Raw genomic sequence first — 70365 nt, forward strand, 5'->3', positions numbered from 1 at the left:
GTGCTTTGGGAGTACGGGGTGCCGAGCCAACTGATAAGGGTGGTTCGGTCCCTGTATCACAGATGCCAGAGTTTGGACCGCATTTCCGGCAGTAAATCGGATTCGTTCTCAGTGAGGGTTGGACTCCACCAAGGCTGCCCTTTGTCACCGATTCTGTTCATAATTTTTATGGACAGAATTTCTAGGCGCAGCCGAGGCGTTGAGGGGGTCCGGTTTGGGGACCTCAGCATCGCGTCTCTGCTTTTTGCAGACGACGTGGTGCTGTTGGCTTCTTCAGGCCGTGATCTCCAGCTCTCACTGGAGCGATTCGCAGCCGAATGTGAAGCGGTCGGGATGAGGGTCAGCACCTCCAAATCCGAGTCCATGGTCCTCGATCGGAAAGGGTGGAATGCCCTCTCCAGATCGGGGATGAGATCCTGCCCCAAGTGGAGGAGTTCAAGTATCTTGGGGTCTTGTTCACGAGTGAGGGGAGGATGGAGCGCGAGATCGACAGGCGGATCGGTGCAGCGTCGACATTAATGCTGACTCTGTACCGGTCCGTCGTGGTGAAGAGAGAGCTGAGCCAAAAGGCAAAACTCTCGATTTATCGGTCGATTTACGCTCCTACCCTCACCTATGGTCACGAGCTATGGGTCGTGACCGAAAGAACGACATCCTGGATACAAGCGGCCGAAATGAGTTTTCTCCGCAGGATGTCCAGGCTCTCCCTTAGAGATAGAGTGAGAAGCTCGGTCATCCGGGAGAGGCTCTGAGTAGAGTCGCTACTCCTCCACGTTGAGAGGAGCCAGATGAGGTGGCTCGGGCATCTCATCAGGATGCCTCCTGGACGCCTCCCTGGGAAGGTGTTTCGGGCATGTCCCACCGGTAGGAGACCCTGGGGACGGCCCAGGACCCGCTGGGAATGCCTTGGGATCCCCCGGGATGAGCTGGATGAAGCGGCTGGGGAGAGGGAAGTCTGGGAGTCCCTCCTGAAGCTGCTGCCCCCGCGACCCGACCCCGGATAAGCGGAAGAAGATGGATGGATGGATATTTTTTTTTCAGTTACGTTTACTTAGTTCATGATGCAAATACAAATGATTTAATAGCTTTTAGGTCTGCTCAATATTTTTGAGTGCAAATTGTTACACAGATTAAAATGAAAAGATTACGGTTACATTTTTTACAATGTACAGGAATCTTCAGTAAACGACAGTGAAATTTTAACTGCAGCAGACTCCTGGTTATTGCATTATAGTTTAACTTGTTGGATAGCGTCAGTTGTTACACTGCTGTGAGGACAACACCGTTTTTATTTTTACCCAACTAGTGATACAAAAAAAAAGCGCAAGAGCTTGCAAGCGAGTTAAATGGGACTGCGTGTGACGTCAACTGTCTGGTTCAGAAGTTAGTTGCCATAACAACGGAAGGAGCACAGGCTACAGCGGTCATGCGTGCCGGATGTATTGCAGTTTTCAGCAAAGGCGAGACGGCAAAGCGCCACTTTTATGGCGCCGTGGTAAGAAGCAGCATCCCGTTTTGCAAAGATCAAAATAAGGTCGTACGCGCAACTGCTTGGTTGAGGACATTGCCTTCATGTGTTCGCCCACTTTTGTTGCACCCAAATGGGGCTACCTGCTTCTCTCACTCTTATGTTGTCTGTCAGGTTGCCAAAATGTATTTTATCTTTCCCTCAACATAAAATCCTCTCTCCAGAAATAAAGGAGTGTCTCTTTGTGAGATGTCTGGTGCACCGCCACCAAGACTTGAGCCTGACTTTGGTGAGCAGGCGGCCCGAGTGTGAGTGAAGGCAAAGACATTCACAGTGACATGCCTTCCTGTTCTTGCGGCTCTGCCACGGGACCTTGTGTGTGTGTGTGTGTGTGTGTGCGTGTGTGTGTGTGTGTGTGTGTGGGTGCGTGTGTGTGTGCACACGTGTGTGTGCGCGCGTGTGGCCTGCTTTTTTAAGAGATGCAATAACAGCTCATGTTTCATCTGTGACTAAATCCTTAAAAGGCGTAGCGCTAAAGATAACTCATGCCCCCCCCTCCAAGTGGCTAACCGCACAGAACTGCATTAGCCTTAGAATGAAAAAAATAAAAACTACTGTCAAATGATTCGGAACACAACTGGTTGCAATGCCATATTTTGATCGAAAGCATAAGAATACAAAATAGAAATTTGTCGAAAGCATTAAAATAATGGTAGTCTGAATAACCCTAATAACAACAACGATAATAATTCTACATTCAAACAACATTACCATTAAGGTCATCAGAGATTCAGTATAAGTCAAAAGAGACTCCCAGAGCATGGACAATTAATGATGACAATTCCAATTCTGACGAGATGAGGAAGTCACCTTTCTAATAGATGCCACGTGATATTGATGCTACCAACCTGGTAGACACGGGAAATCAATCACCACCGGACACGACTTTCTTCTGACAAATCGGCCTAATGGTCTCCAACATATACCTGACAAAGATACAGTTGCTATTAATTATTTAGTCATGTGCACTCTGACGATGATATTCTCAGGACGTGCCGCAAAAGGCCCGAGCGGTCTCGCCTTAAGAGAGGCTTTGCGTGCGATATTTCTGCAGGCAGACTTCAATGTCTGGAATATGCATGAGAACGGTTACATTTAGAAAGGAGCCAGGCACGGTTTCATCATTGTGTGAACTTCCTTGCTACCACCATTGCATCGTCGCTGAAGCAAGAACCTACATTGCACATTTATCCATTTTTAATTGTCCAGTTGTCTCTGCGGTGTGGAACAAAGAGCACGGTGGCGGTTAATCCGGCTGTTACCAGACAACAGCTGGCCTGCGGCCACCAGGCTTTCACAAGACTTAAATCCCCTTTTTCAATCTGCACAGAGTGAGTGGCTTGGGAGGAAACAGCGAGGAGGGAAAGGGGAAGGAAATGTGATGCATTTAATGCATTCAGGGAAAAAAGTGGAAATTGTGTGCCAATAAAAAAACAAATTAAACAGCTTCTACTGTTGGAATGGGAAGATTCCTCAATAATAAGTCATACGAATGAGGTGCAGTCGTGGGTTGTTTTGCAAAAAACAACCCAAACTTGGGTGAAATTGTTCCCATTTTACCCCAATGCGTTTCTGTTTTTTTTTTAGTAGGCTAAATTTGCTGAATTTGCTGAAACTGCAAGAACAAAAAAAAACCAAAAAAAAACGATCTGATGAAATAATTCACGTGCACATCAATGAATTTGTGAAATGCAGGCTAAATAATTAGAAAATGTGCTATGAAAAATTAATAATGGACACATTTAAAATATATGCCTATTGAATATAATAGAAAATTTGGGGAAAAAGTATGCCATTTATGATAGCCTTTCTTTGTGAACGGCCATCAAAACAGATAAAAATGTCAGCATGCAATTGTACAATTGATATTACAAATGAAACTGACAACTTGAATGTCACCATTTAGACAGATGTCGGGCGTGCAAAGAAGACAGTTATTATTATATCCCCCCAACACACACACACACACACACACACACACACACACACGCACGCACCGCACACCCCCCCCCCCCCCCCCACACACACCCCCACACACACCGCCCCCTACATTCAGTGAACATAGCAGGGACGTCTAAGTGGGTCACGTGAGTTGCTGGGCTAAAAATGCAGTGACGTGTGAGAGTTCCGTCAGTGTGGCAGCGTCTGACATCGCTCCCACCCGGGACATCCGCTGCTCGACTGTGGTCGCTCCAAGAGAGAAGAGCTAGGATGCGGACGATGAACGAAACACTCTGCGCGGGCTTGAGGGACAACATTTTGTTTTCCCACAACCGCGACAAGACTCGTTGGATTGCATTGTGAGGAGGGCAAAGCGCGCAGCTTTCCTCTGTCGCTCGTTCTGCGTGCGTGCGTGCAGCAGCAGCAGCAGCAGCAGCCAGGCGAGAATCGCCCGCGCCTTCTTCTCGCTGCACGGCCAGCTTCCGACCCGTGTGCAAGCTGCTGTCATCTTTTTGACAAAGAGCAACTTGGATGAGAGCGCTCGACGGCGGTGAGGATCGGGAAGGGAAGCTGCGGTGTTTACCGGGGAGAGAGGAGAGGAGGAGTTGCAGCAAGGGGGAGCTCGGGGGAAAAAACCCCGCAGGCTAGGAGACTGTGGAGATGCCCGTGAGCGAGGACGGGACGCGAGCAATGTGTCGGTGCAATTAGCGGACTACAGAAGGCCTTGATTTCATTCAGTCCGGTGATGTGGACTAAAAGCAGCGGGCGACGACTCCGCTGCTAGCCGACTGCAACATGAGGAAGAGGAGGTACGCAGCACTGCACATCTCGTGAGTCCTCCACATCCTCATCATTTATTTAGCCGTCCCCACCCACTTCAATTCCCGCTGACTGTCACACTCAGCCTGCCTGCATCATCGCTGAGCCTGCACGGGCGCTTTGCCCATCAAGCCATTCTACGTGCATCCCAAAAGTAGCCCAGGCAGGACCAGGTGAGCGCTTTGCATTTTCTTAACCCAGGCAAGCGTGTCAGTTGTTTGAATTCAAGGAGAGCGGGAACCCAGTTCTTGGCAGTTCCATCACCATATTCAAATGTATTCTGTATTAATTTGCAAATGATCAAGCTCCGAAAAAACGTTCTTGAACCTGCCAAGAGGAAAGGCCAGGGAGTTTCGGATGCAGTCTGAGGCACTTGGCAAGGAATGGTGTATGTGAATGGCTGCCAACAGCTGAGGTGGATCATAAAAAGGAAGTAAAAACTGACTTCAATTGATTTCATGCACAAAGTTGGGCCTTTTCAACACCCATCTGCCCATCAAGAGTAAATTTGTCTAGGTATGAGTCACGTCAGACAATCCGGCAGGAGTCAATCTGCATTGATTTTGGCCTCATGGTGACATTACAACCAAACTCATTTACAGAAAGGGGGGCCTCATTTAGGATGCGGCCAACATGAGACATTTCGAGGTTACGTACTCGCATTGCAAAAACAAAACAACGATAATAACAAAGAACAGCAGACCAGCTGGTGAGAAGCCTAAATATTGTACATGATGTGAATGATCCCAAGGTCCGTGAAACAGCCCCCCTCAATACCTAGAAGAACACCCCAAAACACACAAAAAGCCTCTACGGCAGGGGTGCCCAATACGTCGATCGCCATCGACCGGTCGATCGCCAAGCCACTATTGGTCGATCGCGTGATATTAAAATGTTTTTATTTTATTTTATTTTATTTATTTATTTATTTATTTATTTATTTATTTATTTATTTATTTATTTATTTATTTATTTATTTATTTATTTATTTATTTATTTATTTATTTATTTATCAATTTATTTATTTTTTCGCACTTGACGCGTGTACAAACAACAGCGCTAACAACACAACACAAACACGCTAGCTCGCGAGTTCCCTCCAATTGTCAGAACCCAGTTTTTTCTCTTAAACTTAAGAAAGGCTATAAAAATGAGTGGGGCAGCTGGCCATAGTAAGAAGTATCACTTTCATAGGGAATGGGAGTAGGACTTTTTTTTCACGATGACTTGTGACTTGGTCATTTCAAAAGTAGCTCGCAAGCTGAAAAAGTTTGGGCACCCCTGCTCTACGGGGTCCACAAACGGGTGTAAGGGCAGTTTAGTTCAACACGAGGAGCCAGATTTGGACCGAGAAGCAGACATGACACAAAAATTGAAAAGTAAACGGAGCATGACTGTCACGTGCGGAATGGAGCAGGGGCGACCAAATGTAGCTTGAACCAGGGTTTATTGAAATGAAAAGGGTGGTGGATGAGAGGATGAGGGGAACAAACAGGCAGGAGAACATGGCAGGACTAACATGGAGGCAAACAGACAGGAACACGCAGGTAAAGAGGAACTAACAGGAAAAGAGGAATAAACGGGGAAAGAGGAACAAACAGGGATGGACTAACGGGATGATCTGACAGGGAGTGACACGCAGACAGGACCTAAATACAAGACAGGTAACGATGGGCAAATGACAGCGATTACAATGATTATGAGTAGACAGGTGGGGAGGGCAGCGGATACGTGATAGTGACAGAGAGCAGGGTTGGACACGGAAGAAAACTGTTCGACTTGGAAGAAAGCTCGACGTACTGACAACTTGTCACTGAGCTTAGAAACTGTGAGAGCCAAGCAGAGAATAACAATCAAATCAACAAGAGGAAATTATTTTGACCTTTTTCTGTTATACTAGGGGTAAGTGGGGCAACGACGCAGCAGAGCCAGCAGAGGGTGCGCCACTTTGCATTCGTAACCGATGGCAGGAGTGAGTTACTCCTCATAGCCCTCAAGAGGGATGCTGGCCACTGAGGCGGTGGCGCAGGTCTTCAGCTCAGCTGTCTGCGTATTCGACCTCCAAGCCACCGAAGCGGTGCCGGCGCGCGTTCAAAGTCTGAGTAGATGTTGCTTGGATAGTGGAGGAATGGTCACGATTGGACATTGTCTAAACTAGAATTTAATGTGTAACTACAGTAGGCCGAGGCTGTACTGAGAGCTAATCACCGTGCCTTAAGTCTCTCGTGAATTACCCTTTTTCTCCGTGTATAATGCGCAAAATTTAACCAATTTATTGTCCTAAAATCTGGGGTGCGCATTATACATGGGTACAATTTTTTTAAAATGTTTTTTTTTTTTTAAGAAAGTCATGGTACAACAAAACCAACAACAGGACTGACCGACAAAGACGTGGAACAAAAAGACAGGGTGACATTACCAAAGACAGGAACAGAAACCAAACAGACATCATGACATCATCCGACGGTGAGCGAGGGGCAGACAGGACTTAAATACAAAACACGTTACATTGATTGAGGTGACACAGGAAGAGAGGGGCGACGCGAACAGAAACTATGGCATCCTAGACACATAGCAAAACTGGGGACGAGACATGACAAATCTCCCTTGAAATAAAACTTGAAATCAACTTTCTTCTTGTTTGTTGTCAATCGCGCATCGCATTCAGCCATCCTGCCCAACACACTTAGTCAGTAAAATTCATAATTGACGACACATCGTTCGATGCGATGGTGCAATCCTTGATGGTGTGTTATTGTCAAATATTGTTTGTTTTTTAATCTCCATCGCGAACCGGATATGATATGGAGGCCGCCATTACAGATGCGCAGAACGGATGCGCAAGACACGTCAGCTATATAAAGAGCGAGACTTCAGTTCTCCACCTATTAGTTTCAATTCACAGTTTAATTAGGAGTTTCAATCAGCAAATAACAAAATGCGTATTACAGGTAATATTTTATTTCACAACACTTTGCCTTGTTCCTTTCGTCTCTGCTGTTCACTTCAAACATTTGTTGCGCAAACATTTGTTGCGGCTCCGAGTCACGACGAGGGGCAAGTTTTGGTTTCCAAGGGGTTTTTTATTCCTCTTCAACATCTCTCCCATACAGAGCCGCCTTTTTCACATGTCCGCACGCCACTTTCCTCTCTTTCCTCTCCAGGCTGTTAGGATCCTGTAACTGTGTGCGTCTTTGACAATTACACTTTGCAACCAAAACTGAACCACAATTTAGATTCCTGCTCATAGTTGCGCATCCCGGGTGGCCTCATTTTGACAGGTAGGCAGTGTTGATAAGCTTAAGGTGACTGGCGGGAAAAGATCGTAATCGCCACACAGACTGCCGCAGGCTTTCGCTCCACCGCCCGCCGGACCCTGAAAACTCGTTTCGACGGATGGATTTCCTCCGCGCAAGTCGCGACTCGACACGGAGCTGATGAAATTGGTTGGCCCGAGCGCCTCCCTCCCTGGAGCATTAGTCTGCGTCATATTGAGGAAATCTGTGATTTATACGTACTTAGAGGTGAGGCATCGAGCTTTAATGACATGCACAGATCATCGTATCATCGTCGTGTGGGGCAAACGCAACGGCAATTCTCCCAAGAGTATTTTGCAATTGTCCTGTACTCTCTCCTCACTGAGCCACTTCCCACGAGTCTTGTTGTGATCTCCGCCCCGGTCCAATCAAAGCTGTTACAACACTGCCTTTTCTCCCTTTTAAAATGTTTAATTGTATTATCCCAGAGAGCCGTCTGCAATAATAGCCTGCAATTCGGTGTTTTATGGGAATGAAATCAGACTGAGAATTGCAAGAGGAGTGTTAAAGTAAGAAGGGAAAATAAATCCAATCCGCTCCACAAGCAGAATTGGACAAGTGACATGCAATTCGGCACGAGTGAAAATGAAGTGCTCCCCATCTGATTTTTATTGTTGTTTTTGTTTCAGATTAGAGGAGGGGAGCCCTCTCATATCCTGAAAGGAGCAAGACGTAGAACTTGCTTATCTCCAAAGAGAAACTGCTCAAGTCTCCAGTTGCCTTCTTAGTGCCACACTTGACCTCAGCGACGTGACCTTCCAAAGACTCCAACCACGTCATCTGCCAGCTCAAGCAACTTTGACTTTTTGGGCAACCAACCACATGTTTGAGGCGACTCAATGTGAGCGCCTCCGCCCGTTCCCGCAAGGCCAACCTTCACCATGCAGTGGCGACGGCGACATTGCTGTCCCCTCAAGATGACGTGGACGGCCAAGCGCTCGCTATTCCGGACTCATGTGGCGGGCCTCCTTTCGCTGGCGCTGCTCTTCACCCTCTTCTCCTTTTTCAGTCGCCAGGACTGGCTGCCCGGCCGTAGCGGGCCACGGGAAAACCCGCTGGCCTACACCGTCAGGGGTTTCCGCAACGCCAGGGGGGAGGCCAACCAGAGTAGCTCCCTCAGGAGCCTTTGGCGGGAGGCAGGTGTCGTCGCGGCCAAGCCCCCTCCGCTCAATCTCAGTTCTCAGCCTGCAGGAGGGTTGGCCGGGGAGGCGGGAGGAGGACTCGGTGGAGGCGGGGCAGCTCGCGTGGCTGTCATGGGACTGGGAGACTCCATGAGCACCAACAACAGTTTACAGAAGGAGATGGACGTGGGAGGGAAGCTAAGCGCTCATCCCTACCGTTACATCCTCAACCAGCCTTTCAAGTGTAGCGACAGCACCCCCTTCCTCGTCCTGCTGGTGGCCGCCGAGCCGGGCCAGGCCGATGCCCGCAAGGCCATCCGCCAGACGTGGGGCAACGACAGTGTGGCCATGGGCCTGGGCTTTGTGCGACTCTTCCTGCTGGGCGTGGGCGAGAGCTCGGACGCCTCGCTTCAGAGTAGCATCGAGGAGGAGAGTCGCCTTTACCGAGACATCATCCAGCAAGAATATCGAGATACCTACTACAACCTGACCATCAAAACCTTGATGGCCATGAACTGGGTGGCCACGTATTGCGCACACGCCTCGTACGTGATGAAGACAGACAGCGACATGTTTGTCAACACAGAGTATCTCATTCAGAAGCTGCTGAAGCCCGAGCTGCCTCCCAGGCGCAGGTACTTCACAGGCTACCTGATGAGAGGGTACGCGCCCAACAGAAACAAGGACAGTAAGTGGTACATGCCGCCCGAGCTGTACCCAAGCGAGCGCTACCCAACCTTCTGCTCCGGCACGGGCTACGTCTTCTCGGGGGATATGGCGGAACTCATCTACCAGGCCTCGCTGGGCATCCGCAGGCTCCACCTGGAGGATGTCTATGTGGGGATCTGCCTCGCCAAGTTGCGCATCGACCCGACTCCGCCTCCCAATGAATTTCTCTTCAACCACTGGAGGGTGTCTTACTCCAGTTGTAAGTATAGCCACCTCATCACCTCGCATCAGTTCCACCCAAACGAACTGGTCAAGTACTGGAACCACTTGCAGAGCAACAAGCACAACGCCTGCGTTAACACGGCCAAGGAAAAGAACGGCAGGTACAGGCAACGGCGCTTCCATGGAGAGCGGCCTCCTTGATGACAACGTTGACCTCGGCGTAGGAAAAGCACATTGGTTTTGCTATCGTGTACAGTCGATTTTAATTTTTTTTTATTATTTTGAGAGAAATGTCAAGTATTGTATATATGGTGCAATGACAGACAAATCTGTGTTATGGCGCACGGGCTCAGTGTGGAGGAGAAAAGGTATTCCACACGGATAAATCTAAGCTTCAAAAGATGTCGCCAATGTGTTTACACAGACAAAGGGAAATGTACACGTCTTTGGTTGCAGGTCATACTACCTAAACATGAATGAAAATATCTTTGGCATTGTCCACTCCTTCTGACCTCTTTCTGTCTTTCTGTCAGTGTTTACGTTCCAGTTGCATCAAATGCCACAAATTCTAAAAGTTTATCTGCCATATCCTGTATTTTATCTACAAAAATAAACATGAAAGCACACAAAAAATGGCCGATCTTGTTTTTTTCATTAAGAAGTTCACTTGAGCAGCTGGTGAATAAATGAACTGAATTCATCCATCCACTTGCAGTCTGGCTTACCCGTGCTGAGCCACGGGGAGGAGGAGCCCATCCCGGACGATTTTGGGTGAAAGGCAGGCTACACTCTTGATGGTCACAAGGCGCAGACAGACAGACGAGCCTTCGTATTGACGCTGGCGCAGTGTGAGTCGCATTCACCTTTCACCAGCATCGACTTTTGCAGCTAGTCTGAACGTCAATTCTATGATCGCATTTCAACAGCTTCGTTTTGACGGTTCAAAAGCTAAGTGCGATAAATAAGGTTCTTTTTGATCACTCAATTGGATCATCAGATGATTTTCTTTAATACAGTTTAATTGAGCCATATAAATACCAGCCAACTCTTTGTCTTTGCAGCACAAGATAATTTGGATCATTATCACCTGTATCAAGGACATAAATATTATTTAAAAAATTTTTTAGCACTCTCTTGCACGAAAATGACCTGAAATGTTATTTATGAATAAAATACGTGCATACATACATATATGCACACTATCGATCCTCTCTAGATTCTATCTATGCTGTGACATGGACATCCACTTTTTATTTAATTGATTTTCATGTTGTATCATTTGTGCCCTCTCTGCATCCATTTCAACCTGGTGATCCTGAAAGGGGGATCCTTCCATCTGTGGTCCCTTCTCAAGGTTTCTCATTTTCCCCCTGCTAGGGGTTTTTAAGTTTTTCCTTGCCCTTTTGGGAGCTTAAGATCAGGGGATGCTTTGAGAATAATTGTCAATTTCTGTCTATGTGAAGCCCTTTGAGACTGCTTGTGATTTAGGGCTATACAAATAAACTTGACTTGACTTGACTTGACTTGACTATCCCCTAGTTTCTATTTTTTTTTAGATGATGAACAATCTTCGATAATAAATGATAAAAAAGTTGTATTAGATGTGTAATAAAAACAATTCAAAACATTTGCTGTTCCGATCAAGTATGCATAACGTGAGGATACAATCTCAAGGCTGAGTAATGAGCAATGAATTAAACATTAAGGTCATCGTCTCCAGGGTGCATACAATATTGTGCTGAAAAAAAACCCATACATTTGGATTTTAATTAAAATATGAAAGGCTGTTAGCGTTGCTTCAGCAAGAAAATAAAAGGAAGGCAATGGATCACATTGGCTTTTATCTTGTTTTGGAAGAGCTTTTCATAGACCGAAAATAATGCAAGCAGTAGCAGTCCAGTAGAATGGCCCATCTCCTCCAGAGACAAGGCAGTCTCTAGCTAGCTAGCCAAACATGTGTGATGGGAGGCTATATAAATAAATCTGACTTGATGTAATCTGGAGTCCAGTTTACAAGGTGATGTAGAACCAGAACTTCAGTTTTTAACCACTTACAGTCATAACTGGCTACACCGTGTAGATTCCGAATCTTCTTGCTAGCTAGCTAATTTAAAACGCCATGTGTGATGGCAGGCTATATAAATAAATCTGACATGACCTGACCTGGAGTCCTGCTTGCAAGGTGATGTAGAACCAGAACTTCAGTCTTTAACTCCTACACTGTGGGGATTCTGCGTGTTTCCTAAAATACTCAGTAGCCTTCCAAATGACAAACCAATTGTCAAGGACAATCCAAATTCCTTTCTTGAAGCTTATTTGATTCTGCACGGTGCAATTATGGAGTACTGCACCCCGGTTTTCATCACCCGCCGCCATTAGTCATGATTAAAGCGAGGAGATATTGGGAACAAGACGAGGTATTATTCATGCATGTCCGATGCAATAAGACTGCTAGATTACTCGCATCCGGCTGCCGTCGCCAAATAATGAAAAAGGCCGAGGCCAAAAAGTGAATAAGAAAGAGGAGAGGAGGCAGGAAGAACCCAAGCGCCCAAAGTAGGCTCTTTGTTCGCATAGGGGGGAAATCAAGATTGCACTGAGTCGGCTGAGAGACAAGTACAACAGATAGAGCGGAAAAAACAGGATGAGGAGGTCAGATGAAAAAGAGGGGGGGGGGGGGGTTGATGAATGAATGGCAAAGGGGCAGTGACTGATCTGTATTGTGCTGCTGTAAATGTGCAATAGGGACCAACAGGGGGAATGGATTGAGATGTCTGTCATGATGGAGTGGAGGAGCTGATCAAAGTCCAACAAGGCATGCAGCTCACTGTTCTTCAGAAATCAAACTGAGGAACATTCACTTCAGGATCAGACAAATCTCCTGACCTTTCCGTAAGAGCCAGGCTTGTGGCCTGACAAATAGCTCTCCTCAGGGATGAATGATGAACCTTCATGAAAGTTTGAGGTGAAATAGAAAAGGTGACACCGCATTAGAAAGGGTTTTGCATCAAATTCTTCTTGAGTATTTTTTGCCCCATCTTTTGTCTACCGAGGTGGCAGGCAAAGATGAGTTGATTTCCACAGGACGACGGCAGTGTTTGCCAGGCCTGCAGAAGATTGAGCAAGACAGCCGGCAGCCACTTGTGCTTTAACAACCGTAATGTCACAAAGACTTGAATTCGAGTTTATCTGCTCCAACTTTGCACTTGTTGTTATCTTGTATTGCTGCAGGACCTTTGGAAAGTTTCACTCTAATCTAAATGCTGAAATGTTGCCAAAACAGAAAGTGAGGTGAACACAAGCGGCCCACATAGAGGCCAGATGTTCTGCTCATATTTTAACAGGCTGGCTAATCTTCCTAATCATACTTTAATGAAGCCTCGCCAAGATGCTTGGCCGCTTTTATTTCCTCCAATCAAGTCAGATGACTATTCGGTTCGTCAATGTTGCTGTTTTCATCTGTCGCAGCACGCCACCATTTTCCCCCTGATTCATCTTCTCGGATTTGCGTGCTCGGTTTATTTAATGCATGCAGGAGCTTGTAAATTTGAGGCAGTCCGTCTCTGGCAGTCGCTTCGTTCTCTCGTTGTCATGCAAAGAAAGGGTTCCCTCGCAAGGTTGCCGAGCTCTTGCTTGTGATGTAAAACATTAGCTACACTCCACCATTGCCATCCTGCAGAGCGAATAAAGCCAATCGCACGGGAAAGGGGAAAGGCTCTGTCAGCTGGAAAAGCAGCCATAGAAAACCATTCGTCGCAGTTCACAATTTATTGTTACGTCCCAAATGGAAAACGATTCTTTCTCCCCCTCCAAATGATACGCTAAATATCCGCAGTGTTCTTCTCTTTCCACAGAGGAACGCCGGAGCTTCTGCATAGTGTCCGGCACTAACACGTTCTCCTCGTTGGTTTCATTCTCAAGAGTCCTGGTGACCCTGAGCTTGACCTTTCCAAATCAGGTCCAGTCAAATGAATTTACCACACGGTGGATTCCAGTGAGACTCTAGAGAAATATGAAGGTGGAATGAAAATGCACCTGAGCGTACCAGTTATTTGGAGGCAAAGGAACGAGCTGGCCGCGCCCCTGATGCACAGTTCCAATTGAACCGTGCAAAGTGTGGCAGGTTGCAGCATTTCAAGAGGACCGCTCACACTGAATATCTTTTGCGGTATTTGAAGCGGTGTGCAGCATTTGCGCAGGCAAAAGCCGCAGCAACGAACGATACAGTACCTGCATGGCTGATTTTGTTTCCGTGGCAACCGGTGATTGATCCCTTGAGTTATGCGGCGAGAGAAACAATATTAATGACGGAGAGGCAACACTGGAGGATGGCAAGTGATGACACAGTTGGGGCTACGTGGCAAATGCACGAATGCAAACACACCCCGCCGGCGTACAAATATGAAAGGATGGAAGAAAGTAAAGACCATGCACAATTATTTTGATTTTGGATGCCTTATCGGTGACACTCCTACTGCAGGTTTTGTGGCTGGTTTGGAATTGCTGCTCCCCTCATCTATTTGGGAGTGTGTGCTTATTATTTGAACCCAGAGTTCATATTGTCCCAGCTGCCTTTGCAAACGGCAGAACGACAGAAATGACAATCAAATAACAACACGGTAAGTATATTACTTCAGGACTGTACAAAATAACAACAAATAGGGGTGGACATTGTATATCTTCAGTAAAACGTAGCAAAATAACTTCAGAGCCAAGTTGCAGTTATGTACACAACCAATCGTTACAATTAAGAGTGCATATATCTCTCCGGGATCAATATTCTAAGATCACTATCTGACTTTAGCACCAAAACAAAGTAACACTCTCTGCGTCCTCAACCAACCGCTTCTTGTCTGCTTCTGTGCTATCTCAAACAGATTATTGGTCCGCTGATAAAATGTTTATTGTAGCACAGGTTCTTGCTGTAGTTAAAAAAAAAATCCCATTGAACACTGGCAGTTTGCTCTGGGGCCTCCAAAGGCAGCTGATAAAAACGACACCGAGGGAAAAGATTCTAAAGAAAATACAAGGGAAGCAGAGAAGAGTTGCAAGATGGATGGCCAACTTGCACAGCCAGCAGGGCAACACTTTACTTATCTACCGCCACCCACAGCGCTGGGGGCTGAGGATTATTAGCGATAAAGGCACCATCGGACACAGTTGCTCACGACGCAAGCCATGTTTTTTTTTTCTTTTCTTTTCTAAATGCAATTTCCGACTGACTGACACATTTGATTGGCAAATTTAATGAAAGCAGTGTGTGAAAAACAAGTACAACTAATACACGGTAGGTAACTGACTTATTATTATTATTATCCGTCCGTCCGTCCGTCCGTCCGTCCGTCCTTCCATCCATCCATCCATCCATCCATCCATCCATCCATCCATCCATCCATCCATCCAAGTGGAGGAAACCGGAGTGCCCGGAGAAAACCCACACGGGCTCGAAGAAAACATGCAAACTCCACACAGGGAGGGCCGAAGGTGGAATCGAACCCGCACCCTCCGAAGCGGACGTGGTAACCAGTGCACCACCGTGCTGCCTATTATTTTTATTATTATTATTATTATTATTATTATTATTATTATTATTATTATTATTATTATTATTATTATTATTATCATTATTATTATTATTATCATTATTATTATTATTATTATTATTGTTATTATTATTAATAATGTTATAATTATTATATGATATGCTGTGGCTGCAGCTTTAATAAGAAATGGCACAACGAAGCAACTGTGCCCTCTTGTGTATAAAACGGAAATAGCACATATCATCACAATTTGACTACTGTTGAAGGGAAACTACTGTAAGTGGAGAAATTCAGTTGGCCTTCTCAAAGGTCAAGACAGGGCAACTCGAAACACAATTTTGGAGGGTCCGGTCTTAGGTTCGTTTTATTTTTAAACTGTTTTAAATTCAATTTGCTTTACTCAACTCATTATTAGGGTTAGTGCATTATTGGACTCCAGCACATACTATAAAATGTCATGCTCAAATTCATGCTATTAGCTAATTCAGAGACATGATAAAAATGATTCATTAATGTGAAAATTTAAAAACTGAAATGACACTCAAGTGAGCCTTTCACCATGTCCATTGTATGACTTCCCTTTTTAATTAATGAGGTGCCAGGACCCACGCATCATTAAAAAAAACACTATCCATCTATCACAGTGCGGTTGACCTTATTCATTGGCTACCAGACAATTAACACAGATCCGTGGAAGTGGAGTACACAAAGCGTTTCAGCCTCTTCCTCGAGGCCGTTTTATTTGCCGGCCTGTATCAAGATCTCAAGGATTACTGTGCTCAAGGAACCGTGAAATGTCCTTTGACACCTTGAGCCTCTGAAACAAGTGCCATCCGCTTCTCCTATCAAAGAAAACACATGCTGGCTAGCACCCTGAATTCAAAGAAGGCCGACCCCAAACCTCCACGGCGACAAGCGCGCGCGTGCATGCACATGTCTCAAAGTTAACCTGACGTGCCACCAATCCAGTTTGTGGCACCTGCAACCCCCCCACCCCCCACAAGTCCCTCCAGCCAAAGCAACAATTGGCGGTGACAGCAGGAAGGAGATACTAACTTGACACATTGTACTAACCTTCCCTGAAACAAATGTCAGCGCCAACAGCACAGGCTTGCTCGGGCGACCCGAGCCACTGCGTCCAATCTATCAAATGAGATGCGCAGAAACTAAAACTGACTCATGGCAAAGAGAAGCATGTAGGAGTTGCCGATTCATTTCAAAACAGCAAACCAAACAAGAGTGCCCATTTGAAATGTCTGCGCTGCTGCGTTTGCTTGATTGCAGCATCTTCACTCAGTGGTCTTTGTTGTCAAGCAGCACAGCCCCAGCAGGGCTGCAGTCACACAAGGTCCAAATCAGTTTATTAGCTGCAAAACGTTGGGCAATACAGGCTGCGGTGAAGAGTTGAGTCAATAAGTTCAGTCACAGCACAAAACAATACTTCTGCTCAGTCAACCACAGGACTATTGCCAATCAAAACACAGTGCTCTTTTATATTGACTTTTCTTTATGCTTCTTTTTCAACATTGCGGTGAACCCAAATTATTCATTCAATAATTATTCATTCAATAATTGTGTGTAGATAGATAGATAGATAGATAGATAGATAGATAGATAGATAGATAGATAGATAGATAGATAGATAGATAGATAGATAGATAGATAGATAGATAGATAGATAGATAGATAGATAGATAGATAGATAGATAGATAGATAGATAGATAGATAGATAGATAGATAGATAGATAGATAGATAGATAGATAGATAGATAGATAGATAGATAGATAGATAGATAGATAGATAGATAGATAGATAGATAGATAGATAGATAGATAGATAGATAGATAGATAGATAGATAGATAGATAGATAGATAGATAGATAGATAGATAGATAGATAGATAGATAGATAGATACACATTTTGTTCCTTTTCTTGTTTAAAAAAATCATGCATATATATATATATATATATATATATATATATATATATATATATATATATATATATATATATATATATATATATCTCCATCCATCCGGACCGCTTAGTCCCCACGGGGGTCGCGGGAGTGCTGGAGCCTATCCCAGCTGTCATCGGGCAGTAGGTGGGGGACACCCTGAACCGGTTGCCAGCCAATCGCAGGGCACACAGAGACAAACAACCATTTGCACTCGCACTCACACCTAGGGACAATTTGGAGTCTTCAATCGGCCTACCAAGCATGTTTTTGGGATGTGGGAGGAAACCGGAGTGCCCGGAGAAAACCCACGCAGGCCCGGAGAGAACATGCAAACTCCACACGGGGAGGGCCGGAGGTGGAATCGAACCCGCACCCTCCTAACTGTATATATATATATATATACACATATATTATATATATATATATATATATATATATATATATATATATATAAATAAAACAAAAAAATGTGTGTCCCTCTCTATCACAAAAGCTTTGCTATATGCTGTATGCATGATTTTTTAAACAAGAAAAAGAACAAACAAATGTCTGTCTATTACAAAAGCTTTGCAACTGCATTCGACGCCTCCCATCACCATCACATGTGTGACGTCAGTTAGCTGCGACGAGGGTTGTGCTACTACTTCCGGTGTTGATGTAAGTAAGCGTCAAGCCAACAAGGACGTAGTAAACAAACGAGATGACAATCATTAGTTGCAATAGTGTTACGAGTATCCTCTTAATTGACTGCATATTTTTATGGTTATTACAATTTGTTTTTGTTGATGTGGATTTCTTTCTCGAGTGGTGTGGAACCGTTGTCGAAGGTCATTATGTGCATTATGCAGTAATTTGCTATCTCAACAAGTCAATACACACAGCATTTTACCTCTATGGATACTAGAGTCTGAGTAAAACTGACGATCATTCCATTATGCAAAGATTAGCTCTTCTGCAGTGTGGGACTGTGCCCCATCGTGAGACACTGGCCAAGTGGCCAGTTTTAAGGTGTTCACTACGTCAGCCAATTTGGTTTCTAATCCAGGATTAACCACACGCACCACGCCTGTGCAAATCAATTGGTTACGACATGAAAACGAGTGCAACAACGCAGCTTCCAAACCCGTGAGCTGCAGAACCACCAGTCATGGATCTGCAGAAGTTAACACCGGCAACTCTGTACTTTTACTTCATCCTTACTTTGACCAGTTCTTGCGATGTAGTGCCATTTTCAAGGTCACGAGAAGCGCTTTCTATGATAGTCATAGTCGTCAATGTTGTGGATTCTTAAGTAAGTGCATTTCATCTTGTTTCAGAATGGGGAATTTTGCATCCTCCACAACGAGAGGATCAACCAGTGCAGGATGTGTAAAATTTGTTCATGTGAGTAGAGCCCTGAATTAATATTAATAATTAGAAAGGTATAGATGATCATGTCTTGTTCCAATCCACACAAAAGCAATGAAAATGCAAATACTACAGCTTGGTGCAATGAAATGATTACATGTTTGATGATGGGCTCACAATTACAACTGTTTTAAATGCAAATTGACATGAACAGTGAGTCTTGGGTGTCATTTGTTATATTGTGCCTGGGATGCCAGGCCAGTGATACGCCTGACATAAAAGATTATTTTTTTATTTGTCTATGACAAAAAAAATCATATATTTTGAAACCTTTCAGGAATTGGTATCCCAGAACTGCGTTGTGATATTTTCCAAGACCACATGTCCGTACTGCAAAATGGCCAAAAATGTGTTCAACGAAATAGGTGCCTCTTACAAGGTCATCGAACTTGATGAACATGACGACGGGAGGAGACTACAAGAGGCCTTAGCTCAGATGACCGGTGCCAGAACGGTGAGAATTTGACGATGCTTCTGGGATTTGTGTTTTGAATGTTTGTATTAAAAAATCAATTTTCTCAACTTAGTCATGCAATATGATAAACACGAAATGTTTGCATTCAGGTACCGAGAGTCTTCATTAACGGTAACTGCATCGGCGGCGGCTCGGATACCAAGCAGCTCCATCAGCAGGGCAAGTTGGTGCCCCTGATCAATCAGTGTGCTCCCTGCCACGATCGCAACTCGGAAGGCTCGGGGAGTGGACGCTTTGAAGCTGCACAATGACTAACCGTTCTTTGGATGTCTTTCAATTATGTATTTATAAATGTTAACTAAATTGTGCGCTCCCACCTGTATATTGCTGAAGACTGTTTTAATTCCATACATTTTTTCAGGAGATGATCTCTGAACAATAAAAAAAAAAAATTCTTGAAAAAATTGTAATGTCTGTGTGGAGTCCCCTGTATTTACTGAATTGATGCCAATAGAGATGCATTTGGGGAACTGTATTTGTTTTTTTAATTTATTTATCTTAAATTGCTGCCACCGCCCGCCACCGTATGTACGCTGTGCGGCAAAACGAGCGCACCCAGTTTTAGCACGCATTGCCCGGTCACGGTCTCCATCCCGAGTGCAGGCAGCACTGACATTAGCTCGACTACTGAAAGAAGCACCCTTGGAACAAGCTAGCTCGGGCTTTGCATGCGGTAAATGTGCCCTGTATCTCGACCGCATTGACAACATTGTTCGTCATGGCTGGAAGTGCGGGTGAGTGGTGTCTCATGGAGAGTGACCCCGGGGTGTTCACGGAGCTGATCAAGGGGTTCGGTGAGTGATTTGAACTGACTCAAATGCGAATGCACTACTGCTGATTTATGAAGCTAACTCTTGTAGCTTGCCGCACAGCTAAAGGGAAGTGCACAATGAGCTGTGCGTTTGCAAAACGACTACGTAGGCTAAATGAAAGAAGCCCCACTCAATAGCGGAGCAGTCATGCTGGCATGTAGCACATTTTGCATGACTCGTTAACGTTTCTGCGCAACAATAAACACATGAGCTAATTGGTTAGCATTACTCAGCGTTCAAAAACGGCGCGTGAAAATCATCCCTTGGTTTTGAACGACTCCACTTTTCAAATCTGTTGGAATTTTCAACATTCTAATAATGACATCCCGCGCCTTTGTGTCAATTCAGGTTGCAAAGGTGCACAGGTCGAAGAGATATGGAGTATGGATCCAGAGAACTTTGACAACTTGAAGTATGTACAATCAGTGCGCTTTCAAGGACATGCGTTTTCATTTACAAGCTCTCTTGCAGGCCTGTCCATGGATTGATCTTCCTCTTCAAGTGGCAAGCGGGTGAAGAGCCAGCAGGATCCATTGTACAGGATTCAAGACTCGACCACATCTTCTTTGCCAAACAGGTGTGGTTTTGCACAGTCAACATGACATCTGTATGGAGTAGTCCTGACATCTACCTTCCTGTTGCCAGTGATCTCATTTTATGTTAGTCTATTAAAGAGCAAAACACAACAAAGATAATCAACCACCTCACTTCATTTTTCGTGATCTGTAACGACTGTTAAGGATCAGAAAAATGTATTTGCAAAAAACTGGATTACCCAAACCTGCAGTGCACATTTAATGTAGTGGTTGAACATTGCAGGAAGCTCACACTTGTAAATCCTCCAGTGTGACTGAGTTAAGGCAATTCTGAAAAGAAGAGTGGGCCGAGTTCCTTGACAGCTACGCAAAAGTTGGATCACCAACTAAAGGTGGCCAAACCAGTTATAAGAGCCACAAGCAAAAACATGTGCGCATAGGTTTGACTCCCCGCCCCCCTCTTCATCATCATTCAGAAAACTCAGCCTGTCTTTATGCCCTATCGCAAATGGGAAGAGCATTTCCGTAGTCCTCATGTAAGCTTGCTGATTTCAGGTCATCAACAACGCTTGCGCCACCCAGGCCATCGTCAGCGTTCTGCTCAACTGCTCCCATTCCGACATGCTGCTTGGAGACACGCTAACTGAGTTCAGAGAGTTTTCACACAGCTTTGATGCTGCAGTATGTTTCTTCATATTTGCCGTTTCACAATTGCTTTTTTACATCTACTCTTGGAACAGTACTTTGAAAATGAAACGTGGATGTCCTGTTTCGGTTCACAGATGAAAGGTTTGGCTCTGAGCAACTCGGAAGTTATCCGACAAGTTCACAACGGCTTTGCCAGGTAACCTCAGTCTGCAAGATTCTTTTTGATTGACGTGATTTTTAATTTGTGTCATGTACCAGCTCAATTTAAATGGTTGGTGTCCATCTTAATTGTGAGTCTTGATTGCAATTTACAGGCAGCAAATGTTTGAGTTTGATGCAAAGTCGTCCGCAAAAGATGAAGACGCCTTTCACTTTGTGAGTTACGTTCCCGTAAACGGTCGACTTTACGAGCTGGATGGACTTCGAGAAGGACCAATTGACCTCGGTATGTACGCAACAAAGCCACATCTTGATCGCGGCATTATATAAAGAAAAAAAAAATCACACCACGCATGCAGAACCAAAAAAATCCAAGAAGCCAAGCAATAAAATTCCTTTGGTTTACATTTGTTTCTCACCAGGTGCCTGCAACCAGGATGACTGGATCAGCGCTGTCCGTCCGGTCATTGAGAAAAGAATACAAAAGTGAGTATCTCCACCAAAAGCTGTCACGTATGCTCACACTGACAAAAATATACTCTCATAATTGTTTGTAATTCTACATAATTGCCATTGAGTGTATTGTTTTGCCTTTTGCCGCTACGTGACATAATCGCATTCCCATCAGATACAGCGAGGGAGAAATTCGTTTCAATCTAATGGCCATCGTGTCCGACCGGAAAATGATATACGAGCGGAAGATCGCCGAGCTTCAGACTCAGCTGACTGAGGTGAGAGAGCAGAACAGCTCCGGACGGGAACATTTCACCCTATTTGAGATCCTCTTTTCCCGCTTCAGTGGACGTTGGTTCGCTTTCAATCCTTTTGCGTCACATAGCAACAAACACCCAAGACAACCAATTGCAACCTAAAAAGAAAAAATGCGTTGAAAAAGAATCAGGCACGCTGCGTTACAAAATAAGGCGGCACACTAAGAAACAACTTCACCAATACATCTTGAACAAGATTGTTGCTCACTTTCTGTTGCCCTGTACCCTTTGCTTACTTAGTTTACGCAATGCCCCGTACTGCCAGTAGCACAATGAGAATTTTCCCGAAATACCTCCATTCTTCCATTACGAGTGTCATCTTGCAAAGTTGTTCTGACAAAATGCGCAGGGTGACAGAAGGTCAGCCAAAATACTGTTGATGTTTCTTTAGCGTGCGTTCAATGAATGCGGAGTGGCTGATTCTAGCAAATACGCAGATGAGCGATTTCCATTTCATTTTGATAAGAAGACAAGTGACGGAAAGGCCTTCATCTCAGCCTTTTGCCGGGGCTCGTTTCTAGGATGAGCCGATGGACACGGACCAGAGCGGCACATTTCTGAGCTCCATTCAGTCGGAGATTGCAAAGTACCACCTACTTATCGAGGAAGAAAATCAGAAACTTAAAAGATATAAGGTCAGTGTCTCTTCAACTGTCCTTTTGCACTTGACGCTGGCTTTTTTTATGTTGGCATGCAAGTGTGTGTTGACTGTTTATTTTTGTTTCATTTTTTTAATCATTCTTGCAGTTTTTTTTTTTCTTTAGTCACCCACTTCCTCTCTTTTGGAATGTGTTAATTGACGCAGGTTGAAAACATTCGACGGAAGCACAACTATCTTCCCTTCATTATGGAGTTATTGAAGACGTTGGCTGAGCACCAGCAGTTAATCACTTTGGTGGAGAAGGTGAGATGACTTGCATTTTTTATTTTTAGGCTTCCAAATGTGCTTCTCAAACCAGATGGGGTAGATCTAAATAAACAAGTACAGATAGTCTTGTGTTTTCTTGATGAGACTTCCTCTTGACTTCTCTGTTTTATCTCTTTCGCCAGGCAAAGGAGAAACAGAGTGCCAAAAAAGCCCAGGAAGCCAAGTAATCGTAGTCATCGTCACCCTTGAGAAGCCACTCACGCACGCACGCACACACACACACACACACACACACGCAGTCCTGATTTTACCCGTGAGCCACATCCAGATTGTGCACATCTGCCAGATTCACGTCCATGGCCGTCGGGTGTCCTGCAAGCACGTCCTTCCTGCTCTTTGTATGCATCCAGACTTGTGAAATGCATTGCAGGTGTAGCAGATGACACTCTTTGTGTGTTCTTCAGATGATGTGCATGATTGAAGGAAAAACATGCTCAAATTGTCTTATTTTCATAATAAAAGTGTCACGTTTGTAAACTGGTGTGTTCATGACAGCAGGTCTCCATTCAGTGTGTGTGTTTGTGGGGTGTGTATAATCCCTATATATTTGTGTGTGTATTTATAGATAGATAGATAGATAGATAGATAGATAGATAGATAGATAGATAGATAGATAGATAGATAGATAGATAGATAGATAGATAGATAGTAGTGTTACTGTAATTCTTTCGAAAGTCACGTAACTGGTCCCTGACTACCTCCTACTGGTAAAGAAGAGGAATTACAACAATCAATTTTCTTGCTCTGAGTCTCCCTTGGGTTATCAGCTGGTCCTCATCCATCCATCCATATTCTGTACCGCTTTATCCCCACGAGGGTTGCGGGCGTGCTGGAGCCCATCCCAGCAGTCATCGGGCAGTAGGCGGGGGACACCCTGAACCGGTTGCCAGCCAATCGCAGAGCACACAGTGACAAACAACCATCCGCACTCACACTCACACCTAGGGGCAATTTGGAGCGCTTAATCAGCCTACCAAGCGTGTTTTTGGGATGTGGGAAGAAACCGGAGTGCCCGGAGAAATCCCACGTGGGCGCGGGGAGAACATGCAAACTCCACACAAGGAGAGCCCGCACCCTTCTAACTGTGAGGCGGACGTGCTAACCAGTGCACCACTGAGCCGCCTCTGGTCCTCGTATTTATATTAAATGCATCCATATGGAAAGCCTTTATTGATTTAAATCGAGACTGGATTCGTGTTTTAGATACCTAATTCACTTCACTTTAGTATATTTTGCCTCTTATCTATAATTTTTATGTAAAATGTTTCTCCTTAACAGATAACTTCAATTCAGGAGTAAATATCGGTGATTTTGAAGTGAAGTGTAGAGTTCTGTTATTGTCTCTATTTCACGGTACCTAGAATTTATAGAAGCCTGATAACATTTAAAGAGTAGGTTTGACTATCAAGAATTAATAATTAATTCTGTTTTTGTTCATGCAAGAGATAAAGTGCTCAAATCCATGCAGCCAGATTTACCAGTGAATGTACATTGGTTTAGTGTTGCGCAATCCGCCCCAAGCACATACCCGACATGAGTGTGCGTAAATGGCAGTTTTAAGTGGAAAGGATAATGTGCACAGTCACTTCATGCTTTTTCAGTTTTCTGACGAGTGGAGCTGATTTTTAAATCGGCAAAAGTGACGTCATTAGTCCTCGTCATTTGTCCAGAAATCTAAAACATAAACAGTGGATCGAAAGAATGTAGCCAAAGCGGATTTACAGACATCGGTGGCACGTCTGCAGTCATCCTATCTATGCGTGTCTCTTGTGAGTGGCATTGTTAAATTTGGTTGCTATTTCCGTACAAAGCATACATGCGTCATCTTGCAGTTCCCTCTGAATGTTTTTTAGCATGAACTCAAGTGACCCTATTTCTACTTCCACAATGTTAAAGCTTCTGTGCTGAATTTAAAGAGATGCTGCTTTCATTGGCTGGTCAGGACAGTATTGACTCCCACAACAGCGCAAACGCCCCTTTCCACCCGTATCTACCAGAAGAAGGAAAACTCCACCTGCCCACATTGTGTGCCTGTTTGGGGTCCGTGACACGTCTGCAAAGCAGAATGTGTGCTGAGCCTATTTTGGGCACCAGTGTTTACATAACTGCACCCACGCACACCTCAAGTACTCCCTCGGATACGCTGGTCTGTCGTTAAGATAATTTCAAGTAAGAAATGAAAACCTGCAGGTTTTACTACAAGCCCTCCAAGAGATAAATAGCTTCCGACGTACGGTCTGACGTCAACCTCACTGACAGCAAACAATGTATGAATTCACTGCGAAGGCGCAATTACGCATCAGCGTGACTTCAATCATCACGAAAGTTTTTTCAACCATAATGAAAAAATAAATAAAAAACTGTGACTGTCCTCAATTGGACCAGATCGAGATCCAATCAACTTTTTTCGGACAGATCTGAAATAAATAATGAATACCTATGTATATATTTCCTAGTTTGATTCTAAATTTGAGAAGATTCTATTCTTAATTTTTTTTGAAGAAAGGTGTTAGATATATCTAATATGTCTAATATTAGACATGCAAAAGCAAAGACAGTTAATAAATTAATGACGCTAACTGAAAATCTACTTTTTTCTCACCACTGAGATGTACGTTACCTATTCCCATAGAGGTGGTTGGAATAAGAAGACAGATGTTCACCGGCATGGCTTCCACATTGAACAGCAAATGCGCAACGGGCTCGGGGGATAGTCTGCCATCAGTCAGAGTTTTGAAATATAAACATTTTATTTTAGTTTGATGACCGGGCTGCTGGAGGGGACATTTGACCAAAAGAGGGAGAAATGTTGTTTCGGTGGAATGTAGCTACACTGCCATCATCCGCTACTGGGAAAATATTATGAATAATGTCAGAGATGGATGCTTTGGGCCATTTAAAAAAAAAAAAAACTTTGACAAAAAACTGTGTCTATGCATCCACACACTAACAGTATCTAATATATTGACCTTGAAGTATTACCGTTTTTTCCGTGTATAATGCGGGAAATTTAACTAATTTATTGTCCTAAAATCTGGGGTGCGCATTATACATGGGTACAATATTTTTTAATTTTCTTTTTTTTTTTTTTTAGAAAATCATGGTACAACAAAACCAACAACAGGACTGACCGACAAAGACGTGGAACAAAAAGACAGGGTGACATTACCAAAGACAGGAACAGAAACCAAACAGACATCATGACAGTAACACATGCAATGATCCGACGGTGAGCGAGGGGCAGACAGGACTTAAATACAAAACACGTTACATTGACTGAGGTGACACAGGAAGAGAGGGGCGACGCGAACAGAAACTATGGCAACCTAGACACATAGCAAAACTGGGGACGAGACATGACAAATCTCCCTCGAAATAAAACTTGAAATCACCTTTCTTCTTGTTTGTTGTCAATTGCGCATCGCATTCAGCCATCCTGCCCAACACACTTAGTCAGTAAAATTCATAATTGACGACACATCGTTTGATGCGATGGTGCAATCCTTGATGGTGTGTTATTGTCAAATATTGTTTGGTTTTTAATCTCCATCGCAAACCGGATATCATACGGAGTCCGCCATTACAGATGCGCAGAACGGATGCGCAAGACACGTCAGCTATATAAAGAGTGAGAGTTGTTTTCTTCTTATTAGTTTCAATTCACTGTTTAATTAGCAGTTTCAATAAGCAAATAACAAAATGCGTATTACAGGTAATATTTTATTTCACAACACTTTGCCTTGTTCCTTTTGTCTCTGCTGTTCACTTCAAACACGCTCCATACGACCGCAATGCTCTCGTATCAGACGCTTGCTCGATCACCTGCTCGTTTGCTGTCACAATGTACCCTACACAAATCCGAAACATTTGTTGCGGCTCCGAGTCACGACGAGGGGCAAGTTTTGGTTTCCAAGGGTGTTTTTATTCCTCTTCAACTTCTCTCCCATACAGAGCCGCCTTTTTCACATGTCCGCACGTCACTTTCCTCTCTTCATTTTAACCTGATCGCGGTGGTGCCTTTACGGGCAGTCGGAGAAATCAATGCCAACAAAAAAAATTACATCCAGCCTAGTTAAGACCATACCAAAGACTATAAAAATGGGACCCATTGCCTCCCTGCGTGTGTGACGATCATTGGAACTTAAAAAAATAAAATAAAATAAATAAAAAATTGGGTGCGTATTATACATGGGTACAGGCTTTTTTCTGGCATCAACATGCCATTTTTAGGGTGCGTATTATACATGGGGGCGCATTATACACGGAAAAAAACGGTAACCAAAAATAATCAGAAAGACTGCACCATTGAAACAAAGTCCATTGATAAATACATTTTAATGACACACTGGGCCTGCTGTCCCAAACGTATTACATTAACAAATAATATACATCACAAGGATCTTCTGATGGTCCAATTCAATGTGAAAACAAACTTGAAGGTAATTTAAATGGTACCCCTTGTTTGCAGTGCTGCAAGTGGGCGGAGGGTTACGGTGTCAAAGTAGTTCAGTCATATGACGATATTGGCGTATACTGTGTAACATGCAACGATCATTTCTAAATGAATCAGTCAAGAAAATAAAATAACTTGAGTCTCATCAGTCTGTCACATCATGCTCCATTAGGACATCATAACATGAGCTTATGGAAAAAAAAAAGAAGAAGCCTAAAACAGCTTCACTTGTGTTTCCCACGCTGCTGCTCAGAAACAGGATTGGGGTCCCTTTGTTTGAGAAAGTCATCTGTCCATTTATAAAGTTGAGAGCTGTTAGCGTCCTCTCCTCGCCGTCGTCAAGAGTTCATTGTAGAGGTCCGAGTGGATGAACCTTGGGTAGGAGTTGTTCTCCATCAAGCTGTAGACTTTGCTCTGGGCCACCAGAAAGCTGGCCACGTTCGGCTCGTTGAGGCTCTGGATGATTTTGTTTTTAGTGTAAAAGTCCAGATTGACCTGTTCCGAAGTAGAAACACTATCATGAAACTCTGGAGTCTGTTTTGCGAAGTTGGTCGAGCAGAAAAGATAATTAGGTCATTACCTCTTTGGGAGCTTCATTTTTGACAAACTCCTCGTAAATGCTGTTGGCTTTGGACATCACTTCTTGGTGTGACGAGAGCATCCGGAGATCCTCGCAGGCGTTCCAAAACTCCATGTTCTCCTCACAGAACTCGGTTTTCAGGAAGATAAAAAAGGCCATCTTGCCATCTGTGGTAGGCCGACAAATACAAGAGACATCATCTGCCTGCCCATTTGAGCTAAGCTGACATTAGCTGACGTTGTTTAAAGGACGTATGGCAATAAAGCCGTCTGAGCACACACAGCGGCTGACCTTTGAAACCAGTTTGCGTAATTGTGGCTCGAATGATGCTTACGTTTATGATCGAGGAGCTTGTCAAGTGACTGCGCCCATTGGGTCACTTCATCCGCTGTCAGTCTGAGAAAAGAGAGAAGATTTAGTTATAATATGTGCTCGGTCATATTTTCATAAATGTGCCTAAATGACATATGTCCATTACAACAGACATTCAAAATAACGTCAATGAAAAAAAATGGATGCAAATACAATATGCTGCTTATTACCTATCAAATGCAAATATGATTTGATTAAATATACCTGTGTGATTTGTTTTTCATTAGATTTGAGATTGGTTGGGCTGAGTTTGTCTTCAAGAGGAGTCCTATTCTATTTTTCCAGTTTCTGCCCCTGGAAGAAAAAAAAAAAAAAAAGTTTTATAGCAGTAAAGGTCAGATGTACAATATAAACTGGATGTCACTTACTTGATGGCCATTTTGTCTTTGGACGGTTCGGTGGGTTTGCTGCAGTCAGTAAAAGCTATGCTCCAGTGACAATCCTTCATGGTTGGATCTGGTCTGGTTTCTCTCTGATTTGACTTGCTGCCGAGTGCCCAACTTTATAGTTCCCTCCAGCGGAGCCAACAAGGAGCAGGCGGGACCGGCGGCACAGGTCTTTCATGCCATTGGCTCTCACACCCAAAGCAGTCCTGAGGGACTATCATTCCACCGTTTGGCCGAAAATACCTCTTCTCTCTCTCTCTCTCTCTCTCTCTCTCTCTCTCTCTCTCTCTCTCTCTCTCTCTCTCTCTCTCTCTCTCTCTCTCTCTCTCTCTCTCTCTCTCTCTCTCTCTCTCTCTCTCTGTCTCTCTCTCTCCTCTGTCTCTCTCTCTCTCTCTCTCTCTCTCTCACACACACACACACACACGCACGCCCCCCCCCCCCCCCAATACGCACACCCTGGGTGTGTACTGCCATTGGCAAAAATTGTCCTTTGAACACAGTGTGCAAGAATCCTACCTCACAAATCACACGTCGAGCGACTTCCAGAATGATGACTCACGTTTGACGTGTTGCCATCATGATAATTAAGTCATATCCTCACACAGCATTCAAAACAGAGACGAGGAATAATTGTGTAATAATTGGTGTTTGGACAACAATTGAGGGAAAACATTTAGCTTTCATTTTTTTTAATGTGAAGCTTCTTTTTTTTGGCGGGGGTAGTACATTTCATATCCCACAGCCAACGCAGACATACACACAAGGAAGTCCAAAAAAGTCAAATAGCTTCCAAAGCTAAACAGGAATTGGGCTCTTTGCAAACTTTGTGGAAGTTTTAGCACATCTTGCACAAACCGGATTCGGTTGAAGTTGGGAAATTGTGTAAAATGTAAATTTAAAAAAATACAATGATTTGAAAATCCTTTTCCACCTGTATTCAATTGAATACACTACAAAGTCTATATATTTATTGCTCAAACTCATAAACTTTATTTTATTTTTCAAATAATACTTAATTTAGAATTTCATGGCTGCAACACGTGCAGTACAGGTTGGGAAAGGGCATGTTTACCACTTCGTTACATCACCTTTCCTTTTAATAACACTCAATAAACATTTTGGAAGAGAGTAGACTAATTCTCTTCGCTTCTCATGTGGAATTCTTTGCCATTCTTGGTTGATGAACCGCTTCAGTTGTTCAACAGTCCGGGGTCTTCCCTGTCGTATTTTACGGTTCATAATGCGCCACACATTTTCAATGGGAGACAGGTCTGGACTGCAAGCGGGCCATGGGAGAACCTGGACTCTTATACTTCAAAGCCACGCTGTTGTAACATGTGCAGAATGTGGCTTGGCATTATCTTGCTGAAATAAGCAGCGGCGTCCATGAAAAAGACCTTGCTTGGATGGCAGCATATGTTGCTCCAAAATCTATATGTACTTTTCCGCATTTATTTTGCCTTCACAGGGTAAGTCACCCATGCCATGGGAACTAATGCACACCCATACCATCACAGATTCTGGCTTTTGAACTTTGCGTTGCGTTGATAACAGTCCGGATGGTCCGCTTCCTCTTTGGTCCGGAGGACACGACGTCCAGTGTTTCCGAAAACAATTTGAAAAGTGGACTCATCAGACCACAAAACACTTTTCCAATGTGCATCAGTCCATTTTACACGAGTTCAGGCCCAGAGAACCTGGCGGCGTTTCTGGATGTTGTTCAGAAACGGCTTTTGCTTTGCATGGTAGAGTTTTAACCCACACTTACTGATGTAGTGATGAACTGTATTTACTGACAGTGGTTTTCTGAAGTTCTCCTGAGCCCATTTGGTGATATTCTTGACACACTCATGTCGGTTTTTAAGGCAGTGCCGTCTGAGGGATCGAAGGTCACGGTCATTCAGTCGTGGTTTTTGGCCGTGCCGCTTGCGTGCAGTGATTTCACCAGATTCTCTGAACCTTTTGATGATATTATGGACCGTAGATGTTGAAAACCCTAAATTCCTTGCAATTTTGCTTTGAAAAATGTTGTTCTCAAACTGTTCAACTATTTTCTCATGCAGTTGTGGACTAAGTGGTGAACCTCGCCCCATCCTTGCTTGTGAATGACTGAGCATGTTTGGGGAGGCTCCTTTTATACCCACTCATGGTACCCAAATAGCCTGATCACATGTGGGATGTTCCAAATAGGTGTTTGATGAGCTTTTCTCAGCTTTCTCTGTATTTCTCGCCACCTTTCCCAACTTCTACTGGAAGTGTTGTAGCCAGGAAATTCAAAGTTAATTATTATTTGCCAAAAAACAATTAAGTGTATCAGTTTGAACATTAAATATGTTCTCTTTGTACCGTAATTTTCGGACTATAAGTCGCACCCGAGTATAAATCGCACCAGCCATAAAATGCCCAAAAAAGTGAAAAATTAAGGTAGTGTATTCAATTGAATAGGGGTTGAGAAGGATTTTCAAAGCTTTGTATTTTGGTTTTATATACATTTTACACAATTTCCCAACTTCAAGTTCAGTTTGTAGATGTGTGTGACATTCAACTGCAGTTTGCTGAGAAACTGTCAAAACAGCACATAGCAAAACATTCTTTTTTATGAAAATATGCATGCGTGTATAGAGCATGTAAACATGAAACACTAAAATGAAAAATTATTCATCGTTCTGCTGTTCTGAACTAGTGTGTACCTATATTTCCAGTAAAATGTACTGCACGTTCAACATCACATCCCGGAGGGATTAAAAGAGAGAACAAAATGTTATTGTCAGGATAAGACACGCCGTGGACGCTACCCTGCGTCTGCACCACCCTGCGTCTGCACCACCTGTTGCGTTGCAGCAGTAGGAGCCGTGCAGAGCGAAAACACAGCGCTGACTTCATCTGTTTATTATGATGTGCAGCGCTCGTATGTTTGCAAGTGGACGCTGAGCAGAGCCAAGTTTCCACTAAGGAACAAGCTTGGCGTCTGACGCAGAAGAAAAGGAGGTTCCCAGCAATGTCTGTAGACGTTGTGTTCACTTGGGCTCATTGTTTTTGTTCCTACCTTTAAATAGATTCATTCCAAATCAAAACAGTGACTGAAAGTTGACCAGATGCACAAACATTAGAAACAGTAAATCAATGTTTCCAAACATATTTGACGTAGCAAAACTTACAGATTATGTTTTTGTCTAATGTGGAAGCTGCGAGCCCTCAGTCTCCTTTTGCAGAACTTGGGCTCGGTTCAAATAAAAGGTATTGAGACGTCGATCCCTCGTCTCATTTCCATCTTTTGACGTCAAAGGCCAAATGTTTTTCCTCCAGAGCCAAAATGTGGACATTGGCGTCATTGTTCCGACACTTGTACACAAAAATGTGTGCTGCAGCTATCGGATGTGCTTTATGTGAATTCCTCGTCAGTTGCCACCAAACCAGATTCTGCAATTTTTGGCACACCGACGGGATTCCGTTGCCACTAGGGGTGTAACGATTCATCGATACACATCGATTAATCGATATAATGCTCTACGATTTATTGGCATCGATGCTAAACGTAAACATCGATTTATATCGCCGTGTTTGACCTCGGACATTAGACGCGACTTTATTTTGAAATCCAGTTCATTGTTGCTTGCTTCCTCTTTCCGGGCGCAGTGCGCGGCGTGTTGCGTTGTGAGCAGAGCAGGCATGTGAAAGGGGAGTCGACAACTAGTACGCGGCTCCTGGGCTGGTGCTATGGCTAGTGTCCAAAAAGACGAGGAAATTTGCTCCCCTTTAGGCTTCAAGTCATTTGTTTGGAAGCACTTTGGATTCCTAAGCAAAGATGGCTCAACGGACAAGACACGTGCAGTTTGTAAAACCTGCCATGCGGTGATCAAATATTCAGGGACCACGAATCTCGCCGCACATTTAAAGAAAAAACACGACATCAAAGTTCAGTGTTAAAATAAGCAGTTTGTATACTACAATACTCTTGTAATTTCCTAAATAAAGAGTTTGCAGTACCTTGTTGATTTTGCGTATGAATTGTCATAAATCAGGATATTGTTCTATATTTTCTATTTAAAAAAATATGTATATATCGATCGTAGAGCACTATATCGCGATATATTGTGATGAATCGCAGCAGGTTTTAAGATATCGGCAAATATCGTATCGTAGTTCTTTGTATCGATATGATATCGTATCGTGTAAAACCCGCGATTTACACCCCTAGTTGCCACCACTCTACTTTCACTGAAATCAGCGCCTTTGTGACATTCGTACAACGTGCTCCAAATGACTAAGCACGCACTCTTTTGATTCGTCTTCCAAAGTAGGGAGTGCCATTTAATGTGAACATCCTTTTATGGTCATCAATTATTAAAATGAGTCACGCGTGAGCATCAACGAGAAGCTCGGCAGTGTTATTTGGCCTTTCATGGACACAGCAGCTAATGCTAAAGCTAAAGCTTCAATCGCAATTGATGTTGTGTGTGTTGGCGCAGTTCAACATTTATTTATTTTATTTTATTTCATTTATTTATTTAGACAGGACAGTACCAGGTGCTAATGGGACGTCAAACGCTGCGTGCGTGTTCGCTTCTCTTCCGGGGGGTGGGGGTTGCTAATGGGACGTCAAACGCTGCGTGTTCGCTTCTCTTCAGGGGGATGCAGCCATTTCTGGGGACTCGCGGTAAAAGTTTTTCTTCGCTTGATTTCATTCGTGTGGCGGGCTCCATCTAGTGTTAAAACTGAGAAGTGCAACAGAGTTGAGCTCAAGCTTCTTGTGCGGGCCATATTCAATTATGTTTTCAGAATTTGCTGCGGGCCAATAAAAACTGGACCGCGGGCCGCAGTTGGCCCGCGGGTCGTAGTTTGGACACCGCTGATATAGACGTATATACAAACATCCCAGTGTAAAACCACTCGGAATTAGCCGGAGCTAAATATCATCCGTTGTCCTCGTGACATAGAACATAGACAGCACAGACAGACAAATAGACATTAGACATTACATTAACTCAGCCCGACAGAGCAGACATACAGATAGAATACATTATAGGGAGATAAAAAAATAAAAACATAATATAAAAGGTTATATCCACACTGTGGAAAAACATGTCTGAATTGGAGGTCGTACGGTACCGGCTGACTTATGATTCACAAATGAACTTGAAACCGGGAGAAAAGCCACGCAAGCAGGGGCAGACTCCACACAAGAAAACGGAACATCAGATTTTGCAAAGCAGCGAGAGAGGCCCAATGTCTTCGGAAGATTAGCAACTAGGAACAGTGGCTGACTAATAGAGTGAGGTAGATTGTAGCAAGACTGGTTTATCTAAACTTGTAATCTTCCAAGAACTTTGGCACCTCACAAGTACAACCGATGTTATACAAGACACTCATGCAAATGTCGTTCGACAGGGAGAATTGATACTTGAACGCATGACTTGCATTGCTTTGAGATGATCCAGGTCGCTGCGGACGGATGTGGGATGGCTGTCGGGTCTCAGGTGCTTTGACAACCGGACCGAGGCCATCCATCTGCTGCGGGGGCTTCACAGTTAGTTCGCTTTTGTGATGAATGTCATTTTAGAAGCCATTGCATTTTCGTATACTTAAGAAGGTAAGTATTATTTCACCGTGAGGATCAAAATGATTGAAACAGAGTCACTCTCGGACGAGTGAACGAAGCTCATTATTTGTATGGTATAGAATGTTGGGTATTGCGCAATTGACACATCTTCAGCAAAACGCCTCGAGGCAACATTGTCTGAATGACTCTCAAGGGTGTCTCGCTCGAGTGGTGTCATGAACTTGCTGCAGCTACTGTTTACAGAGACGGGTTGCCAGGGCAACCATTCAAACTCACATTTACAACGAATGGCAATTTAGCGCCTATGAAGTATGTAAATGCACGTTTAGGAATATGGATGAAAGCCAAAGAATAAGAACGGAAGCATGATTCAACTGCAAGCGGTGGTGCACACACCTTGCTCATATTTCCGTGCCAGGCTCATTATCAGCTTCTGATCTATGAGATGCCAGGTTAAAAACCAATTTGCCCTTTGCCGCACATACCAGAAAGAGCCGCTGACTGATGAGCTAAGCACGTTCTGCTATGATGACGAAATCTGATGATTTCATTTTCGGCTTGCGCAACCTTCACCTGACTTGACCCATGCGGACAGCCCGGCCTGACTTCCGCCGTCCTGACAATGCGAATGCTCGTCTGTCTCTACATCGTGAAAGGCTGACGACCGCTCCAGGGTGTAGTCATGCCGAAATGTCCAGCGGCGTGTCAACCTGAACAGAACAAGCAATTAGAGACCATGGGTTTGAATATTATGATTCACGATTGGCTGAGCAACAAAAAATACTTTTCCCAGCCAGGGACGGCTGCAGGATTATTTCTGTCCCGGCGCTTCAGGGGGCTTGACCGATACACGGTGTATTGGCTGAGATAATAATGAACATGTATATTTTGGAATATCAAATCAAATGCTGGAGGGATTTAACTGTGGCCGCGCAGATTACTGACAGGGCTGTAGTCCCGCCCTCTAGCACCATCCCTGGCCCCAGCACAGTAATAATGGACATTTATGGACAACTATGAGTATTCCAATGCTTCACTGTACTATTTTCGTTGGATTTTTCTCTACATGGTTGAAAATAAATCTTACTAAATAAGAAAGATGGAATCTAAAGTTTTTCTAGCAATTATCGAACATGACATGGCTTTAAATATGTGACACATGCACTGAATGGGCACACCCAGCAATTCTTTTCGAGTGGTGGCATTAATTGACGCATCTAATTAGAATTGTGTCCTCGCCCTGTCTGGGCTGCAAGTGTGTCGCAAGGCACACACATCCATGGCAATAATAAATAATAGCAGACAAACAAAAGGTTTAACATGATTGGCTTCATTTTGATGAAGATGGCAATTGAAATAATTTAATCATTTAATCTATTTGTAATCATTGACATAAAAAAAAGCACTTCAACAACAGCAACGCGCTACGTTATTGTGTGAATTAACAATAAATAACATCATGTTTAACTTATACCTAAAATACTTTACATTTTAAATTGTAAGCATTTCAACATCATGCTTTGAGCTGGGTGTAGATTTGCAAGAGTGCAACATGCAATGTCCATACATAAAATCAAGCGTTGACATTTCTGTGCTGCAAAAGGGAACGGTCGACTTCTATTATGGCCGGTCGTCAGCGTAGAGGAAAGTCACTCATAAAAAAAAAAAAAAAATGAAACTGTCATTCGGATGCCACTCAAAAGTCAGTTAAAGTGTCACAGAAATGGAGACGTGCAACAATTGCATAGTCTGACTTAAACTACATAAGTGCAAAAGGACAAACTGGGCAGATGTTGATGGACTTCAAAATAAGGACATACGTGAGTTATTTATGAGTATGTCTTTTGAAGAATACGTCTTAACCTTAATGGGTCGAGATGGAGAAATAAATCCTCAACTTTGAATCATGAGCCAGTTTTTTTTTTTTTACTCCTCTAGATGGCACTGTTGGATGACCTCAAAGGCTTTAGGAAAAGTCAGTATACTTTCATCCCAATGTAGAACAGACACTATCACTTAAAGACTGATTCATGAGGCAAATTTGAAGCGTCACGCTGCCTTCACTCCACATCGGAGCTGTAATGTTGGGTGAATCGCAACAATGGCCTGCCTCCCATTGTCAATGAATGTATGAATGAATAAACACTTGAAAAATAATGATAGCATAGTATCACCATCTTCCAAAACGCACATATTGAAGTTAGTGTGATTCTTACATTGCAATCTTTATCGTTTATCACAAAGGAAGCAACTCTGCAAAGACGGGCGGTTGAGGTCTGGTCTGTTGTATTTGCGTGCGTGCGTGTGTGTATGTGTGTTGTCAGCTCATTGATCAGAGCAGGTGTCAGTCGTTCAGAGTTTCTAGGTTTGCCAAAAGCCGCAACAACTCAGTTGCATCCCGTCATTTTAATTTTCTTCAGGAGTGGTGGCAGGTTTTCTTGAGTCCTTTCACATTGACAGGTGCACAGTGCTCAGTGTGGAAATCCAAAGTGGAAGGCCCGGTGACGACTTCTTGGCCTTTTCCGTTTGTGTCTTATTGACCATCCGACAAAACCAATCCTCTCTGCTGAAGAGGGTCCAGCTTTCCAGTCATGAGTTGGATGTCCGTTGGCGCGCTTTCGCTTTCATCCCTTTGTGGCGTCGGCCGAAAGGTTTTCCAGTAGAGTTCTGTAAATGTCCGAGCGCAGGAACCGCGGGTACGAGTCTCTTTCCATCAGCCCGTAAACCATCTTCTGAGCATCATCGAAACAATGCACGGTGGCGCTTTTGACGCTTCGTTTGATCTGCTCACGAGTGTGATAATCAATGTTGATCTGGAACGAGGCAGATGAAGGGCAAGTTAGCAAGCGCATGGCCGTCGCGTGTTAACAAGTGTGGTGGATGAGGCCTGTCATGAAAGTTCCAGGACTAGCGTCACAAAAGATGTATTTCAAATACAAACTACACATGGCTGTTTGAAATTACCTCTTTGGGAGATTCCGCTTTGATAAATTGTTCATAAATTTTCTTGGCTTTGGACGTCATTCGAAATGACGACTTAATCTTCTTGTAGTCCTCGCAGGTGAGCCAGAACTCGATATTCTCATCGCTGTATTCAGATTTCAAAAAGTTGCGAAACGCCGCTAATCCGTCTGCGGGGGCCCATGAAAAACACACAGCGGACCCAAATGACATTTCGCTTCACGTTGTCTCAAAAATCTGGCTATTTTCCCCGACTTACATTTGGAATCCAAAAGGTGTTCCAAAGACTGGGACCATTGCTGGGTATCTTCTAAAGTCAGCCTGCTGAGAGAGAAGACAAATTCTGTTACGCAAGCAGATTCAAAAACAACACACGCTCCCAAATTTGGGGTCAAATCAAGAACCGGAGCCGCCGACATGTTGGTGATGCGACATGTCGCTGAGCCCGCTGTGCCAAAGCAAACATGGCCTGAATCCTTCCATAGGACCATAGATGGAAATGAAAAGAGCAGGCCAGCTATTTTCAAACTGAAATCTGCAAAACACTCAATAAGCCTCCTTACCTCTCAGAACCGGATGAGTGCGAGAACATGCACTGGAGTCGGCACATGAAGTTCTTTCCGCTGTACGGATAGAAGAACAACATCAAGACAAGTTTGACTGGAGTCAAATTGATTTCAAGTCAATCTGCCCAAGAATGTCAGGCATGTTGTTGTAAGATTGAAAATCAGGATTTATTTTCAGGCGCGAGATCTCCTTGCTGACGCTGGACAAAAAGTCAACGAGGTTAAAATGTCAAATGACGTTTGCTTGTTTGACTCACATGTTGCGCTTCCTGTCATCTCTGTCCATGATGAAGTGGTGCTGTGCAGGTGCTTGGACAATTAGGCTTGGCATTGTTTTGTTAAGTCCAACTTCTCCGGCTCCCGGTCCGGGTCATGCCGCGGCTGAGAAACACTTGCCCGAGCCTGAGCCGGCTGCTTTTTATATCGAGGTCTCCTGCTGCTGTGGGCAGGGGCTTCTGGGATACATCAGCAGCCTGAAGAGGAAGCGCCCCTTCCTCCTCCTCCTCCTTCTGTCTCGCAAAGAACAGCAAGTCGCACTTGACTGCGTTGCTTCCTCCTCTTGATGTTGGACTCGCTTGCAGCGTATGCCTTCTTGTTCTTTTGTTATCTATCTTTTCTCAACCCTACCCCTGCCATCCCTTTCCCGACAGGCCAAACTGTGTTGACATTCTTTTTAGTCTGTACAATAGATGCAAATGACCAAAACGGTGACTGCGATAGGCAAATTGTGACCTTCGCGGGCCGCCGCCGGCTTTTGCTGTTATTCCTCGTCGAAAGCATGTTACGCCCCTCTCTTTGGCGTTCTTTTCACCTCCTCTTGCCTAAAAGCGACCATTAGTTCAAATGAAAAGGAGAAGTCCCAAAACAGAAGAACACTTGAATGCAACACTGATGTTAAGCAACGCAGTTCGTCTATGACATCATGATGAGTTAATCATGAAAAGGCAAACTGTAGTGTGGACAGAACATTGCTTGTTTTGCTTAATTTGTTTGGATTGACATAAGAGTGGAAGACATGTATTTGCATTCATCTGGTCGGTGGCCATTTTGACAACGGTTCACACGTAGAGGTGGAGACAGATTTGTGAGCGAAAAGCAGGTAACGTAATGGAAAATATTTGGGGTGGTGATTAAAACTTCCAGCAGCACAAGACGGAAAAACGTGTGAAATCCATCCTTTGTCCAGGCTGGCTGCTCCCAAATCTGGCCCGCAGCTTAGCTCAGCCTCTCTCACGTGGAGCTCCCTCCATTTGCCCAAACACGGTGATAAGAACTCCGGCGTTACCAACTGACAACCGACACTCCAAACTAAAAATTGTTCCTTCATGCGCAGCGCCAATTTGTTCCTGTCTCTTTAAATGCACTTGAGACGCTGATGAAGTTCCCCAATTAGGCACCATTGACGGAACTCACTTCCTTTTTGCTGCCATGGTAACCGCTGGGATGGCGAGAAAAGAGACAGATTGTGTGCGAGGAAGATGGCGCAGTGTCATGTGGGAGACGTGAGACCTTTGCCATTTATCAGGAACAGCCCGACGCCTTCGCTGTCCTCACCGCATTTGCCGTCCTCACCGCATTTGCCGTCCTCAAAATTGTCGTGCTCATCCAAAATCGGCGTAATATAAATTGCTGTGACATTGTGTGTGTTTATTTCAAACATCTCAGTATTGACAGCGGCTAATACAAGTAGCGTTAGCTTGCTAATAACCCCGCTATATTGAGTTTGTGCACGCACGCCAGTTCACAGCCAAGGATGTTCTTTTGTGAAGCAATCCAAGGCAATCAAGAGAGTGAACAAAATCTTTTATTCCAGTTTAAATGTGATTTTAAATTGTAAACACACAGGTTTTAGTCACGGCCCGAGCGTGCACTCGCATTTGTCTCCCGTCGGAGTGCGATGAGATGATTCCCCTAACAAGGCAGCGGATTCCAGCTGATCTGTTCCGCATCAGGTGGTCTGATGACTCTAGCGGTGTCGTTTTAAGGCCCCGAGGTATTATTGCCTCCCGACTCCTTTTTAAGGCACAATTTTGTTGAATGAGGCTGTTTGGAGAGCAGAGGAGGATGAAGGCTTATTGCGGGGGTTACCTTTTTCCACTTTGCTCCACGCGGTCACTGGTGTGCGGCGCGAACTCGGCTTCTAATTAGACGGCATATCAGACATGGGACGGGCTAAAAACAGGAGATCCTTGCCGGCTGACTTGTGGAAACTCTTCTCCGCTGACTAATGCCCATCAGCATGCTTCCACTTAGTCAGTCGGGAAGATAAATATAGTCTTGCTTCAAAACTGTCAAATGCTGTCGTCATGTCGAGTGGATAGATAAAATCTACACACCCCTGTTGAAATGCCTTTTTTGGGGATGTTGGCCTGAATAATGTGAACCGGAGGAATCCTTTCAAATCCGTCATGACGACTAGAATAATGTGCACAATGATCACGCCTTTTTGACAAGATTGACACTTCTTTCACTTACTGTCAACATTTATTCACTTCCCAGGTTCCCTTCATATTTAGCTTCATCAGGTGTTCAGCTCTATTGTTTATTCTGCACATACAGCAATGTCTCCCAATGTCTCTTTTTTTTCAACTTAGCGGAGACAACCTACTACTGACTGACTTCTACCTCTCTCTTTCACCAGCCCACAAAGCAAATCAACAAAATTCCAACTTTACTTTCTTTGGTCCGAGTCTAAATGTACCACCTGCTTCTGTTTTTCTGCTTCAGTCTCAGGTAAACCTCAGACTGCAGGAATCTCGGGCAGGAGTCTCTCTCCATGAGCATGTAAACATGCTTCTGAGCCTCGTCGAAGCATGTTGGACTGGGCCGGTCCAAGGTTTCCTTGATCTTTTCGCGAATGTGTTGGTCCACATTGATCTGAAAGGGACGAGGATTAAGTACGGAACATGTCGTCTTCCGACGACCAATGTGGGTGACCGACGCACCTCTTTACAGGCTGTAGGCTGGATGAACTCCTGGTAAATCCCTCTGGCTTTCCACAGGAGGTTGTCTTGGGAGGCATTTGCCCGAAAGTTCTCGCATGTCAGCCAGAACTCGATGTTTTCATCACTGAACTCAGATTGCAGATAAGAGTGGAAGGCTGCCAAGTACACTGTGGCCAAAGAAAGAATACATGAGGACAGAAAAAGTGGGTAAGGAAATACAAAACCAAGCACATCCCCTCAAACGATACCTTTATTCTGGAGTAAGTCTTCAAGACTCGGATGGCATTTGATGTCATTCAGTGGGCTGTAAACAAAAACAACAACACAAAAAGGAGTCCACAAGTATTTTTGTTTTGATTCTAAGGCTTACGTGAGGTCGCTTAACCTCCGCAAAGCGTTCTCAATCACACAGTTGCCGCCTTACCTTCTGGTCCGTTTGACATGTTTGATCAGATCCGTTATCTTAAAGAGACCAAGCTTGGAAAAAAACGGATTTGTGAATTGTGACATTTCTGTCCGATCAAGTTCCGGTATTCAGACGCAGACTGCTCCCGTGTTTGCCTTTAAGCTAACACGAAAGGTGGGACAGCCAGAAGAAGGTGTGACGGCGCTTACGTGAAGGGCCTGCTCGCACATGCTTCGACGTGCCTGCAGAGAAGCGGCCGTCAACGGGCCGACTCTCACGCTCGCTAATCTTTGACTCACAGCCGTAAATTCCAGTATCTTCATTCATGTTGTGGATGCGTGGGGGCTTCTCCAAGAGGACTTTGCGCACTCTCGATTGCTCAGCAGCCACTTAAATGCTATGGAAGACACACAAAGCAGCCATACTTCCATTTTGAGTCATTATTGAATCTGCATGCATTCTGAAATCCCCCCAACCGGTTACTGAATTATCAATGTACGGCTATTTTGGGGTAGGCGGGACCCTGAGTACTAATTAGAACTTCTCACAGGTAGGAAGCTACTGGAAATGGATTGATTTCAACATTCTTTTTTTCTTTCATCAATGAAAGTTGGTAGAGATAGTGGGGTGAAACCTTCACCTTACCTCACTCTTTGTTTGCCGCAGACATTTTGGCATGTTGAAAAGGTCAATTGTGTGAGCTGAACATTCTGAATTTGTTTTGTTGAACGTGCCGTGGAGAATGGATCGCGCCGTCTCATAATGAAGTATGTTGAGTTCTGCTCGCAATGATATATTGTTTCTATTGTATGTTGTATTGATTGATTTCTTGGTATGACAGAAAATGTTGATTGATCGTCCAAGTAAAAACACCTGTTAATTAAGTGGGCGGGCCCTCCTGCACACTGCAGCAGCAACAGTGGGGTGTCAACAGAGCTGAGGGGTATTCCAGAAAGCGGGTTATGTGAAAACTGAGTAAATTAACCCTGAGATGAAGGAATCTCTGAGTTATCCATTCCAGAAAGAGAGGTAAATTAAACTCTGGGTTAGTTACCGTATTTTCCGGACTATAAGGCGCACCTAAAAACCTAAAATCTTCTCAAAAGCCGACAGTGCCCCTTATAGTCCAGTGCGCCTTATATATGGACTAAATTCCTAAATTCAAACTGGCCCGAAGCATTGTGTTATGAAATCAAGCATAAGTGGCCTGCTGAAGACTATGAATCATGAATCAAAAAGACTATGGATCCTTATTTTGTGATTATAAAGTCATTTGTTGCATCTGAAGTTGAAATAAAAAAGATAAAATGGAGAATGATTTGATTTGGTTTAAAAATCTGACATGATGCATTAATGGTGCGCCTTATAGTCCGGTGCGCCTTATATAAGGATTAAGTTTTAAAATGGGCCATTCATTGAAGGTGCGCCTTATAGTCCGGTGCACTTTATAGTCCGGAAAATACGGTACTTGCTCTGTGAACATAACCTGCTTGCTGGCAGGTTTACTATGAGACCCAGAGTTTCTAGCTGTCTCCTCCCACACAAAGACAGCAGTTAATCATGGATTGGCCGTTCATTCAAAATCCGATCGACATCGAAGCCGTAGTAATTCGAAACGCTTTACGTCGCAAGAGAATCTTTCGACACAAATTAGATGTTTTATCATTTCTAGAAGAATATCTTTTGGAACGCTACTGATTTCTTTGAACAGTATAATTTATCTCAATAACCTTCTGGGATGGCTGATGGTGTAGTGGTTGACAATGTGCATGTGTGTGAGTGTGACTTGAAAAAAAAAAAAACTTCTTCAGCGATATATTTCCAACTTCACACTGAGCACTCACATCAGAGCAAACTTTATGCATAACCCTACGTCTTTTTGCAAACAGAGTTTTCTTTATAATATCGGGGAGGCAGAGCACACTTTTCTTTTTCTGTTGGCTGAGCAGAACTCAATGTTTGTTTTAAAATAGTATTTTAATGAATGTTGGTGTAGGCTTCAGCGGCACATTTTAAATGACTTCAATAGGTATAAAACATAAATGCCTATTGTGTCAAATGTTAATCCACGAAGTGTAGAATTAACTCAGAGGAAATTATTAAATTGTCACCATTAAATTATTTTAAGGAGCCACTGAATTAATATTTTAGTTTAAATTAAAGTTGACTTTGTTTAATAGTCTAAGTCCATTTAAAATAATTAGATTAAAATGAGGTGCAATCACAGCCGACCAAAATATTGCATACCTTTTTGACTAATGTTTTTACGTTTCATTTTGAGCAACTTCCAAGTCCCTTTTTCTCCTGTTGGATTCCACCTAACTGAAAATCGGATTTCATTTCCTACTTCAATTTATAACTATACGCTATGCTAAGATCGTAAATATTACATCAATGGAGTAGTACATTCAAACCTAAGCATTGACTCAGGCAATTTCCTCCCTAGACGTCACTCTCCTTCGCTGCTGCAGCCGTATTAGATTTGTGGCGAAAAATACGTGCATACTCACCGTAGGCCTGCATAAGGACCTCCAACTCCATTGTGGTGAACTGTTTTTCCTCAGTTGTCATGGTGACTCCTGGTATCTGGGCTCTACTTTTAAAGTGGTTGTGCATGCGTGTAACTCCAGGTTAGGTTACTCAGAGTTAATTGAACTAACTCAGAGTCTCCCATCTCAGAGTAAGTCAACTCAGAGTTCAGAGATAGACTCAATATATTGAACGTGCTTTTTGGAAGACCCCCCTGATCATGATTTCATGCTATGAGTGTATATTTGCCAACAATGGAACTTTGTTTCCCTCTTGTGGTATCACCGCACATTGACAATTCTGCTACTCACGTCAGCGCTGGTGCTTTGCTGCCTGCCTGCGAGCGCTCCCTCCCTCCCAGTCGGTGTCCATCCACCCCGCCCTCTCTTGTCGCCTCACCTAGCCTAATCTCGATTGAAATCCAACTTGGAAAGCCCAACCCTGGTTTGAAACCCTACTTTGCAACCCGAGGGAAATTCGAACTCTGAACCTAATTTGCAGAGGAGGGCGAATAATCCGTCAGTCCGTCACTGCAGACGTTTATCACTCAAGCAAATGTCAACAGAAGCGTACGACTTTGCACCCAATGGCAAAAGAAAAATGAAACAAGTGAGACAAGGGATAAGATTGAGAGGCCGCTGAGTGCCCCGCAGACTCGTGGCGAGTCTCACAACACTGTTGACGCTTTATAATCCCGCGAGATGTCAATATTTATTTTGAATGTCATCAAAATGCCACGATGCAAGACAATCCATCATTTAGAGAACGGGTCGTCTCGGTCAAGGGGCCAACGAGCTGAAATATGACAGCGCAACCGCATTGATTTAAGGCAGTGCTTCTCAAATAGTGGGGCGCGCCCCCCTTGGGGGGCGCGGTGCTATTCCTGGGGGGGCGCGTGTGACCCTGGGGAACAGGCTTTTTTTTTGGCAGTACTAGAATAAAGTGTAATTGCGCGTTTACTACAGCAGGGGGCAGTGGCGCTCTCATTGTTACTTCTGTCACGTTTGCGACAGTGCAACATTTTACGACTTACAAGACAAGTTAGGATAGTCACGGTGGGGAGGGGGGGCGCGAATAGTTTTCTTCTTGCTGGGGGGGGCGTAACAGAAAATAATTGAGAAGCACTGATTTAAGGCCTGTAATGAGAAATGGGGAAGAGCGCAGAGGGAGGAAAAAAAAAAAAGCAAATGGAGCAAACTCTTTCGTCGGTCTTTGTCAAAAGGCGGGCGGGTCTGCAACCTGCTTAGGTGGAAGCCATCAGGAAGCAGAGAAGCGCTGGCCGGAATCAGCCGAATGTATCGATACGAAGGACAAATCGAATCTCTGGAATCCTCCGGAAAATTCACAATTGGAGAAAATGTTCAAAAGGAATACCTGACTTGCTATTTTTTCCTATAACGAATTCGATAACTTCCAGATTCTAAAATTAAGTGTCCCTTTGACTGTGTTATTTTGAGACCGCATCAAAAAGTCTCGCAGAACAAGGGACAAAGACTTCTAATGGAGCAGCGCATTTTTCTATTGAAAACACAGCACAAAGACGTCTCGCATTTCTTTTTGATCTTTTTTCTTGCTATTGTCGTGGGGGGCGATGAAGGAAGGGAAATACGGCCGCAGGCAAACTGCGAGAGCGCAGAGGGAGAAACCTTCAAAAACAACTTCACAGCTAGTCGCAGAAGCGCTCAAAGAGACCCCACAAAGAGACAAGCAGCCACAAAACACACCCTTCTTTCTCTGTTTCTGTGTTTTATTTTTATTTTAGCCAAAACGATTCGAGCTGAGCAAGACTCGAGTCTGTTCCTCCCAAAGACCACGACAGAATGGAGGCCAAGTCAAACATTTCAATCAAGTCGACAAAAAGAAATTGATCGTACCTGATCAATTTCAATGATACCAATGGGAGGCTCAACTTTAATTTTAAATTTGACCATTTCAAAGCTTAAAATGTGCATTTTTAATTTTTGGAGTCAAAACGTATTGATCAACATTGTTTGTAGAGTGCATTTTTTTGTTGTTGAATTTATATTATATAAAAATATTTTGTTTTAGTAAACTGTACATCTACTTCCAGCTTTTTGTATCATTTACTTTTTACAGCGCTAAAATATGCAAGTCAAGAATCAATTCAGGGAGACACGAAGTGAGAGATCAAGTTTTGCTTTAAATTCCGACCGTTAAGAGTTTCGTTTTAATTTCTTGCCATTGTCGGTATGCTTGCTCCTAACAAATGAGTTTGCCTGCATAAAAATGAATTATGAGGATGAATTGGCTTTTACTTTAGCTGCCCTATCTCTGGACTCCACATGTGGGTTTTGCCAGCGCCCACCGCAATCCCAATTACACATACTTGACAAGCCCAAGTAATAGACGCATCATCATATATTTCTTGTTTAGGAGATTGCTTTATGCTCGCGGGCAAGTAAAGCGCGAGCCATGAAATCTGAATCCGAGTTGGGTGCAATTGCAAGGGTTTCACACAAGTACTTGCTGCTGCTCTGCCAACAGGAGACCACGTGACCCCCGTTCATGAATACCTGCAGCGTCAAACTCTCCACAGACAGCCCATAACGTCAGGAAGCAGATGCTCAATTATCAGTCAGAGGTGGGGGGTGATGTGTGTGGGCTGTTGGCAGCCAACAAACAGAGAAAAGGCAAAGAGGGATGAGGCGATGAAAATGACTGATGGGAGCACAAATGGCAGCTCTGCGATGGCAGGCGAAGAGAAGTGGCTAGCTAGCAAACGGAGGCCGGGGACGATGCTGACAGCTTAGTGCGCTTCCCTGTCCTCCCAGCCTCACTTCTGTCTTGATTTGCAAATTCTCAGCGGGACACATGTCTAGCCTGCCTGCAAAACAAGACCAGGTGTCATAAAGCACCGCCGCGACTGGTTGGCTAGCTGGCTGGGATTTGCATGTGTAATTAGCCCGACTGGATATCATCACTCTATGAGCTCATGACAAATTGCTGGCAAATGTAAGCTTGCTGTCTCTTTGCCACCCGATTACAAAAAGACATACAGTTCAGTAGCCTTTATGTTATCCATTCACAGCAGAAGACTTTTATTCATTTGTGTGTGTGATTTTGTTTGTGTGGATTTTTTATGGTGTTTTTTATTTTTCTTGTATTTTGCACTGTTTTTGCAAGATTTTCCTTTGGATTTTTTGTGTTTTTTAATTTAATCGTTTGAAGGTTACAGCACAAATAAAAGATTTTACTTGACTGTTGCAATACTTTTAAAGTGAAGCATAAATGCTCCCCATTTACTGTTCAGTCAGGCATAGCAGGGAAAAAGACGGAAGAATTCAAGGAAAAGGGTCAATGTAATGACTGGAAACACTGTAATTAACTTGGATTGGAAGGACACAAGAATTGATTTGGAATCTTTATTTTGAATCAATGTAAGTCACCTCGTCTCTATTTCACATTCTGCCCTCCGGATTGCGATGGAGCATGACCCCGACACACTCTGTCACCTTTCCGAGGCTGCCTGCTGGCCTATTCTCTATTTTTCTAATGACATTACATTTGGGCATTGGACATCTTCACATGCGCCACCCTCACCATGAATTATTTTGTGTGACATGAGAAAATGTGCAAAATGTGTCTTTTGGGGGGAAAGGTCTCTTATTGTGTAATGATGGCTCCAATTGCACGTTTGTATTGCATAATACTGAGCATGACATTGGGTTCAATGTTCAAATACATGTAGCACATTTGCAGTGAGAAAGCGGGATAGAAGATTGAATCAGGCTGTGGGGTTATTTTATTATTTAAACTGCCCCCCCACCCCTTTTAGCATTGTATTGGCTGTGCAATCCAACTCCACTGTGGGGAGCTGTGTCTCTGTTATTGCCTGTTCTTATTTTATTTGGCTTTTTACTTTTCATTCTCCCCGTCTTTTCTTACTTGATTTCGCTTGCCTTCCCCCACGTGCTGCATCTGTGGTCGTTAATGCTAAAAGCTCCATAATGCTCCGTGACCTTAGACTTTTACAGCTCTGGAGGTTGGACTGCCCATCTGTGATGGGGCAACTGTGAATGCAAACGGGAAAGTGTGCAGGTGGCCAGCCGTGCAATTGCGCTTCTCTCTTCTGACATGTCTGCAACTTTAGTCCTTGAACACATGCACGTTTTCATATATACAACACAGTGTCGGCATTTGAAGCGATGAGACGTGTATCCAAGATGTGGCGGGGAGCTGCATAATCAATGTGTGTCTGAACTGTGTGAATTAGAAATATAAGGACACACACTCCAAGCAGCATTCAAGAAGATTTTTGATGGATGTGTCATCCTGCTCTTCTTGACACTTGAGTGGGTGATTCAATCTTCTCCTCCATAAATAAACAACTTATATCTGAACAAATTTTAGACATGTCCATTCGTCCACGCCACCTTGATTCTTAAATGCGATGAGAATTGTGAATTAATGTCAAATGTAAGACTTTTGACCAGGGCTGTGGACTCGGTCGGATTTTTGCACCGAGTCAGAGTCCAGCCTCTTGACCATGAGTCCGAAAGTTTTGACTACTAAGCAATTGTGCTTTTTTTTTTTTCTTTTTTCCAGGTTCTTATGCTCATTTAAGACTGTTTGCATATTTTGCTTTGTCATGCTAAAAGCTAATTTGACATCAGACACTCTTACTATAGTTTCTTCAAGATGTGAAGCTTTTATGGCAATGTGATACGAGCATCATTATTCATAATTTCAGTAAAAAAAAACAACAACCTTGGATTTCAGATTTTGTTGGACTTCACAACAGACTTGAGCAGTCATCCCCTCATTATGTCTTCTCTCCAGCTCAAACACTAATCACCTCTTTCCATACTCCAAGTGTCCTATTCTGCATCCACACTTTTTTTTAGGTCACAAGATAAGCTTTGATGTTCCATTTCGGTCAGCACACACACGCGAACAAACTGAGGGGAAAAATAGACAGGACTAATCTAAATATTAAGGTCTATTAAGATGTTACACTAGGAAAATATATATATATTTATTTATTTATTTTAAATATATATATATATTTTTTTATTTATCGCCCCATGTTTTTATACCAAAGATGTGGATTAGGTGAGTGCAATTATCTTGATTAGGGATTTATAATGGATGCTGCTATTATTTTGAGCTCATTTACAAGCAGCTTAATGGGTACAAAATGTACGGACGGTGGAAAAGTGCAATTTGGCAACTCTTCACCTAACCATGAAGCTATTCTAATCATCTACTCATTAATGTGTGTTCTACCTGATCACCTGTGTGCGATGATAGACAAGTTGAGTGTGCATAAATGAATTGGAAACGCTAATACAACGGCTACCAAGAACTCAACACTGACCGCTTGAAAAAGCTTAAATATAGCTTAAATATAGCTTAAAATAATAATGATAGGGTCCTGTAATTAACTGATGCCAATGCCGCGGTGTATCCCGCTGTTCATCCCAAATTACCCAGATGGGTTGGCCACCCTCAATGGTTGAAAATTAATGGGTGAATGAATCACTCTGTTGCTTCCATTTAGGTCCGACTGAGAACATCACGTCAATTCGTGTAACGGTGGCATAAACCAATTGGTGAATGTCAAGGGTCTGATGAGCCGTTTAACTAACGGTACTAAACGTAGATGGGCTTTCAAAGACCAACACTGTAATATTAGCAGATATTTGACGGACGGCCTATTTGCAGCTGATTGTTTCAGGCATGCTATTAAGGACATGCCCTCCATCCAGACGTCGCTTGCAATAGAGTCACATTGATCTTAAATGTCGCTGTGTTGCTTTTCAAAAGCACTCCGGGTGAGACTTTACTTCACACTTACCTCCACATGCTCCTTGCAGAATGTGGCAAATAGAAGCGAACGGCAATACGCCAGCAGGTTGAATTCCTCCCTAAACCCGCTTTGCTATCAAGGTGGGCGAGCGGCTCCGGCCAACGGAGCGGAATCATTCGTAAGGATTGCGATGAGAATGAGGGAAAAGCAAACAATCACGTTTTGTTTCATTGAAGTGGATTGGCTGGCTTAGCTTTGCACGGCATTGGCTGCAAACAGAATGCACACACAATGCTTGCCTTATCCTGTTTGTCAGCTTGCACACACAAGAAGAAAAACCCAATTACATGTTTCCCATCAACACATGATGCGTCCGAAGCTGGGAGTCATGTTTCTGAATAGGCTGGCTTGACATGTGAACATTGTTTTCTTTGCGGCAATTGCTGTGAAAATACGTTGGCTGTTATTTATTTATTCAGCAGCGACTGTAATTTTCGTAATAACACAAAAAAGCCTGGCCATTTCTCAGGATAATCACTTTGGAAAACAGTGCATGCGTGATTGGCAGAACTTGTTAGAGGGCTCTTATTTTTCCAATCAGCAAAGTAATTAAAAATGGGCCTCATGGGCTCCCCCATGTAATCTGGTCACAGCAGTTAGATCACCCACTGATAGGCAGAGAGTGATTTGCTGAACTCCCCAGAAATGCTGCCTTGGCTCTTAGTGTGCCGTTTTCCTCTTCTGTCTTCGTGAATCAAAGTAGCCCACATGCAAATATTGACACAGTTGTTTGATTTTCATAAATCGGCAGGTCGACGATGATTGCGGTCTCTGTGAGATAAGCAAAATATGTGTATTAGAACCATTTACACAATTTCTTGATCTTTTGGCCAAACTTGGCCAAGCATTCAAAAGCACATTTTGCGTTTGTTGTGTGTCCTGCTGAAGTCAAGAAGAAATGTCATGTACCACTTCGTTGTTGCCACCACAGAGCAGCAGAGAAGCAACAACAAAGATCTGTCATTGGAGTAAAACGCCTTCCAGCGCTGCACAATAGAACAATCCTCTGCCCCCATCTTTCATGAAAACAACAAACAGCAAATAACCATAAAAGCAGCCCACAAAGCAAGGAGTCGTTTTGGTGGCGCACTCTTTGGGGTGTATTTAATCCTGCCACTCTCAATGTTAACTTGGCTTTTCATTTCTCAGTGAGTCACGCGTTGGAGAGCGAGGATGGCAGAGATGTTTTTGTCTTGTATTGTCGTGATGGTTGCCCTCAGGCGCTCGCTTGTGATGAAAGCACATAAATGCACAGCACCAAAAACAGCGTTTTGATACAGTAAGGGAACCCACCCCGTCACAGATTTATCGCATTGGAAATGAAACAAAAGCTGCTTAAAGCGTTTCTTTTCAGGAAATGAACGACATAGTCAAGTGAAAATGTTAACAGTTGGAAACGTTGGGCAATAAAACATTAATAACGGCATTTGTTATTGCATCGGCTCCATCTGAAGAACCCGGGAGAGGCCATTTAAAGGCTGCTGGAAATTGCATTTCTATTACTTTTTATTACTTTTTGTATTTTTTTAGACAAAATGTCTGGTCTATTCTAAACGCGTCTACACCAACACCTAAACTTTCCCGTATAGCACATACATGTAGTATCTTCTAAATATGGATACAGTGATAGGTTGCTCGTGTATAATATTATGTTGACTACAAAATACAACGTAGCGCTATCGAACAGGATTTTGGAATTACTTGAAAGTAGGGATTGGGAGATGAAGCTTCAAATATGTTTCAGAACCAGATGTATTTTTATTTAACTTTTCTAGATGCCATTGTCTATTTCAATAACGGGTTTGGTGAAAGTCAGATGCTTTCAGCCCGATGTTGAACAGAGAGTGCCATCTTAAGGAGTAAAAAAACAAAAAACAATTTGAAGTTTCATTTTCCCATTAACGCAAACAGGTGGTTGGTTGGGTATTCATACTTATGCATGTGAACTGGAGCCCATCTCCCATAAAATAACGTCAACCGCCCTGGCATTGACCACTTTGACCACATGCTTTTATGTTATGAATCTGCTCAGTGTCGGGAGAAATGCTTGCCTTGAGAAGATTTTCAAAGGCTATGGTGTGACCCTCATGCTGATCTTCTCATCAAAGTGGAAGTAATGGCAAACTGTTGCCAATGTAATCCTCCTCCAAATGGAGCTATTACATTCTAGGTATCTTTCTCCCCGCCTAATGTTGACGACAACATTCCTTTTTTTAAAAATGAGCCAAATCCCAACAAATACATGAAACACACGGTACTATTTATTGTAACCTAAAAGGAGCAATGCGGCCAGATATGGCCAGTCACACTCTTGACTTGACATACTTTATATAGCATCAAACGTGGGGACAGCAAAATTGTGTGCCGTGTCATGGTGAAGGAAAGGATTGAAAATATGCTAAACATTGAAATTCTCTGCGATGCATCAACGCTGGCACGTAACGAAGCCCTCTATCTTGGGGGCACGGAGAAATACACTGCACGACCATAATGTGATATTTCCCATTTCAGCGTATGCATTCAGATCATATTTCATCCGAGACATTTGGCCGTTCAGCCGTTCCCAGAGGCCCGCGTTTGCATGATGGAGGGCCAGCAACCGCACAGGTTCACCGACTCGACGGTGGGGAACCTCTGCACAGGAATATCAGCGCTCCACATCGCACTTTGGTGTATTTCCTCAGCATGAAGGAATATCAAATAGATTTCAAGGTTTTTGTGACCATTACTAGCTCTGACACTTGCCTTTTGCTTCGATGCTCTGTGAAGAAGAAAAAAAACGGTTTCTCCTCCACACTTTTGGCCAATCGTAATTTACTAAGTGTGCTTTCAAGAATTTTCAGCATGCTGCATAGTGAGATGAATAAGCACTCCCCCACATGGATTCTGGGTCATTCTGGTTAATAGGGTGCAAAATTGTCACCGGAGGACTTCAATGAAATTCCAGGGGTCGGGCAAGAAGGTTTAAGCTTTTATCCCTCGCCAAAACAGATGCTTCTATGACACCAGTAGAGAGACGCTCTACAGTTTCAGCTTTTTCAAACAACAATATGTATTCAGATTTATTCAAACAGCTCAAATGTAAAAAATGAATAAATATAGTGCCACTGCCATTTACTTAGTGGATGTGCAATTGCACTTTTCAAACTGATTGCATGGTAGTCAAATCCCCAAAAATAACAATAATATAACAAATGAAAGTATTCCAAACAAGTAACCAGAAAAGACACTGAGTGAAAGCGAGTGATGTCCACTTAAGAAGCACAAGTAAGAAGAGCAGCAACTCCTCCACTTGGTCCGAGCTGAGGTGCTGACTTTTCTCTCTTTGCATTTGACACATTCTGGATGTTTTGTGAGACATTTAAATGCTTCTCAGATTGCAACCACCACTCTTTTCGTCTGTTCTCCCTAAGGCGAGCCTGATTCTTGTGCACGCCAGTTGCTTGCTAAGTGGGAGCAGAGTCCCCAGGACCAGGACAAAAAGAGCAATTAAAAATACTCACTGCAATGTTTAGACCTGCTGTCGACCGAGCCATCGCCATTACTGGCCGCTAAGCATCCCTCAGAAGGTGAACCAATTAGCATCTCAGTTCCAATGTTCAATTTGGCTAGTTTTGATTGACTCCCCTTAAGCACCTTTCCACTTGCAGCCTCCAGAGGCCGTCGTAAGTCCAGCGCCCCATGAAGGTGAAACATCAAATTGCACGCTTTGATTGCGTTTAATTGGCCGCCGATGGCCCAGCGACAGCTGACTCCTTCTTATGGTCTGCAACGTCACACCTGGCCCGTAATGTTCCTAACAACGTTGACTCATCATCTTAATTCGCCTCTTCCACTCATCTGGTCAGGGCGTGCCTGGTCTGTTTGAGTATTTATTTCCTTGCGCTCTCTGTAAGATTCCATTCGGTCATCGTTTTGCTTGCCAAGTCTGTTCACTGTCTTATTTGAGCCCACTGTGCTGCCCCTTTTGGCATTTTGCTTTTAAATCCTGCTGTTCCAGTGATTGTAAATTTGTAAATAAAATCTTATATTTGTAGTTCTGCCTCGCTTCCTCTGACTTCGCTTTGCCTGCCTCCAGATTTCCGCACGGCAATCTTGCCAATAATGCGAAAGAACAATTATTGGCGAAGAGGTAACACCATGGCAACAGAAGTTGGAGACATTGTTTTCCATTTGATTTGGTATTTGAAGCCAACTAACAACTGCTTGCAAATGAGGCCAGATGGCTCACGTCGGTGACAATTTGGTATTTATTTAACATAGCAAGCATATGCTACCTGTCTAACGGAATATAGTTGTAAACAAGAATACCCCAGGGCAATGACTAAATGACATGAAACTCTTGGATCATGCCGAAAGTCAAAGTTGGATAGGCGAGAGAGAGAGAAAGGCATCGTAACAGCGAGGCTTTGAAAGTGGCTTGTTATTTATGGCATGAATACTCTTCGCAGCCATTCATTTAATTTTTCAAGTGAATGAAAACAAAACAGAGATTGACGGTTACCGCTATGATAATAGCAGGCGCTGAGAGCGAAAGGTACTTGACAGTGTGCCACCTCGAAATCTACGTTGCGCATATCATCTGATCATTAAAGGTCCCTTCGGGCCAGCGTCATCTTAAAATCCAGATGGTGGAGTGTAGCCAGCCAACAATCTTTCAAGCTGAATCCTACAGATAGCAGCGAGTGGGCTGCGGCCGTTTGAAGATTTGCGCGCACGATATATTCACTTCTATTCAGACAGCAGCCCGCCTCGCCAGAAGCTGTCAGTGGATTGATGTCAGTGTGCGTGGGACGTCTTGATATGACATGCATCTTTCACATTAGGCAACAAAGAGCGAGCACTGGAACTTGCTTTAAGTTTATTTCCGGTTGTGGGGCATATTTTGCCTGTCCCTGTTCTCAAAACTCGTACGCCCATACACCCATCCCAACCTTCCACCGTGATGTCTCATAGGTGTGTGTGTGTGTAACAAGTTTGCTTCTGAACATAGACCAGGAGCGCTTGTGGCAACAAAAATTTGTGTTGAGATGAAAAATGTCCGAAAAGCCAAACAATACAGCATGTAACCTTCCCTCCAAAATGCTGAAAATGCCGAGAGTCCATTCAGGTGGTGCGCAAATGTTGCTTTATGACATTGTTGTCCCTACTTGAACTTTTGAAAAATGGAAGGTAGCCTTACGGCGGGAAACGGGTTCCAAGCTGGACTGATGGCCAGTTAATCACTCATCTCGCACACGAGCAGCCACATTCAAACCTGTGTGCAATTTCCAGGGTTCAATTAAGCACACTGTTGGAGAAGTCCGAGTAGACCCGATGCAAATCCCAACTTGGACATTCTTGCTGTGAGGCAACGTGCTTAATTAATGTGCCGCAGTGGCGTCCTTCAGTTTAGCATTTGAATTTGGTGTAAACACGTGCAATGACATGATTCTATGATCGACATTAATGATTATCTGATCCTGATATTTAGTTTTGCCTTTTATGCTCGCAGTGGAGCATTCAGCAGATATAAAATCTACTCACACTTTTGGCCCGAGAACTACAACTTGTAGGATGTGGGAAAAAAAAGATTAAGCAGTGAAAAGAATGGCGTAAGATTTTCCCCAGGAAGTCTAAAAAGAGCCCACAGGCGTCAGGCGTGTGGACAAGACCAGTGGCTGTGATGAAGTCTGCTGCCGGAGCGATAAGTCCGACCGCCCCGGAGTCGAGTGATCCACTGCCTGCCCTTGCCATTTGTCAGAGCCGACTCCAAACTCCTAGCAGCCGTTGCGTGTCGCTATGCAACACGTGAAATTATTACAGACATGTTAATGGCATTGTAATGCGTTGTTACTCTTCCAGGTACAATGTGAGACATTGATGACATCATTTGAATGCAGAAACCAAGAGAAAAAAAACGTTTGTTCAGCTTGACGTGAATTTTATGTCATATAAAACCTCCCTGTTGTCTTTGCTCCCAGGAAAGCGAGTGTTGTTTCAACATTGCCTTGCATTACATTTCTTAAAATGATTCCAAGATTAAAAATAATAATAATCAATGCCGGACTACAAAAAGCACAACAAAACACTCTTGTTCCAATAAAGCAATTACCATATTTTCCGGACTATAAGGCGCACCGGATTATAAAGCGCACCTTCAATGAATGGCCCATTTTAAAACTTAATCCTTATATAAGGCGCACCGGACTATAAGGCGCACCATTAATGTATCATGTCAGATTTTTAATCCAAATCAAATCATTCTCCATTTTATCTTTTTTATTTCAACTTCAGATGCAACAAATGAATTTATAATCACAAAAATAATGATCCATAGTCTTTTTGATTCATGATTCATAGTCTTCAGCAGGCCACTTATGCTTGATTTCATGACACAATGCTTCGGGCCAGTTTGAATTTAGGAATTTAGTCCATATATAAGGCGCACTGGACTATACGGCGCACTGTCGGCTTTTGAGAAGATTTTAGGTTTTTAGGTGTGCCTTATAGTCCGGAAAATACGGTACTTTTTGAAGACAAGTTCCAGGAATCAAAGTTGAAATCATTTCTGATAAAACCAATCAAAGCCTTGCGTCGTATTCAGAGTTGTCAATTTTTAAATTTTGAAGAATGACAAGATAGCATAGCTGTCATATGACAAACTGAGCCTGCAAATAATCTAGTCAAGATGATTCCAGATCCTGCAAGATATTGTGTTTTGGAGAATGTTGACATTTCCTCAACCTTTCATTTGTTTACCAACCGAAACCCAGAGACAATTTGGCTATAAATGTGCAGATCTGTCCCATGCTAGCGTGTGCCTCCCCAGCCAGCGCAAATGGGCACACATGCTTTTAAAGTGTCGTGTTCATTTCCAGGTAGTCATCATCTCCATAATTCCACTGGAAGCCAAACGATCTTGGATCGTGTGGCGATCTTGCCTTCAGAAGTGGCCGCGTAATTGCAATGACAACAGCTGTGAGCAGCAGACAGCACAGAGCAAAAAGCTAATTGCTTTTTGCTTCACCATTATCTTTTAAATAGCAACCCAGATTGCATGTTGTTTCATCTGCCATCTGATGTCTCCCCATCAGTATTGTTAACCTCTGGAGAATAAATTGACAAATCCACCAGGCTCTGGTCAATTTAAACTCTCCATCTCGAGGACGGATCTGAACAATTCCAATATGTTGAGTTTGCTTAATTTCCTGGTTTGTAACCGGCTTCAAGGCTTTACTAAATTGTATAAACTGCTCGCGCCTACATACAGACTTTTCGATTATTTTTTTTTAATTAAAAAAGTTGTTTTGTAATCTTGAGTAGTAATAACAATGTTCGCCACTAGATGGCAGACATAATTTATGAGCCCCAGGACTTTCTTTGGCAACGTTTTTCTGTCAACATAATTGGTCTTGAATGACTTTTTAAAAGAAACTGTTATTTCAAGATTGTTATGTTGTCTTTTCCGAGGTAAACTAATTACAAGAATGAGAAACATTGCATTAGATGCCGGCTCGCAGATGATAACACACTCGCTATAAACCAAAGTGCTCAGTACACGAAAAACGTTTGACACAACTCAAAACAGGTTTGTCTTGCTCATAAAAAGTTTAAAGAGCATGAAAACTAAACACTGGTAATAGAAGCAAGACTGTATAATTACACTGCAGCTTCTCGCAGAGGTGCCTTCCTCTTCGCTTAAGGCCGTTCATGAGCCGACTCAGACACACAAAAAAAAAAAAAACATTTGAGATTTCTCCAAATAGCTTATTGAAGCTGCAGGGCAGACATGCATAATCAGGATGTAATTCCAGCAACATGAGGCCTAACAATATTCGGCATTATTTGTACTCGCACAGCTTATGCATTGACGAGGCATATGAAGAAGAAACGGCTATAATAAAAGTACGCTGATTGAAATCACGGCAGAATGTCGGATTCATTGGCACACTTATCTTAATCCCGTGCGGTGAAAGCTCATCCATCATTATTCAGGCAGGGGCTTCAAATTGTGAGGCGCTTTTATGGTTGATTTATATGCAAGCTGTTGAGTTATACTCTCAATTTTATATTGTTTCTATTTTATGCAGTATTGATTATTACTCGGTATGACAGAATATGGTGATTGCTCGTCTTTGTGAAGACACCTGTGTAATGTGAAGTGTTAAGTAAGTGGGCGGGTTTAAGAAAGAGCTCTCTTGTACGCAGCAGTAGTAGTTGCAGTGACAAAGATGGTTGTTCTCCTTGTCTTTCTTTTTTATCCAATATATTTATTCACACAAGTACCTGCTAACACAGGTGATGGCAACGCATCACTCATCAAGATTACATGTTGACTTTGTCACTCCGAGTGTCAAACTCAAGGCCTGTGGTCCTCCTTGGCATTTTAAGAATGTTTCTTTCCCCTTATTCTAACATAATTCAAAAAATATATAACACATTGGGTCAAGGAAGTGGAAGTGCATACACAAAGGGAGACGTTAGAAACAAAGTAGGTGCCCAACTTTGATTGTTGGCATACCATTATGCATCCATGATTCATTTATGTGCTTTCATTGTTCGAACCTGCCGCCCGAGGACAAGCATAGCAACCACGAGGGTAGCAATGAAAACAAAGTTTGACAACCGTGCTCAAAAACTAATCTGCAATGTAAATGATTACATGCAGTGTATTGGAAGCCCTGCAAGTTTGTTAAATCACCTGTGACACGACATGTCCTGTGAAACTTTGATTTGTGATTTATTAAGCACATTTTGTGTTTTGAGGAGTTCCAAAAGAGGGACCGGTGTCACAAAGTAAAGAATAAAACATTTTTCCCTTCTAACAGCACCTGACCTGACTCAACATGTCAAAGCATGAAGGTAAAGCACATCCAAATGCAAATGATCCTACTTTGGTACAAGAAAGTGAACTAGTTCAAGGGCACGCCCGGCCGCCCGCACGTCTCTGTGGAGAAGCTTGAGAGGTTAGTGACAGCTTGGGTTTTAGCCTTGCCTCAACTTTAAATAAGGTGTCCCACGCAATGGACGCTTTCCTCTTCTTGCCCAGCGGCCATTTACAAATGATGAGGCCGCTAAACTAATCAAAGTCTGTCAAGACTGAACATTTATTCCGGAGAGAAAAAGATTTTGCTGCACATTCTTGGGAAGAACTTAAAGCCCGTAACTAAGGTTCATTAATATTTTTCCGAGTGTTAATATTGAAGACTTGAAGGAATTGTGGCCAGCATTTAGAAGATGCGGCTCTCGTCAATTTAAAAGTTCATCTTAAATGAGATGATCCACATCTTCATCGAAAGGACCAATGATTGAAATGTGGACAATCAAAAAGAAGAAGAATGTCAATCATTTGAGCCAGAGAGATTTGCACAATCAAATCCCCAGTCTCTAAATTCTGTGCATATTTTAGACGATGAAAATGAGATTCTCAAGACTGGAGGAGCAAAGGCTGCGACTTGAAAAATGCAAATGTGAATTTCAACTACGCAAAGGAAAGGCCCAACATCATTACGTGGACTGACAAGGGGTGAAGTGTGATTGGCTGTCTTCAAGCGCCCCGAAGCTACTTGGCATTCAGCGACAAACAGATGACTGAAGTCTCCTTGAACCTGGACTGACTCGCTTCTATGCTGATAAATGCTCAGATTGATCTTGACTTCATTTCCTCGCAGTCATCACCCTTCTATAGATCGCCGTAATTGCTCCTGGAATACGTATTCATATTTGGACGGCCTCCAGACACACGACTCGTGTGTGTGTGTGTTGGCTGTCTGCATTTGTTGAACTTTCTCATTAGGCATGTTTGTATTTATTGATGGACAGATTGCAATCATTGATTGGGAGAAAGTAGAAGGAGGAATGCCAGAGCACTTTCCATCATCTTTTGTGCTCATGATTGAAAGGCAACAAAATATGTTTTGGTGGACCAAAGTTCCAAATACAAATCGAATTTATCAAGACAGTGGCTGACTTTCATGTTGCCGGCATGAAATCTATTTCTATGTGCCTCATGATTGACTGATGGGGTGACCAATCCAGCAGTCTGGCTTTCTTCCCGTGGGAATTGTGAAAAAAGCAAAGAAAAAAACATCTGTGTCACATTTGTTTTTTATTGCTAATTCACTTGCCACTATTATTCCTATCATTACCCCAAATGATACGATTACAACTTATAATCATAATAATCTTAATAATTTTCGTCCTCATTATTATGCATCCAAACAGTGTTAATGTGCAACATGAAATTGAAGCACCTGCTCCGAAATGACTTGCCGTGGCGTGAACAGCCTCTCTCAGCAGAAAATGGTGAGTACTGCTCTGTCGTGTTACTTGACAGAATCTAAATCTGGATTGCCACCCCTGGGGCCCGTAATGATTGCTCCGCTAAATATAATAAAGCGTGAATGAGAGTGTCTTAATGCATTTGACATTACCTGTTCAAATAGTGGCTAAATCATAATCTCTCCCGCGGGTAGAACGACTACAGCCTTGAAAATCAAATACACATTGTTTCCTAGTGGAACCGAATTGCAAAACAGACAATTTGCAATATAACGTGAGCCGAATAGCAATAGGCCCAATAGCAGGAACAATGAAAATCCATTTGTAGCGAAAATGTTTCAGTCATTGTGAATCAAAATCGCGATTTAAGCAACCAACATGTCCGGCAAGTCAATAAAACGCACATATTACATGTCACGCAAGTTCCGTATGGTTCTAACACTTTTCTAGCTTGTTCAAAAAAAAGTGAGAACAAATTCTCAAATTTTGGGGCTCCTTGTAAGCTTGAGCAGCCCCACAAATGACAAATGATGATATTAATTTTGCAGGTCTAGCATTTTACAACCAACCATGTGTGGAGGTGAGCTGGATAATAATTAAATGGCCAAATAAATTCACCAGCAAGACTTGTACACAAGAATACGATACATTGATTTGTTCTCTGTAAGATTCATCGTCTCTTTGCCTTCTCGCCCTCGCACATAAAGGCCGACGTCTGACGCTCGCGTAATCGTGCCACAAAAGACGAGCGGCGGTCGGCTGGGCTCTTCTGGCAACACAAATCAAGATGCCATACCAGTTAGGTGAGCTCAAGTAGAGCATTTGAAAATAAAAGAATAGAATAAAAATGGATGCTGTGTTTTTTTTCTTCTTGAGCACAAGATGGTATTAAGTCAATCAATCAAGCGGTTTGAAAAATACGTGCATCCGATATTTGCTGTTGTGCCACATAAGAGGCGATACGTTCTGGCGAGTGGGCGCCAAAATGCCGCATTTGTCTGCAACTCTGAAACGCGTGGTTGTAATTAAGCGTTCCGACACTTAACAAGACCAAAGGGTAAGCCACTAATCACCTCTCTTTCCGAGATAAGTGCCTCACAATCATCCACCACACAATAATATACTAACTTGCCCACGCCGTATAATTGCTCGAGTGAGCCTATAAATCTTCAAGGTCACAATCAGTTGGATTTGAACAGGATTCATCGATTTGTAAAGATAAAAAAAAAAAAAAATCACCTTTACCCACTTTCCAAATGTCAATTAAGGGTCCCTGTTCATTCAGCAGACCTTTTGCTTGATGCTACAGATGAAATCATTAATAATGCACAGAAGCCACATGTTAATCATTCAACTTGTGCACAAAACCTGATATTAAAAGCCCGGGGCAAAAATGAGACGTTGCTGCAGCTTTTGGAAGGAACAAAACTGAATGTTACAGTGCACTTTCAAAACAATGTCTGATGATGTTCAATAGTTTGCTCTGATTCTTTTTTTTTTTTAAACAAGCATTTAGTGCTTTTTACGAAGGGAATATTTGCAAAAATCAATTATATGTGAGGAATGTTGCCTGCACCATTGTGACGCTCGGCAATGTGTCCGTCACTCTATACAGCATCTGTCATAGGAAGAAGAACTTTTGAGATGGTCCCTATAAAGCTTTTCATGAAGGTCACAAAATAACTCAGAAAAACAACAACTATTGAGTTATGCTCTCAATGACGTATTGTTTCTATTTTATTTTTTATTGATTGATTTCTTGTTATGACGGAAAATGTTGATTGATCGTCTAACTGAAGACACCTATGTTAGCGTGTTTACTAAAGAGCCCTCCTGCATGCCGCAGTAGTAGTTGCAGTGAGTTGTGTGTCAACAGAGCTGATAGTCCTCCGCTTCTTTTTTTACTTTATTGTTATCCAGCAAGTTGGGTGCAATTGCAAGTGCAAACAAGTACCTGCTGCTGTATGGCTACTCTGCCAACAACAACAAATTGAGCCTAGCATTCTTTCTGCACATGGAGAGCGAAGAAAATAGTTTTACATTATGCAGCCACTCGCCAACCAAGCTGTTGTGTAAAAAAGTCTCGTCTGATCCCCCGCCTACTCCATGCAGAGAAATATATTTTTTTCTCCATCAAGAAGAAAATGTTGCCCAGCTTCATCTCTCATATGAAATGCATTTGTGTAGATTTCTTTCATCCCTGTTTAACTATGATTATTCATTCATTCATTCCAAACAGAAGATGCTTCCATATAGCAAATGATGAAAGGCCAAAGAGAAAGACGGATAAAAGGATGACCTTTCAAAAAAAAAAAAAATCAAGGTAACCTTCATGATCAAAGCATCCCCTAGTTCCCCGATTTAGGAGCCAGGAAAATGACCGACTGACTTTGGCATATAATTATACAGCCCCCACTCCTCCTCCTCCCGCTTTGGGGGCATGCGAGATTCACACTTAATCCGGGAGCGGAAAATGTGTCTACCATCTTGTCAAGCAACACGGCCTCCCACGCTGAAATAATCAAACAATTGATAAGGTCATTTGGGAGTGTTTAGTCACTCCCGAGCACCTCGAGGGCAGCCGGGATATAGAGCTGTCTCGCCGAGGCGTGTCAGAGTGCACCGGCAGTCAAGAGGAGCTCGGGCGAGACCGGCTGTAAGTGGATCCTCCACCTGATGTCCACATCAGTTTCATTTGACTGATTTCTGTTCCCACTCGTCTTGGTTGACAAAAAAAAGATGGCTTGGCCGCGAGAGGGGGCGAAAGGGGCGATTCTGCATCCGAGCCAAATGGCAAGCCCACACCTGCCACCAGAGTAAACAACTGTGCAATTTACGCACGCTATTTACTGCGGTTTGACTTTATACGAGTCCAACAGATGATGTGAGGCTCAGACACCAAATTTTTCGAGGGCCTCCCAGAGAAAAACGATTAAACAATATGCCTCAGTGCAAGCTTCACCAATTATTGTGGAGCCACTTCCCTGACATTCCATTTCTCAACTCGTGACAGCTTGTGTTGACAAGTTGCAAAATTTCACATGGCTTGTCACTTAAACAAAAAAGAAAAAGTAAAAGGCAGTTTTGCCAAGTTTCTTTTAACAAGTGAGTTTGCTCAGGCGCTAAAACAAAACCAAGAAGGAAAAAGCAGAGATTGTGTTGCAAGGTCCATGCTGGAAGGCGAGACCGTGTTGGTGTTGGCGCCGCTGATGTTTTGCCAAGGTAAAGCACATTTTTTCTCATTCAAGTTGATCGGGCTGTCGGGACGCAGCGCGGTGAGGAAATGGAGTCGGCCTTCACTTCAAAGTTGAAACACATAGATGTCAAGAAAAGCTTCAATCTAACAGAGTAAGGCCAATAATAGTCATCTTACAAAAGTTACTTAGCAGGTTGTTTGAATCCCTTTTGTTTGGTTCTTCCGTAGAGTGCAATTTCAGATAAAAACAAAATCCTATTAAGATTTCAAGTGATTAGGACACAGGCTTGTGTTGGGTAATTGTAAGCCATTGTGAAATACAAATTCATCATGTTATTTATGATAACGGACAATAACAACAACGCTCTTAAGACATTCCTCGGTGATTAGGAGGCTAATTTGTATGAAAAACAAAAACCATAATGACATGTTACATGACGGGCTTAGTGTGAACTTGGGCAAAATGTACATTCCAGTCATGTTGACATGAACACGTGTAACAACCCACAGGAGAATTGACTGCTCAAATTGGATGTGAGTAAGTCCCCAAACAGCAACATTACACATCGATTTTGAGGATTAAATGTTACGTCATCATTAGATGGATTGGGAGGTGGAGGAAAATATTTGCTTTCAGTTGCCGTTGAAACGACCTCATAGAAAAACAATGATTATTGACAATGATTTCAATTAGTTGGCAAGTGAAAAGACACAAAATGAGTCCCAATGTGAGAGGACGACCTTGCTCGGCCCTTTGAACGTGTTTTGTTTGAGCTGACCAACAGCAGCAGCGGCAAGTAAGTCGTGTAGCTATTTAATGCTCACTCTTGCTAATATGACGCTTCAGTGGACACAAATGGTGCTAGGCCTTGGCCAGGTCTTCTTTCTTTTGCCGTGAAAACACAAAAACAACGAGATGAATTTTCAGCACAAGCCGAGGAAACGTTCTCCCAACACAACGCGCCACGGGGCTTTGACAAATATAAACCGCACCAGCTAAAATTGAGGGAAAATCCTGTTTTGTTCATATAAGCCGTACTTGGACTATAAGACTTTAATGCTAAATTTCCATATAAAAGTACAGCGGGCTGGTTCTGCTCGACATCGGCGAAAGCGAGTTTTGTGGCGTTCTGGACTTTGAAGCGGGGACATTAAAGGCGCTCGGTCTGGCGAAGTTTGTGATCTCCAGCCTGTTGGGGTCCTGAACTCTCTCTCCCCCGTTGTTTACTTGTATGTTAATCGTGTGCTGTGTCTCGTCACCGTGGGATAGGGGAAACGTAATTTCGATTTCTGTGTGTCTTGGCATGAAGGAATTGACAATAAAGCTGACTCTAACTCTCTAACTCTAATATGCACAAATTATTCAATATCATCAAAATCATGAAAAATTCATATATAAGCCACACTGGACTATAAGCCGCTACTTTTTGCACAGACTTTGACCCTTGCGGTTTATAGTCCAGAACCAACTCTGCCCAAAGAGGACTTGCCCCAAAATGTGAAGCAAATTCAATACACAGCATGTGGTGTGCATTTTTTTGTTTTTTCAGTTCCCGAGAACAATTGAACTAAAAGTATGCTCAGAAAGAGAGGCCGCTGCATGATGTGAAATTTAAATGAGTCGTCTGTTATTGCCGTGCATAACATCGATGGCCGAGACTGCTTTTGTTCCTCTTCATCTTATTTGTTTTGCATGTATTGTTTCCTCATTTTTATCCGGCTCGTGACAGGTTGTCAAGTGTGTGTGTGTGTGAGTGCGAAGAAGTTATCCGCCATAAATCGCAGCCAACCTGTCAGCTTGTTGCAAGAATACATTTTAGGAAGAATAATTCTCATTTCGGGGGCAAACTGCTTGGCTTGGTGATGTCAAAATGAGCGATTAGGGAAAAAAAAAAGATAATAAAAGGATTCCAGTAGTTATTATTTGGTGATACCAACCACTGGTTCTCAGTGTCCAGGTTCGGAGGAAGGTATTGTCATTCACAGAGGTGAAGATGAACTACCATTTTTTTCCATGTATAATGCGCCCCCATGTATAATACACACCCTAAAAATGGCATGTCAATGCTGGAAAAAAGCCTGTACCCATGTATAATACGCACCCAAATTTTGACTCCTACTTAAGTCCGTAAACGTATAATTATTTCAGAAAAAATATCATCTTTGGGAACAACCGGTTGTTATTCTGCCGGTCAGTATCACTGCGCATGCGCTAGCAAACTCGATAGCGAAGAAATGTTTCCGATTTGTGTAGGGTACATTGTGACAGCAAACGAGCAGGTGATCGAGCAAGCGTCTGATACGAGAGCATTGTGTTCGTATGGAGCGTGCTTGAAGTGAACAGCAGAGAAGAAAGGAACAAGGCAAAGTGTTGTGAAATAAAATATTACCTGTAATACGCATTTAGGTAGAGAACTGAACTCTCGCTCTTTATATAGCTGATGTGTCAAAAAAAAAAAATTGTACCCATGTATAATGCACACCCCAGATTTTAGGACAATAAATTTGTTAAATTTTGTGCATTATACATGGAAAAAAACGGTACTTTTTTCTCTTTGAGATTCCACCTTATATTCTTGCTGCCAACATCAAGACAACACTACCCCAAAATCACATTCACTTGCTAATAAGCTACTCTTGCTAATAACTCGCCAAGAAACTGCTGTTTTTCTTTTCGTCCACTCTCCATAGTTGAAGCAAGAGGAGGATGTGCCTTAATTGCACTTTGAGATCTTTTTCATTCACGGTCCGTGTTTAAAATTCATATTGCACTTAAAATTTTCTTCATTAAATAAAAACGTACGCATCAGATATTTTGAGCTCAGTGATTTATTTATTTATTTATTTATTTATTTATTTATTTATTTATTTATTTATTTATTTATTTATTTATTTATTTATTTATTTATTTATTTATTTATTTATTTATTTATTTATTTATTTATTTATTTATTTATTAACTTAATGATCTGCTGTTACTCACCGGCTACGTTGCCCCGTAACAGTCCAAGCTGCACCTTTATTTTTTTCTTCATCGGATTGATGCGGATTTGATCCGATGTGGTTCCGATTCATTTGGATCCAAAGCCTTTCCCCGACTAAAACGCCGGTGCAGGATGTGCAATACAAGAGCGACTAAGAGAAAGGACAAACATCAGATGATGACATTTCATCTTCTGGAGTATTGAACTGCAAACAGCATTAGTTCTGCAAACTGACCACAAAACAAGCCGGCAACAAACATCCAGGAGCCGTTTGAGACCACATGGTTCTCTCGTGAGTCTTGTAAAGGAGATTGTTATTTGATATCCAACACACGCCACAGCGGCCCACCCCCCCTGAGGTTGGCCCGTTGATTCCATTTCTTTATTTAGTCAACGTCAGGTGCCTGCGTTTGTGAGATTGCTTGCCTCTCTCAGATTTGTCACAACTTGTGCTCAATTTTGAAGATGCCGGAGCCGCCATGATATTTTCAGAATTGATCTGTTTGATCAGAGGCGCTCGGGCGGAAGCGGACTATTTGTCTGGAGCGTGCGCACGTGCGGGCTGACGTGGCAAATCTTACAGCGACATTACAGAATTAAGTAGCCAATTTCCACCGAGCGTGATGGATCTTACTCTCGCCTGGGACCTGATTTATTCCACTTTGAAATTGATTAATTAACATTTCTGTTACTAAAGATAATTGCGCCGTCCCCCATATTTCACATTTGTGTTCGCTGAGTATGAAAGTCATTTCATCCGGTCACCAAGTGTTCTATTGAACAGGGAAATCATTCATCCCGAGGGTGCTCGAGAATTTGATTAGGGGAGAAAAATGAATAAATATTTGGCTGAGGATCATTTGTACGACATTTTCCCAGGCAACATTTGGTTGACTAATTAAAGTCAAACCTCTGGTGGATATTGAGAGTTGAAAAGCAAAACATTCAATTCCTCTAAAAAGAGTTGGGTCAAAATGAACAAGAATCGAAACATTATTCAGAATTACCATTCACACATATATAAAACAAAAGACATTCACACACTATCGTAAACACACAAGTCAAATGCTTTTATACACACAAATGAAATGCCATGTTCTTGCATACACCCACAACTGAAATGCTCTCACGCACCCAATTGAAAGCCTCTCATAAATACCACTGAGATTTCAGTTGAACAGGAAGGCGTTTCAATGTAGCAAGAAGGCGTTTGAGTATAAAAGGAAGGCAGCTAAAATGTGGACGTGTGGGCCATTTTCTTCTTTGGAGCATTCCGAGGAGGCCACGGATGATAAAATAAGGACAGCAGTGGCTTTACAATTAAAAGAGGCTCTAGCTCTGAGTGGCGAGGGGGAAGGGTTCTCTCACCTCGCGCGGTAATATTCTCGCCACGCTGTACAGAACTAGTCACCGTGAATGATTCTGCAACCTTGATTCAAACACAGCAAGCGCATAAATGTGGAGGGAACGCCATACCCAGACTACAAAGTGATGAATCAGCACAAGTTTGAAGCATTGTCAACTCTGTAAGTAAAGTTGAGCTCCAAAACGTACGTAATTTGTGGAGCTACACTAACTGGGTCATCTTTGGAGCTACTGAAGGCGACAGTTTGTGTTTTAGTAATAGAAAAGAAAGTGCACGTTCATTTTTCTCACTGAAGGTCAAAATGTCTGCATAGAACAATGCGTTTGGGGGTCAGAGACAGAAAAACGTGTGTTTTTTCCCAATGTCATTTATTTGGAGCGAGCCACCGTCACAAGTGTGTCAAGGCAAAATATAGAAAAGTTTGCAGCTTCTCCAGTCAGCGTTCTCATTGGTCATGAGAGACTCGTCTGACCTAAATGGCTTTCTGGAGGCATTTTGTATGGGAAAACACAAGGCAGAGCAGGTAACGATTTCTGGTAATTGGGGTTGCTTTAACAAGGCTTTTACTTTTCCAAAAATCATGACAAGCAAAAGTCTCGTTCCCTCCATTCACTGACCCGAAATAGTGGAAAAATGAACTCCGCTCTGCGACTGTACTTCCTTCTTTTATCAAGTTAGATTTTATCCTGCTGGGCTTACAATGTAGTGTGTTTAAACTGGAGCTATTGGGGATAATTATCTTCTCCTTTATGAATAAAGAAAAAAACACTTCAGCTGTAGTCAGAACTGCCCGAACTGCAGAAAGTCCCGTTTTATTTTTTTATTTAATTTAAAATGAAACAATATCTGTGGAACAGTTTTATTTATCACTGATTGCAAATATTACTGCCATTTAATTATGTATTTACGAACATTTGACACTATTCAAAGTGCTGTTATTTATTATGCAAAAAAAAAAAAAACAGGGCTGAAGTTAAGTCAATGGAAAGTGCGGTACTCGGCATAGCGGGCATTGATTGATCTCAACTTCTGCCTGCAGATAGTAAGCAACTTTAATGAGCCATGGTGTGTCCGAGTCGATGTTTCAAGTGTAATGAAGGATTTCTCTAGGGCTCCATATATTTTTTTTTGGAAGTGAAACACTTCAAATGCAAGACCATTGATTTTCTCAGCCTGTTATTTCCTCTAATGTCAGTGAGAGTGTGGTCAGTCCATAAGATCACGTGAGTCTAAATCTCGCTGGAGACAAAATCCGACTTATTGTCTATAAAAAGGAGGTGTGAGAACCCTTGATGTCCAGCATGCTACCACACATGTGGAACATACGAACCAGTCCTTCACTACATTATTATACATTCATTACATAATAGTACAGTTTTTCCTCAAAACCCCTCGATACCAGCTGTGATGAATTTTCATACTATGTATCTAACCTAATTTTATGGAGATATTCAATTAGACAGGTGGAAATAATTAAAAATGACTAGTAAGGAGAAGAGACAGGGGGAATTAACGACAGTGTGTAATTACACTTTGTAGAGATTAATCAAAGTGAGAGATGAGCTTCATTTCCCGCTCATTTTGGGCCATCTGTCAAAAATGGTTTCAAACGCCCAGATCACAGATTTTCAATTTGATAATCGCTGTTAAAAATCAGAATCCTAGGAGGAAGTCGAAGCGTCCTTAGAAGCCCCGGCCGGCTGCTTAATCTTCATCATCGATGCCGAATACATCTGCTGTACCGATTCAAATACTCCTTTACTTGTACCCATGGGGAAGTTCTGGATATACTTTGCTTATGTATATGCAGAAGATCGTTGTAGGGTGTTCGGGAGCGCCGCCTGTCGCCAAAAGTCAGCTGGGTTAGCTTCTAGTTGCCGAATACGGTGATGGCATTTGATAAAAAATATATTCTTTTGTGTGTTTACTTGAAACATGTTAGAAAACAACCAATGTTAGTCAATCCATTTTATTGTGGCTTCCATCGTTGGAAAGGTTATTATCTGCTAATCGATACGATTCACAATTCATCGGCTCAATACTGTGTAATTTTGAACTGATGAAAAAAAGAAAATAAAAGCTGTCAAATGTGCTGGGGGAAAAGCAAGCCACTTTAGATGAGATCCTTCTTCTTTTTTGCTTCTCCTTACCAAGTCACTTTTACTTTGTCCCTTTGTGTCTGAAGTCTAATTGAGACTCAAAATAGGCGGAGAGAATGAATTGCAGATTGAATTGCCTCCCAAGGTCATTACAGATGTGAGGAGAAACTTGGAATGAAATGGCCACCCAAGGGCATCGTAGCTTGCCGTTTTTCTCCCAGAAGCTCCATAAACAATTGACATCTTTGCTTTGAGTCCGTTGTGTTGGCTGTACAAAATAAACTTTTTTTTTTCCATACATATTAGTCAAACAAATCTGCTGTGGAAGTGTCAAACTTGTTTTTATTGTGTGTCACATTATCGTTACGGTTTCTCTCAGTGGCTCCTACTGAAAACAGTATCGATCAAAGCTTCAAATATGCGGATTGGCATCTCCATTTGTGCATCGAAATGTTTTGTACCTCATCGGAACGCCAACAATGAGAAGGAAAAAAAAAAACAAGTTTGGTTGAGCAGGAAAAGAAAACGGGAGAAACTGGTGGCACCAACCAATAACATTTATCACTTTGACCCAACTTTAACTTGTCTTGACATCATCTGTGAGTATTTTGTGAACAAGGGTGGTAGCGCATACCATTTCAATATAATCAGTTAATATTATGTTTTTGTTTTTTGTTATAAATCCAAAAATAGCTTTTGAAGACAATGACAGACATGAAATGAGTTTTACCGTATTTGACTTGCTAATTATTTTGCCGGTTAGCCGCAGGAGAGGACAAAAATATCATTCTCAACGGGGTCAAACACAACAGCTTCTCCCGCCTCTTTCACTTCCACGGAAATATCTGACATGCAATAAATTGGGCAACGGGCTCAGCGCAGACGCTGACCTGTCAATTAATCAGCCGCAGAGTACACAGCTGGACCTCGGGGATTGCAACGTTACACGTACTTTGCAGTCGATACATCTAACAGGGACCTATTTCTTGGGCCGTGACTGCAAAGCACACA

The 70365-nt window shown here is 42.9% G+C and overlaps 6 protein-coding genes across 11 annotated transcripts; 3 read left to right on the top strand and 3 right to left on the bottom strand.

The window, feature by feature from the left end:
• The first annotated feature begins 3602 nt into the window (after nt 1–3602).
• On the top strand, nt 3603–11135 carry b3galt2 (UDP-Gal:betaGlcNAc beta 1,3-galactosyltransferase, polypeptide 2). Of its 4 annotated transcripts, none has more exons than XM_061297789.1 (3): nt 3603–4299; nt 4374–4461; nt 8235–11135. In XM_061297789.1, the coding sequence occupies exon 3, from the start codon at nt 8487–8489 to the stop codon at nt 9816–9818; it is 1332 nt and encodes a 443-aa protein (XP_061153773.1). In that variant the 5' UTR covers nt 3603–4299; nt 4374–4461; nt 8235–8486; the 3' UTR covers nt 9819–11135. The 4 variants fall into 4 exon arrangements, with proteins under 4 accessions (XP_061153773.1, XP_061153774.1, XP_061153775.1 ...); XM_061297790.1 differs by having other exon boundaries at nt 3603–4278; XM_061297791.1 differs by lacking the exon at nt 4374–4461.
• A 6577-nt stretch (nt 11136–17712) lies between these two features.
• On the top strand, nt 17713–19415 carry glrx2 (glutaredoxin 2). 3 transcript variants are annotated; one of them, XM_061297987.1, is made up of 4 exons: nt 17713–17780; nt 18440–18506; nt 18808–18984; nt 19095–19415. In XM_061297987.1, the coding sequence occupies exons 2-4, from the start codon at nt 18441–18443 to the stop codon at nt 19254–19256; spliced, it is 405 nt and encodes a 134-aa protein (XP_061153971.1). In that variant the 5' UTR covers nt 17713–17780; nt 18440; the 3' UTR covers nt 19257–19415. The 3 variants fall into 3 exon arrangements, with proteins under 3 accessions (XP_061153971.1, XP_061153970.1, XP_061153968.1); XM_061297986.1 differs by lacking the exon at nt 17713–17780 and adding an exon at nt 17787–17950; XM_061297984.1 differs by lacking the exon at nt 17713–17780 and adding an exon at nt 17964–18359.
• A 142-nt stretch (nt 19416–19557) lies between these two features.
• uchl5 (ubiquitin carboxyl-terminal hydrolase L5) lies at nt 19558–23335 on the top strand. The gene is made up of 11 exons (XM_061297983.1): nt 19558–19799; nt 20166–20229; nt 20289–20394; nt 20909–21034; nt 21136–21197; nt 21316–21446; nt 21583–21646; nt 21789–21891; nt 22452–22565; nt 22736–22834; nt 22981–23335. Exons 1-11 carry the CDS (start codon nt 19724–19726, stop codon nt 23023–23025), a joined length of 990 nt encoding a protein of 329 aa, XP_061153967.1. The 5' UTR covers nt 19558–19723; the 3' UTR covers nt 23026–23335.
• Nucleotides 23336–27174: 3839 nt separating this feature from the next.
• Nucleotides 27175–28821, bottom strand: rgs2 (regulator of G protein signaling 2). Its single transcript, XM_061298223.1, has 5 exons — nt 28632–28821; nt 28468–28557; nt 28226–28287; nt 27892–28058; nt 27175–27806 (listed from the first exon to the last, which is right to left on the bottom strand). The coding sequence occupies exons 1-5, from the start codon at nt 28709–28711 to the stop codon at nt 27627–27629; spliced, it is 579 nt and encodes a 192-aa protein (XP_061154207.1). The 5' UTR covers nt 28712–28821; the 3' UTR covers nt 27175–27626.
• Nucleotides 28822–35617: 6796 nt separating this feature from the next.
• On the bottom strand, nt 35618–38450 carry LOC133167082 (regulator of G-protein signaling 21-like). Its single transcript, XM_061297617.1, has 5 exons — nt 37994–38450; nt 37734–37793; nt 37430–37494; nt 37174–37340; nt 35618–37022 (listed from the first exon to the last, which is right to left on the bottom strand). Exons 1-5 carry the CDS (start codon nt 38065–38067, stop codon nt 36834–36836), a joined length of 555 nt encoding a protein of 184 aa, XP_061153601.1. The 5' UTR covers nt 38068–38450; the 3' UTR covers nt 35618–36833.
• Nucleotides 38451–40191: 1741 nt separating this feature from the next.
• On the bottom strand, nt 40192–41275 carry LOC133167435 (regulator of G-protein signaling 21-like). Its single transcript, XM_061298242.1, has 4 exons — nt 41106–41275; nt 40930–40985; nt 40682–40848; nt 40192–40613 (listed from the first exon to the last, which is right to left on the bottom strand). The coding sequence occupies exons 1-4, from the start codon at nt 41189–41191 to the stop codon at nt 40428–40430; spliced, it is 495 nt and encodes a 164-aa protein (XP_061154226.1). The 5' UTR covers nt 41192–41275; the 3' UTR covers nt 40192–40427.
• Between the last annotated feature and the right edge of the window lie 29090 nt (nt 41276–70365).

This window comes from Syngnathus typhle, linkage group LG14 (genome assembly GCF_033458585.1).
Source record: "Syngnathus typhle isolate RoL2023-S1 ecotype Sweden linkage group LG14, RoL_Styp_1.0, whole genome shotgun sequence".
Taxonomy (NCBI): Eukaryota; Metazoa; Chordata; class Actinopteri; order Syngnathiformes; family Syngnathidae; genus Syngnathus; species Syngnathus typhle.

Coding starts and splice junctions, on each gene's coding strand:
- b3galt2 (XM_061297789.1), top strand. CDS start 8,487: ATGCAGTGGCGACGGCGACATTGCTGTCCCCTCAAGATGACGTGGACG.
- glrx2 (XM_061297984.1), top strand. CDS start 18,271: ATGGATCTGCAGAAGTTAACACCGGCAACTCTGTACTTTTACTTCATC. Junction 18,360..18,439: donor GATGTAGTGCCATTTTCAAG/GTCACGAGAAGC, acceptor ATCTTGTTTCAG/AATGGGGAATTTTGCATCCT. Junction 18,507..18,807: donor GATGTGTAAAATTTGTTCAT/GTGAGTAGAGCC, acceptor GAAACCTTTCAG/GAATTGGTATCCCAGAACTG.
- uchl5 (XM_061297983.1), top strand. CDS start 19,724: ATGGCTGGAAGTGCGGGTGAGTGGTGTCTCATGGAGAGTGACCCCGGG. Junction 21,198..21,315: donor GTTCACAACGGCTTTGCCAG/GTAACCTCAGTC, acceptor TGCAATTTACAG/GCAGCAAATGTTTGAGTTTG. Junction 21,447..21,582: donor AGAAGGACCAATTGACCTCG/GTATGTACGCAA, acceptor GTTTCTCACCAG/GTGCCTGCAACCAGGATGAC.
- rgs2 (XM_061298223.1), bottom strand. CDS start 28,711: ATGAAGGATTGTCACTGGAGCATAGCTTTTACTGACTGCAGCAAACCC. Junction 28,288..28,467: donor ATGAAAAACAAATCACACAG/GTATATTTAATC, acceptor CTCTTTTCTCAG/ACTGACAGCGGATGAAGTGA. Junction 28,059..28,225: donor CAAGCTCCTCGATCATAAAC/GTAAGCATCATT, acceptor GGCCTACCACAG/ATGGCAAGATGGCCTTTTTT.
- LOC133167082 (XM_061297617.1), bottom strand. CDS start 38,067: ATGCCAAGCCTAATTGTCCAAGCACCTGCACAGCACCACTTCATCATG. Junction 37,495..37,733: donor CACTCATCCGGTTCTGAGAG/GTAAGGAGGCTT, acceptor CTTCTCTCTCAG/CAGGCTGACTTTAGAAGATA. Junction 37,023..37,173: donor AAGCGGAATCTCCCAAAGAG/GTAATTTCAAAC, acceptor GCCTCGTTCCAG/ATCAACATTGATTATCACAC.
- LOC133167435 (XM_061298242.1), bottom strand. CDS start 41,191: ATGTCACAATTCACAAATCCGTTTTTTTCCAAGCTTGGTCTCTTTAAG. Junction 40,849..40,929: donor AGACTTACTCCAGAATAAAG/GTATCGTTTGAG, acceptor CTTTGGCCACAG/TGTACTTGGCAGCCTTCCAC. Junction 40,614..40,681: donor AGCCTACAGCCTGTAAAGAG/GTGCGTCGGTCA, acceptor CGTCCCTTTCAG/ATCAATGTGGACCAACACAT.